Below are 72,089 nucleotides of genomic sequence, written 5' to 3'. Positions count from 1 at the left end.
TGAGATTGTTTTTGCAGTCAGTTTGCTGCTGGGCAGTGAGGCTGCCTGCCAAGGCTACACCATCAACTGACCCATCATCAGGGTTCTAAAAAAGGAGGTCAGGAAGTGGGTCAGTCTCTTCCTCCTGTCCTTCATCAGTAGCCATGAGCAAGCCCATGTCTGCCCTGTCAACATATGGTTTTAGTCTGTTGACATGAGGTATCCTATGGGGACTCCTAGGGGTTCCAAAGTCTACCAAATAGGTAACCTCCCCTTTCTGTTCAACAATTGCTTGGGGGCCACTCCATTTGTCCTGGAGGGCTGCTGGGGCCACAGGCTCCAACACCCACACTTTCTGTCCTGGCTGATAAACAGTCAGTACAGCCTTTTGGTCAGGCCAGGCTTTTTGCAGTTCCTGGCTAGCCTCGAGGTTTTTGTTTGCCTTTGTCATGTATCCAGCCATCCTGGAGCGGAGACAAAGTACAAAGTCCACTATGTCTTGCTTTGGGGGCTTGAGAGGTAACTCCCATCCTTACTTCACCAAACACAATGGACCCCTGACAGGGTGACCAAACAAAAGTTCAAATGGGCTGTACCCAACCCCCTTTTGAGGCACCACCCTGTATGCAAATAAAAGGCAGGGCAAGAGTAGGTCCCATTTTTGCCTAAACTTCTCTGGGAATCCTTTAATCATGCCCTTTAAGGTTTTGTTGAATCTCTCAACTAACCCATTGCATTGTGGGTGATAGGGTGTGGTGAACTTGTAGTTCACTCCACACTCCTTCCACATAGCATTCAAGTAACTAGGCAAGAAGTTTGCTTCCCTGTCAGATACTACCTCCGTAGGAAAGCCTACTCTTGAGAATACACTCAAGAGAGCTCTTGCCACCACAGGTGCTGTAGTGGTCCTTATGGTAATTGCCTCTGGGTACATGGTGGCATGATCCACAACCACCAGTATAAATCTGTGCCCAGATGCTGTTTGGGAATCCATGGGACCAAGAATGTCAATCCCTACCCTTTGAAAGGGCACCCCCACCACAGGCAGTGGTATCAGGAGGGGCTTTGTGGTTCCACCTGCCTTACCACTGGCTTGGCAGGTCACACAGGACTGACAAAACTCCTTACTGTCTTCAGACATGTGAGGCCAGTGAAAGTGAGGGACAATTCTCTCCCAAGTTTTGTTCTGGCCCAGGTGTCATGCTAGGGGAATATAATGGGCTGGAGTCAATAGCAAGCCCCTAAACTTCAGTGGTATAACCAACCTCCTGGATGCACCAGGCTTGGGGTCTCTACTCTCTGAGTAAAGGAGTCCATCATCCCAATAAACTTTATGGGTGCCACTAGCATTCCCAGCAGCCTCATCAGCAGCTTGCGTTCAAGAGCGAGGCAGGTTTTCTGCTCCTGGCTCAGATCAGACCTGGAAGGGCCCCTGTCCCCAAGGACTTAACCTGGTCAGGTTCAAGCTCCTCTGGGACAGTTCCTTCTTCAGGCTCAAGAGGGGAAGGCACTGCCTTAACCCTACTGCTCCTCCTCTTGGGACACACCTGGTCCATTCTTCCAGAATCCAGGGCCTGTCCAGTGTTAGACATTTTGGCCTGTGACCTACTCACAGCGAAGACATGATCAGGGATCCCTAGGATTTCTGCATGTGTTCTGAGCTCCACTTCAGCCCAAGCTGAAGTTTCCAGATCATTGCCAAGCAAGCATTCAACTGGTAGGTCTGCTCTTACCACAACCTTCTTAAGGCCAATTACCCCTCCCCAGGAGAAGTTAACAACTGCCAGCGAATGGTATGTTCTGACATTGCTAACATTGGTCACTTGGTAAATTTCACCAAGTATAATCTGCCCAGGATCCACAAGATATTTTGTCACCATTGTGACACTTGCTCCTGTGTCCCTGAATGGCAAAGCTTCTACTTCATTTATTAAAGGCTGCTGTCTGTATTTGCACAAGTTACTGGGACTCACAAAGGGGAACATATCCATGCCCCCATAACAGATCAGGACAGCCTGAGTTGGAAATCTGACTAGGCCAGAGTCCATCTCAGAACCCAGGGTTAACCATACTACACCCTTATCCTGAACATTACCACCACCAATTGTAATGCAATGGTGGCTGGAGTTAAGTCTTTGAACTTGGAGCAATCACTTGTCCAGTGAGTCTTCTGTTTACAGATTTTTGCACCGTGGTTTCTTTTGACTTTTACCTTTATTAGATTGGGATTCACCTCCTGAAGAAGCTTTTTGGGGACCTTGTGAAGACTTCAGGTCTTTACCCTTCTCCCCACCCTTGTCAGAGTTTTTAGGATCTTGCTTCTTCTGGTCACCACCTTGGTTTCCCTAGTATATGGTATACTACCTACCAAGGGCATAGGTTCCCCAGAGGCCTACCAGGGGCTGAAGCATGTATTATGGAAAGCCACCCAAAATGACACCAGAGGTCTGCTACTGCAGCCTGGGTAAGGTGGTGCATGCACCCCTTACTGAGATATAGGTTCACTATATCTCACCATATACACACATATAAACCTATAAGTCACTCCTATGGCAGGCCTTATCAATCCTGAAGGCAGAGTGCTTGATTCTTATGTGACAGGGTGCCCCTGCATGAGCAGAGCCCCTCTGCAGCATTCGGAGACCCTTCTCTGATGCTGTTTGTAGTGCAGCCTGACCATATACTCTTAAGTGCATTATAACCAAGCGGTAAATGCTAACTTTGGACTGGCTACACTGAAACATTTCTTGTGTCAAACACCTTGGAATCATACCCCCACACCAGTAGCTGGCGTTGGAGTATGATCCCACCCTTCTAGAGGGAGAGACATGCCAGCACTGGTATACCTGGTAGAAACTTAATAGAGACCTGGCATCACAAAATTGATGCTGCAGCCACAGACACAGGTGTGGCTTCCTGCAGCTGACCAAAACCCTGGCAGGGGAGGCCTGGACAATAGGTTTTCTGTCACAGGGAGGTGCAACCACCTCCTAGACAGGCTTATGTGTATTGGGGCTGGGTGGGAGCACTCTCTGAGTGCTTTGAAGTCCTGCACAGGGGGCACATTTGGTGTCCTTGTGCATAGACCAGGTCAAACCGGATCAGGGGCTTCCAGCCCCAGCTCTGGCGTGAAACTAGACAACGGAAATGGTTGTAGCCACCTCTTTTTCCAAATCCTCCCATAGGTGGGTCCACAGAGTATGTCCAACCCCCTACCTTAGTATAAGTATGGGACCCCTGTACTTAGGACTTTAGATTACCCTGGACAAAACTCTGAAGCTGAATCCTGGACCTTCGATGCTCTGCTCAAGACCAGAGGACTGAAGAAATCTCCCTTGGGGTCAAGGCATGACTCCCCTGCTTGGCAGGCACCAACAAAGCAATTTGCTGGTCTTCATCATCAAAGCTCCCGCCGGACTCTGAAGTATTTGCAGTCCAGGAAGAGGATTTCCAGATGTCCCAGAGGCCGTCCCGAGTCCCCAGCAAAGCTGAGACCCGCAGCCCTAGTGAGTAGCGTGGAACCGGAACTCCTAGTCACTGTGCATTTCTGCAAGTGCATTGACTTCTCGATGTCTCTTGAAGTTGTGTTTGGGCTGACTTGTAGTCCCTACCGCAAGCGCTGCATCCACTGAAGATTGTCAGCCTGGTCATTCTGAGTGACCCGTGGGCCGCCATTTTGTGTTTTGTCTCGAGGTCCCTTCGCGATCCATGGCCCGTTGACTGGTGGGTCCCTGAGGGGGTACCTTCCCCATCCAAGTGGGGAATCCCATCCAAGTGGGGAATCCCACAGACCTTGCTGGTCTGCACCGAAGCATCTTTCTTGTTTCTGCATGGGTTGCTGTTGCCAAGGCTTGTTGTGTCCAATCTAGGCACCGTATGCTGCAGTACTCAACATCCTTCATGGGACAGCTCAAATCCAGGTCCTGGTTGTCCTCAACACCTCCTGGTCCTCGTCGCTGAAGAGTCAAGCTTCACCTTCTTCACCTGAAATCACCTGAGTTCGGTGGGCATTCGCCTATCGTGCCCCTGGTCACTGGCAAGTGACCCAGACTCTGTCCCCTCTGCATTCAGGTTCTTCTTGACTTCAATTCAGGCTTTGATCTCTTCAGACACTTCGCATCTTCCCGGCAGCAACACTTCTTCGCCAGCTGGCATTGAAATCGACAACGTGACCCGACACCATTTGACACCTATGCACCTGGCTTCCCTGGGTGAGGAAACTCGAGTACTTCAGTGCGTCCATGGGTGTTGACCCTAGAACTTCCTAAGTCCAAAAGAGTTTGGTCCTGACTCGTTTCTAAGTGTCCCTAATCTTTAAAAATCTAACTGTAACTTTACCCATAGAAGCTAACGGGAGCTCGCGGCTGTGTTCACACACCGCACATGGCCCCCGTGGGTCCCCTGTGTCACTACCTTGGGTGGTTCCTTGGGCCCCAGTGATTCTACAGGCTCTAGGCCTTGTGTCTAGTTAAGTTGTGGTTCATTTACCACTATTTTAATATATGGTTTATCTCGCCATAGGGTCTGATAAGTATTTGTGCTATTTTACTGTACTATTTGAAGTGTAACTTATGTGTTTGGACCTCAAGCCTCATAAAGAGACTAGTAGGGTGTGTTTAGAAATAAATACATATATTTTATATATATACCTGGTGTGGTTGTCTTTCATTTAGCCATTCAAGAGAATATAGACTGGTAAAACAAGCTGCTTTACATTCCTTCAAGACTTAGCCCGAAGGCTGCTCTCCATAGCTAACAGTAGAATAGCTTTCAATAAAGATTGTCTTTAACCTATGATCAAAAAGGGGTTGTTTGGACTGGTACAGGGTGTCCACTATAATTAGTGGAAAGCATATACCAGGCCAACTTCTCACACCTTGGAGAAGGAACTACAGCTGCCAAGCTTCCTAGCAGCAAGGACGCTGTCGCCGACGACCTCACTTCGCGCCAGGGGGCGCTTTTAAGCAGTCCAAGGCTCCTGCAGCACGGGAGCGCAAACTCACCTTGTTTACCTGCCTTCTGCTGCTCTTGCCGCTCTTAATGCCAGCTCAGGGTTCCAGGAAGCGGGACCTGACCATGCTGCCAGTCAACTCTGCCTTGCCTGGGAGCAGGAACTACAGCTCCCAGGCTTCTTAGCGGCAAGGACGCTGCCGCCGATGGCCTCACTTCGTGCCAGGAGGTGATTTTAAGCAGTCCAGGTCTCCCGCAGTGAAGGACGTGCATCTGCGTGCCCACGCCATGCCCGGGCAAAGCTCGGGCCAAGGCCAGACCCGTAGGAGGCTTGGCTGGGCCCCCTATCTAACATCCAACTACTGGAACAGTGTATTGAGGCATCAGAGATAGCAGGTACTGTGGCGGTTAGTGTTATAAACCCCTATTGATTATTGTAATTCCTGCTGTGTAGGGTTTTTAGCACTTGAAATCTGGACTCCATAATGAGTACATGTACGGGAGTAGCGGGGACTTTGGATGCCTCTATTATCAGGGCTGAGTCAATGCTCAGTCTTGAGATTGAGTTGACGGAATGGCGACTGTCTTTAGACTCTTTTACGCCGCAGAGACGCTTATCGCCAGGTACGTCTACCTTGGGCAGTGCCTTACAAACTTGTCTGACCACGAATCCACAGAGTTTGTCACAAAGTTTGTCCCAGGCCCACTCTGTATCTGATTTGGACATACCCTTTGTGGCTACCTTAGACGGAACAAGTACAGCCTAAAGGGCAAGGACTTCTAAACCCCAAAGTGAGGAAAAGAAGAAAGCGACTTTGAAAAAGAGAAAGATGGGTGTGGGTACTCAGAAACAAAAACATCAGAAAGGGTACCGAGTTGTGCAGCCGGAGGTAGTACAAACTAACTCCATTAGTACTCAGACTGATATTGTTCCCCTGCTACTAACATTGAGTTTCCCTGGAGATGTCACACCCGTTGCTGCTGCAGATGCCGCTTTGTACATTGTTCTTGCATGGTTTAAGGAACTGTTAGATAAGAACTTCACTTCCCTTTGGGATCGTTTAGATCATTTGGAAACTGTGGTGAATAATACAAGTGGTCAAAGGTAGTCCTCTCAGAATGCTGCTATTGTAGGGGGGGTGCTGCCTATTGGCCCCAATGGTGGCTCAGGACCTGACTCTCTGATCTCATTACTAGCAACTCTTACAGGTTTTCCATCTGGTAATTTATGTGTAACATGTGTAACTTGTAGCAAAGTTAAGGATCTTTTTGTACCTAAGCCTAATGAAGCACCGGGGAAAGCAGTACCACGTTACTAACACATGTAATACATCCAGACTCCTCAGAATTTGCCCTCTAATAGCCTGCCTGACCCAGTTATTAGTTTATCTAGAGAGAACCCCAAGTCAGGTGATGTCTCTTCGAATTTCATGAGAAAGGGTCATCATGATCCCAACATGGAGGTCTTGGGATTACCACCAGAGGCTTGTCCATACGTCCAAGTGTTGGCAGGGGTACAAACTCTCAAAAAAGAACAAGGGAAACTTGACTTCAACTATGAAACAAATGTGTGGATTGGCTATCTAAACACAGGAGGTTTAAGGTGTCAGACATGTATAACAGCATTAGGGTTAGAAGAGTTGGGTGGGTGGGGGTGTCACCAGAGAACATTGAGGGGGAATACAAAGAGATTAACGTTCGCAGTCCACCCAGATCACTTTTGAGGGCACTGGAAGATTTTATTTTTAATTCCACACATATTTGCACATTACAGTTGGGATATTTCTACAAGCCACTTCCCGGGCCCCTCACAAATAATGCTCCCTATTAACCCTGCATAACAGGTTCTCACCTCTGTCTGACTTAGATAGCCAGGACTGAGTAATGCCGCACTGGATAACCACCGAAGCAGATTCCCCAATGAACACACACGTGTATCCCCCTGAGCTAATGGGTCATGTCCTGTCTCATAAAGCTAATCTACAGATGAAGAGAGATGTGTGCTCTCTGGAGCCTATAGATCATGTACTGTCTAACAAAGCTGGCCACTTTATAGATATAAATGTGAAGCTAATTAATTATTGTAACTTGAAAGTACTAAGTTGGAACGTTGCAGGTTTAGAGTCTACGTACTTTTACCAGAGTGGCTAGATCTAATACAGGAGCAGGATATCCTTATGTTTCAGGAGACATGGGCCAAGAAAGACCTATATATTGATGGGTTTTAATGCCAAAATACACTTTCCCACACTCCAAAGCTTGGTCGCCCATCTGGCAGCTTTTCAATCTGGGTGAATACCACGGCTGGAGTTACTGTAAAGGTGTTAGATACCAAAGATGATACATTTCAAGCGGTAATATATAAAAGGGGAATGTCGATATGCCTAATTCACTTTTATAATAATGATTTTTATTCCGTACCGAATATAAATGTTATCAATTTGTTTAATTTTATTGCCTCTTTACAGCTTGGTAACACGGTGGGTATTTGTTTGGCGGGTGATTTTAATGCTATAATACCCAGTGATCTTATTCTACCTATGGGGACTAGCAACAAAATACACCGATGTAATAGGGATACTGAACTATGCAACCACTTGTATAAACATAACCTGTTAAACGTGATGGAAATTGCTGAAGTGAATTAGAATGGTGACTTCCTGGAACCAACATTTAGGGGAAGGGGTAGCGCCACCACTATAGATTATATTATTATTTCTCCCACTCTTGAGGATTGTTTAATCAAAGCCATGGTTGTCCCTGCTATTCATGGCGACCACAATCCGATTATGATAGAAATAAGAATCGCCCCAAAACCAAACTATAATAATGAGTGTGGTGCAAAGAATTTGGCACCCTCTACTGATAATTTAGGATTGGTTTGGCGAGGAGTTAATTATACGGATCTTTTCTCCAAGATGATTAGGGACTATCCGAGTCTCATCGATTCATGTCTGTCATTACAGGATCCTAATTTGGTGGCCGTTGGTGACTTTGCTAAATCATGTGAAGGGATTAAATCTATGTTATCGAAACCAATGTCAAGAGTGGAATTCAGGTCAAGGTGGATTAATGGTGAATGCTCATTAATTAATAGGCAGCTGCATGGAGCATTATCAAAAACCCCAAGAGACTTCTCCTCGGTTAAGTCCTTAAGGACAAAATATAGGGTAGCAGTCTCACAAAGGAAAGAAGACCTTATGAATGAGCATTGGGATGCCCTAGCAGAAGCTGCCCTCTCAAATAATGAGAATGCTTTCAGGGCTGCAGTTAAAAATATGAGATCTCTCGCCCAACTAGTATCTTCTATAAGCTGTAATGTAACAAGCGAGGTGTGGGAAGCCCACTTCTCAAAGATTTATTCACTGCCATCACAGAGCGAGAGCTTGAAGACCCTCCCGTGATCACAGTATCTTTGCAGGAAGTTGAAGATGCTGATAACCAAAGTTTGAGTAATAAAGCTCCAGGCCCTGATGGGATGCCTATTGATTTGATTAAGTCTAAACCTGAGTTCTGGGCGCCACTTTTATTAAATGTTTTTAATAACCTAATTAATTCCCCACTCCCAAGTACCTGGTCTACAAGCATTATTGTGCCAGTTTTTAAAAAGGGCGATCGATCTCAACCTAGCTGCCATAGGCCAATCTCCCTAATAGATAAAAGTATATTTTAAACAATATTAACGTAGATGATAAAAAACTTTATTGCACCATCACTTTTCCCTCTCTTGGGCTTGTATTCTCCGCCAATGGTTCTTGGGCAGACCATGAGACATATAGCAGGAATACGTTTTCCAAAGTTATTAATTCAATCATTAGTCTACCGCAGCCTAAAAAGAAAGGGATAATACTGGCACTTTTGAAAATGTATAAAACACGGTGTGTATTCCAATGGCTACGTATGGCGCGGAGATATGGGGACACACAAAGTGCAACAGTATTCAACTTGAAGAAAACAGATTTTGTTGGAAAGTACTGGGAGCCCCGATTTCCACCTCACAGTATATTTGTCATGCTGCACTAAAACTACATAAAGGACCGATCTGCTTTTTTTTGGCTTGTGATCTGGAAGAATCCTGCAGTGTCACTGACCAGAGAGATTATCGTAGACTGCCTTAAGTGTGATAAGGGAAAATAATACCATGGCTTGCTGCAGTTAGGGCTAGTTTGAGTAGTATCAACCATGCACTGATTTTCACAAACCCGGATGAATCTGTTGATATGAAAAAAAAAGTGATTTGGAGGGATATGATCACTACAGATCACTAAGATTGGAAAGGGAGGTCCAGAAAAAGTCCATAGGATGTTATTTGCCTATTGCGGATGAATCAATTACCCAATCTAGTTATCTCCTAAAGCCAATTGGACGATGGGAGAGAAGATTATTGTTTCATTTAAGGGCTGGCACAGTTACATTTTTACTGTGTTTTCCTTTGGGGTATAGTGCTAATCTGGATCAATTACCTTGCCCATGTGATGATAGGAGTGGGCAGACAACACTCCACTTCATGAGTACTCTACCTATATACCTAGAGGAAGCTTGCCTAACAATCCGTGAGTTAGATGAAGACGAGCTAACTGCTTGTTTAGGCACCTTTTTAAATCTGTCGGTGTGCGCTCAAAATTTAATCTGCACCTTATGATGTTCTGCTTTTATTGAATTGCTAGTAGATGTTGGGGTTAGGCTCAATATGGATTTGATGGAATCTGTTTTTATATAGGTAATTGGCTTCTAATATTTAATTGACTTATGGGGCCTTTTGTAGAAAAAAGAAAAATGTGTTTATGCTAAGTTGATTGTCAAGTATGATTTTGTTTTATTGTGTACATGTTAATGGATTGTTATATTCCCCTTTTTATGATATGATGTGTGCTTTTATGGATATTTCATATCCAAATAAAGATTTTTGAATTGAATTGAAAAAGTTAAACTTAGCGGCCATTAAGATGCCGAAGGAAACAGCTCCGACCCTCGGTTGGAGCCGTTTCTACAGCATCGTCAGTTGTTTGGATGGAGTTGGTCGGAAAGGAATCCGGAATGGATTTCCAAATGCCTTCTACGGGCTTCGAGAGCCCATCTGCCATTCAAAAAGCCTCCAGTAATCCTAAGGGATCACAATGTTGGATTCCGACAGCCTTTCTGTGCTGGCGTTTCTGACACAGAAATGCTGTTGGAATTCGACTTTGGAGGCCACCAGCTGGGCCCCCATTGGTGAGGTCTTCCTGTTGGAGGATGAGGTGGCACAAAAGGTGCCCCCTGTTGATCCCTGCACCTTGTGGTAGGCATCTTGAGGTACCTGCCACAGGGGGCAGAGATGAACTGAACCTCTTCTGTTTACAATGAGATTTTGAATTTTGAATGCATGCTCCCTTTGTAAAGAATAGGAGTGCGACCGAACAGTGTCACATTGCATCGTGATTTATTGGTTGGGACCGCCGACAGGGGGTCAGCCCGACATCAAAATTGGGCCCTTCGTATTGTATAGTGAGGTCTTACATATGAGGTGAGTGTCATCTCTGCTATGCATACTAATGAGCCTGGGAACGGTGTGAATGGAGAGGCAGTGCCTCTTTACACCCTATTCTATACACTAGTCATCTTCACGCAACGTCTCAGTGAAGAAGCCTGACTCTCCCCACAGTCTAGTAGTAGGGTTTATAAGAGGTAAGTATTGCAATGAAGAAAAATTTTACATTTTTCCTCTAAAGTAATTTTGAAATCTTACCAGAATCTTGCAGGAGCAAAAAAAATAAAGCAGTTTGCGATAATCTGGTGCATACAAATTATACATATTACGACAGGATATTCTCAATGATAATATAAATTCCTTTATGAAAGTACACTCTCGTGAGGTGCTCTCGAGCATGAAGAGCAAATCGGCGACGTGCAGTGGATCCAGAAGACTGTGTGCCTGAATCTCGTAGGCCTCTCACAAGAGTCACCCATGCTATGCATGAGGCCATCGTGGATCTCATGAGTGTCTCGCAAGAGTCACCCATGCTATGCATGAGGCCATCGTGGATCTCATGAGTGTCTCGCAAGAGTCACCCATGCTATGCATGAGGCCATCCTGGATCTCATGAGTGTCTCGCAAGAGTCACCCATGCTATGCATGAGGCCATCCTGGATCTCATGAGTGTCTCGCAAGAGTCACCCATGCTATGCATGAGGCCATCCTGGATCTCATGAGTGTCTCGCAAGAGTCACCCATGCTATGCATGAGGCCATCGTGGATCTCATGAGTGTCTCGCAAGAGTCACCCATGCTATGCATGGGGCCATCGTGGATCTCATGAGTGTCTCGTAAGAGTCACCCATGCTATGCATGAGGCCATCGTGGATCTCATGAGTGTCCTGCAAGAGTCACCCATGCTATGCATGGGGCCATCGTGGATCTCATAAGTGTCTTGCAAGAGTCACCCATGCTATGCATGAGGCCATCGTGGATCTCATGAGTGTCTCGCAAGAGTCACCCATGCTATGCATGAGGCCATCGTGGATCTCATGAGTGTCTTGCAAGAGTCACCCATGCTATGCATGAGGCCATCGTGGATCTCATGAGTGTCTTGCAAGAGTCACCCATGCTATGCATGAGGCCATCGTGGATCTCATGAGTGTCTCGCAAGAGTCACCCATGCTATGCATGAGGCCATCGTGGATCTCATGAGTGTCTCGCAAGAGTCACCCATGCTATGCATGAGGCCATCGTGGATCTCATGAGTGTCTCGCAAGAGTCACCCATGCTATGCATGAGGCCATCGTGGATCTCATGAGTGTCTTGCAAGAGTCACCCATGCTATGCATGGGGCCATCGTGGATCTCATGAGTGTCTCGCAAGAGTCACCCATGCTATGCATGAGGCCATCGTGGATCTCATGAGTGTCTCGCAAGAGTCACCCATGCTATGCATGAGGCCATCGTGGATCTCATGAGTGTCTCGTAAGAGTCACCCATGCTATGCATGAGGCCATCGTGGATCTCATGAGTGTCTCGTAAGAGTCACCCATGCTATGCATGAGGCCATCGTGGATCTCATGAGTGTCTTGCAAGAGTCACCCATGCTATGCATGAGGCCATCGTGGATCTCATGAGTGTCTTGCAAGAGTCACCCATGCTATGCATGAGGCCATCGTGGATCTCATGAGTGTCTCGCAAGAGTCACCCATGCTATGCATGAGGCCATCGTGGATCTCATGAGTGTCTCGCAAGAGTCACCCATGCTATGCATGAGGCCATCGTGGATCTCATGAGTGTCTTGCAAGAGTCACCCATGCTATGCATGAGGCCATCGTGGATCTCATGAGTGTCTTGCAAGAGTCACCCATGCTATGCATGAGGCCATCGTGGATCTCATGAGTGTCTTGCAAGAGTCACCCATGCTATGCATGGGGCCATCGTGGATCTCATGAGTGTCTCGCAAGAGTCACCCATGCTATGCATGAGGCCATCGTGGATCTCATGAGTGTCTCGCAAGAGTCACCCATGCTATGCATGGGGCCATCGTGGATCTCATGAGTGTCTCGCAAGAGTCCCCCATGCTATGCGTGGGGCCATCGTGGATCTCATGAGTGTCTCGCAAGAGTCACCCATGCTATGCGTGGGGCCATCGTGGATCTCATGAGTGTCTCGCAAGAGTCACCCATGCTATGCATGAGGCCATCGTGGATCTCATGAGTGTCTCGCAAGAGTCACCCATGCTATGCATGAGGCCTTCGTGGATCTCATGAGTGTCTCGCAAGAGTCACCCATGCTATGTATGAGGCCTTCGTGGATCTCATGAGTGTCTCGCAAGAGTCACCCATGCTATGCATGAGGCCATCGTGGATCTCATGAGTGTCTCGCAAGAGTCACCCATGCTATGCATGAAGCCATCGTGGATCTCATGAGTGTCCTGCAAGAGTCACCCATGCTATGCATGGGGCCATCGTGGATCTCATGAGTGTCTCGCAAGGGTCACCCATGCTATGCATGGGGCCATCGTGGATCTCATGAGTGTCTCGCAAGGGTCACCCATGCTATGCATGGGGCCATCGTGGATCTCATGAGTGTCTCGCAAGAGTCACCCATGCTATGCATGAGGCCATCGTGGATCTCATGAGTGTCTCGCAAGAGTCACCCATGCTATGCATGAGGCCATCGTGGATCTCATGAGTGTCCTGCAAGAGTCACCCATGCTATGCATGAGGCCATCCTGGATCTCATGAGTGTCTCGCAAGAGTCACCCATGCTATGCATGGGGCCATCGTGGATCTCATGAGTGTCTCGCAAGAGTCACCCATGCTATGCATGGGGCCATCGTGGATCTCATGAGTGTCTCGCAAGAGTCACCCATGCTATGCATGAGGCCATCGTGGATCTCATGAGTGTCTCGCAAGAGTCACCCATGCTATGCATGAGGCCATCGTGGATCTCATGAGTGTCTCGCAAGAGTCACCCATGCTATGCATGAGGCCATCGTGGATCTCATGAGTGTCTCGCAAGAGTCACCCATGCTATGCATGAGGCCATCCTGGATCTCATGAGTGTCTCGCAAGAGTCACCCATGCTATGCATGAGGCCATCCTGGATCTCATGAGTGTCTCGCAAGAGTCACCCATGCTATGCATGAGGCCATCCTGGATCTCATGAGTGTCTCGCAAGAGTCACCCATGCTATGCATGAGGCCATCGTGGATCTCATGAGTGTCTCGCAAGAGTCACCCATGCTATGCATGGGGCCATCGTGGATCTCATGAGTGTCTCGCAAGAGTCACCCATGCTATGCATGAGGCCATCCTGGATCTCATGAGTGTCTCGCAAGAGTCACCCATGCTATGCATGGGGCCATCGTGGATCTCATGAGTGTCTCGCAAGAGTCACCCATGCTATGCATGAGGCCATCGTGGATCTCATGAGTGTCTCGCAAGAGTCACCCATGCTATGCATGAGGCCATCGTGGATCTCATGAGTGTCTCGCAAGAGTCACCCATGCTATGCATGAGGCCATCGTGGATCTCATGAGTGTCTCGCAAGAGTCACCCATGCTATGCATGGGGCCATCGTGGATCTCATGAGTGTCTCGCAAGAGTCACCCATGCTATGCATGGGGCCATCCTGGATCTCATGAGTGTCTCGCAAGAGTCACCCATGCTATGCATGGGGCCATCGTGGATCTCATGAGTGTCTCGCAAGAGTCACCCATGCTATGCATGGGGCCATCGTGGATCTCATGAGTGTCTCGCAAGAGTCACCCATGCTATGCATGGGGCCATCGTGGATCTCATGAGTGTCTCGCAAGAGTCACCCATGCTATGCATGGGGCCATCGTGGATCTCATGAGTGTCTCGCAAGAGTCACCCATGCTATGCATGAGGCCATCGTGGATCTCATGAGTGTCTCGCAAGAGTCACCCATGCTATGCATGAGGCCATCGTGGATCTCATGAGTGTCTCGCAAGAGTCACCCATGCTATGCATGGGGCCATCGTGGATCTCATGAGTGTCTCGCAAGAGTCCCCCATGATATGCATGAGGCCATCGTGGATCTCATGAGTGTCTCGCAAGAGTCCCCCATGCTATGCATGAGGCCATCGTGGATCTCATGAGTGTCTCGCAAGAGTCCCCCATGCTATGCATGAGGCCATCGTGGATCTCATGAGTGTCTCGCAAGAGTCACCCATGCTATGCATGAGGCCATCGTGGATCTCATGAGTGTCTCGCAAGAGTCACCCATGCTATGCATGGGGCCATCGTGGATCTCATGAGTGTCTCGCAAGAGTCACCCATGCTATGCATGGGGCCATCGTGGATCTCATGAGTGTCTCGCAAGAGTCACCCATGCTATGCATGAGGCCATCGTGGATCTCATGAGTGTCTCGCAAGAGTCACCCATGCTATGCATGAGGCCATCGTGGATCTCATGAGTGTCTCGCAAGAGTCACCCATGCTATGCATGAGGCCATCGTGGATCTCATGAGTGTCTCGCAAGAGTCACCCATGCTATGCATGAGGCCATCGTGGATCTCATGAGTGTCTCGCAAGAGTCACCCATGCTATGCATGAGGCCTTCGTGGATCTCATGAGTGTCTCGCAAGAGTCACCCATGCTATGCATGAGGCCATCGTGGATCTCATGAGTGTCTCGCAAGAGTCACCCATGCTATGCATGGGGCCATCGTGGATCTCATGAGTGTCCTGCAAGAGTCACCCATGCTATGCATGGGGCCATCGTGGATCTCATGAGTGTCTCGCAAGAGTCACCCATGCTATGCATGAGGCCATCCTGGATCTCATGAGTGTCTCGCAAGAGTCACCCATGCTATGCATGGGGCCATCGTGGATCTCATGAGTGTCTCGCAAGGGTCACCCATGCTATGCATGAGGCCATCGTGGATCTCATGAGTGTCTCGCAAGAGTCACCCATGCTATGCATGGGGCCATCGTGGATCTCATGAGTGTCTCGCAAGAGTCACCCATGCTATGCATGAGGCCATCGTGGATCTCATGAGTGTCTCGCAAGAGTCACCCATGCTATGCATGAGGCCATCGTGGATCTCATGAGTGTCCTGCAGGAGTCACCCATGCTATGCATGAGGCCATCGTGGATCTCATGAGTGTCTCGCAAGAGTCACCCATGCTATGCATGGGGCCATCGTGGATCTCATGAGTGTCTCGCAAGAGTCACCCATGCTATGCATGAGGCCATCGTGGATCACATGAGTGTCTCGCAAGAATCACCCATGCTATGCATGGGGCCATCGTGGATCTCATGAGTGTCTCGCAAGAGTCACCCATGCTATGCATGGGGCCATCGTGGATCTCATGAGTGTCTCGCAAGAGTCACCCATGCTATGCATAAGGCCATCCTGGATCTCATGAGTGTCTCGCAAGAGTCACCCATGCTATGCATGAGGCCATCCTGGATCTCATGAGTGTCTCGCAAGAGTCACCCATGCTATGCATGGGGCCATCCTGGATCTCATGAGTGTCTCGCAAGAGTCACCCATGCTATGCATGGGGCCATCGTGGATCTCATGAGTGTCACGCAAGAGTCACACATGCTATGCATGGGGCCATCGTGGATCTCATGAGTGTCTCGCAAGAGTCACCCATGCTATGCATGAGGCCATCGTGGATCTCATGAGTGTCTCGCAAGAGTCACCCATGCTATGCATGGGGCCATCGTGGATCTCATGAGTGTCTCGCAAGAGTCACCCATGCTATGCATGGGGCCATCGTGGATCTCATGAGTGTCTCGCAAGAGTCACCCATGCTATGCATGAGGCCATCGTGGATCTCATGAGTGTCTCGCAAGAGTCACCCATGCTATGCATGAGGCCATCCTGGATCTCATGAGTGTCTCGCAAGAGTCACCCATGCTATGCATGAGGCCATCGTGGATCTCATGAGTGTCTCGCAAGAGTCACCCATGCTATGCATGGGGCCATCGTGGATCTCATGAGTGTCTCGCAAGAGTCACCCATGCTATGCATGAGGCCATCGTGGATCTCATGAGTGTCTCGCAAGAGTCACCCATGCTATGCATGGGGCCATCGTGGATCTCATGAGTGTCTCGCAAGAGTCACCCATGCTATGCATGGGGCCATCGTGGATCTCATGAGTGTCTCGCAAGAGTCACCCATGCTATGCATGGGGCCATCGTGGATCTCATGAGTGTCTCGCAAGAGTCACCCATGCTATGCATGGGGCCATCGTGGATCTCATGAGTGTCTCGCAAGAGTCACCCATGCTATGCATGAGGCCATCGTGGATCTCATGAGTGTCTCGCAAGAGTCACCCATGCTATGCATGAGGCCATCGTGGATCTCATGAGTGTCTCGCAAGAGTCACCAATGCTATGCATGAGGCCATCGTGGATCTCATGAGTGTCTCGCAAGAGTCACCCATGCTATGCATGGGGCCATCGTGGATCTCATGAGTGTCTCGCAAGAGTCACCCATGCTATGCATGGGGCCATCGTGGATCTCATGAGTGTCTCGCAAGAGTCACCCATGCTATGCATGAGGCCATCCTGGATCTCATGAGTGTCTCGCAAGAGTCACCCATGCTATGCATGGGGCCATCGTGGATCTCATGAGTGTCTCGCAAGAGTCACCCATGCTATGCATGGGGCCATCGTGGATCTCATGAGTGTCTCGCAAGAGTCACCCATGCTATGCATGAGGCCATCGTGGATCTCATGAGTGTCTCGCAAGAGTCACCCATGCTATGCATGAGGCCATCGTGGATCTCATGAGTGTCTCGCAAGAGTCACCCATGCTATGCATGAGGCCATCGTGGATCTCATGAGTGTCTCGCAAGAGTCACCCATGCTATGCATGGGGCCATCGTGGATCTCATGAGTGTCTCGCAAGAGTCACCCATGCTATGCATGGGGCCATCGTGGATCTCATGAGTGTCTCGCAAGAGTCACCCATGCTATGCATGAGGCCATCGTGGATCTCATGAGTGTCTCGCAAGAGTCACCCATGCTATGCATGGGGCCATCGTGGATCTCATGAGTGTCTCGCAAGAGTCCCCCATGATCTGCATGAGGCCATCGTGGATCTCATGAGTGTCTCGCAAGAGTCCCCCATGCTATGCATGAGGCCATCGTGGATCTCATGAGTGTCTCACAAGAGTCCCCCATGCTATGCATGAGGCCATCGTGGATCTCATGAGTGTTTTGCAAGAGTCACCCATGCTATGCATGAGGCCATCGTGGATCTCATGAGTGTCTCGCAAGAGTCACCCATGCTATGCATGGGGCCATCGTGGATCTCATGAGTGTCTCGCAAGAGTCACCCATGCTATGCATGAGGCCATCGTGGATCTCATGAGTGTCTCGCAAGAGTCACCCATGCTATGCATGAGGCCATCGTGGATCTCATGAGTGTCTCGCAAGAGTCACCCATGCTATGCATGAGGCCTTCGTGGATCTCATGAGTGTCTCGCAAGAGTCACCCATGCTATGCATGAGGCCATCGTGGATCTCATGAGTGTCTCGCAAGAGTCACCCATGCTATGCATGAGGCCATCGTGGATCTCATGAGTGTCCTGCAAGAGTCACCCATGCTATGCATGGGGCCATCGTGGATCCCATGAGTGTCTCGCAAGAGTCACCCATGCTATGCATAAGGCCATCCTGGATCTCATGAGTGTCTCGTAAGAGTCACCCATGCTATGCATGGGGCCATCGTGGATCTCATGAGTGTCTCGCAAGGGTCACCCATGCTATGCATGAGGCCATCGTGGATCTCATGAGTGTCTCGCAAGAGTCACCCATGCTATGCATGGGGCCATCGTGGATCTCATGAGTGTCTCGCAAGGGTCACCCATGCTATGCATGAGGCCATCGTGGATCTCATGAGTGTCTCGCAAGAGTCACCCATGCTATGCATGGGGCCATCGTGGATCTCATGAGTGTCTCGCAAGGGTCACCCATGCTATGCATGAGGCCATCGTGGATCTCATGAGTGTCTCGCAAGAGTCACCCATGCTATGCATGGGGCCATCGTGGATCTCATGAGTGTCTCGCAAGGGTCACCCATGCTATGCATGAGGCCATCGTGGATCTCATGAGTGTCTCGCAAGAGTCACCCATGCTATGCATGAGGCCATCGTGGATCTCATGAGTGTCCTGCAAGAGTCACCCATGCTATGCATGGGGCCATCCTGGATCTCATGAGTGTCTCGCAAGAGTCACCCATGCTATGCATGAGGCCATCGTGGATCTCATGAGTGTCTCGCAAGAGTCACCCATGCTATGCATGGGGCCATCGTGGATCTCATGAGTGTCTCGCAAGAGTCACCCATGCTATGCATGAGGCCAACGTGGATCTCATGAGTGTCTCGCAAGAGTCACCCATGCTATGCATGGGGCCATCGTGGATCTCATGAGTGTCTCGCAAGAGTCACCCATGCTATGCATGAGGCCATCGTGGATCTCATGAGTGTCTCGCAAGAGTCACCCATGCTATGCATGGGGCCATCGTGGATCTCATGAGTGTCTCGCAAGAGTCACCCATGCTATGCATGAGGCCATCCTGGATCTCATGAGTGTCTCGCAAGAGTCACCCATGCTATGCATGAGGCCATCCTGGATCTCATGAGTGTCTCGCAAGAGTCACCCATGCTATGCATGGGGCCATCGTGGATCTCATGAGTGTCTCGCAAGAGTCACCCATGCTATGCATGGGGCCATCCTGGATCTCATGAGTGTCTCGCAAGAGTCACCCATGCTATGCATGAGGCCATCCTGGATCTCATGAGTGTCTCGCAAGAGTCACCCATGCTATGCATGAGGCCATCCTGGATCTCATGAGTGTCTCGCAAGAGTCACCCATGCTATGCATGAGGCCATCGTGGATCTCATGAGTGTCTCGCAAGAGTCACCCATGCTATGCATGGGGCCATCGTGGATCTCATGAGTGTCTCGCAAGAGTCACCCATGCTATGCATGAGGCCATCGTGGATCTCATGAGTGTCTCGCAAGAGTCACCCATGCTATGCATGGGGCCATCGTGGATCTCATGAGTGTCTCGCAAGAGTCACCCATGCTATGCATGAGGCCATCGTGGATCTCATGAGTGTCTCGCAAGAGTCACCCATGCTATGCATGAGGCCATCGTGGATCTCATGAGTGTCTCGCAAGAGTCACCCATGCTATGCATGAGGCCATCGTGGATCTCATGAGTGTCTCGCAAGAGTCACCCATGCTATGCATGGGGCCATCGTGGATCTCATGAGTGTCTCGCAAGAGTCACCCATGCTATGCATGAGGCCATCGTGGATCTCATGAGTGTCTCGCAAGAGTCACCCATGCTATGCATGGGGCCATCGTGGATCTCATGAGTGTCTCGCAAGAGTCACCCATGCTATGCATGAGGCCATCGTGGATCTCATGAGTGTCTCGCAAGAGTCACCCATGCTATGCATGGGGCCATCGTGGATCTCATGAGTGTCTCGCAAGAGTCACCCATGCTATGCTTAAGGCCATCGTGGATCTCATGAGTGTCTCGCAAGAGTCACCCATGCTATGCATGGGGCCATCGTGGATCTCATGAGTGTCTCGCAAGAGTCACCCATGCTATGCATGGGGCCATCGTGGATCTCATGAGTGTCTCGCAAGAGTCACCCATGCTATGCATGAGGCCATCGTGGATCTCATGAGTGTCTCGCAAGAGTCACCCATGCTATGCATGGGGCCATCCTGGATCTCATGAGTGTCTCGCAAGAGTCACCCATGCTATGCATGGGGCCATCGTGGATCTCATGAGTGTCTCGCAAGAGTCACCCATGCTATGCATGGGGCCATCGTGGATCTCATGAGTGTCTCGCAAGAGTCACCCATGCTATGCATGAGGCCATCGTGGATCTCATGAGTGTCTCGCAAGAGTCACCCATGCTATGCATGAGGCCATCGTGGATCTCATGAGTGTCTCGCAAGAGTCACCCATGCTATGCATGAGGCCATCGTGGATCTCATGAGTGTCTCGCAAGAGTCACCCATGCTATGCATGGGGCCATCGTGGATCTCATGAGTGTCTCGCAAGAGTCACCCATGCTATGCATGAGGCCATCGTGGATCTCATGAGTGTCTCGCAAGAGTCACCCATGCTATGCATGGGGCCATCGTGGATCTCATGAGTGTCTCGCAAGAGTCCCCCATGATATGCATGAGGCCATCGTGGATCTCATGAGTGTCTCGCAAGAGTCACCCATGCTATGCATGAGGCCATCGTGGATCTCATGAGTGTCTCACAAGAGTCACCCATGCTATGCATGAGGCCATCGTGGATCTCATGAGAGTCCTGCAAGAGTCACCCATGCTATGCATGGGGCCATCGTGGATCTCATGAGTGTCTCGCAAGAGTCACCCATGCTATGCATGGGGCCATCGTGGATCTCATGAGTGTCTCGTAAGAGTCACCCATGCTATGCATGGGGCCATCGTGGATCTCATGAGTGTCTCGCAAGAGTCACCCATGCTATGCATGGGGCCATCGTGGATCTCATGAGTGTCTCGCAAGAGTCACCCATGCTATGCATGGGGCCATCGTGGATCTCATGAGTGTCTCGCAAGAGTCACCCATGCTATGCATGAGGCCATCGTGGATCTCATGAGTGTCTCGCAAGAGTCACCATGCTATGCATGGGGCCATCGTTGATCTCATGAGTGTCTCGCAAGAGTCACCCATGCTATGCATGAGGCCATCCTGGATCTCATGAGTGTCTCGCAAGAGTCACCCATGCTATGCATGAGGCCATCCTGGATCTCATGAGTGTCTCGCAAGAGTCACCCATGCTATGCATGAGGAGATCGTGGATCTCATGAGTGTCTCGCAAGAGTCACCCATGCTATGCATGGGGCCATCGTGGATCTCATGAGTGTCTCGCAAGAGTCACCCATGCTATGCATGAGGCCATCGTGGATCTCATGAGTGTCTCGCAAGAGTCACCCATGCTATGCATGAGGCCATCGTGGATCTCATGAGTGTCTCGCAAGAGTCACCCATGCTATGCATGGGGCCATCGTGGATCTCATGAGTGTCTCGCAAGAGTCACCCATGCTATGCATGAGGCCATCGTGGATCTCATGAGTGTCTCGCAAGAGTCACCCATGCTATGCATGGGGCCATCGTGGATCTCATGAGTGTCTTGCAAGAGTCACCCATGCTATGCATGAGGCCATCGTGGATCTCATGAGTGTCTCGCAAGAGTCACCCATGCTATGCATGAGGCCATCGTGGATCTCATGAGTGTCTCGCAAGAGTCACCCATGCTATGCATGGGGCCATCGTGGATCTCATGAGTGTCTTGCAAGAGTCACCCATGGGGCCATCGTGGATCTCATGAGTGTCTTGCAAGAGTCACCCATGCTATGCATGGGGCCATCGTGGATCTTATGAGTGTCTCGCAAGAGTCATCCATGCTATGCATGAGGCCATCGTGGATCTCATGAGTGTCTCGCAAGAGTCACCCATGCTATGCATGAGGCCATCGTGGATCTCATGAGTGTCTCGCAAGAGTCACCCATGCTATGCATGGGGCCATCGTGGATCTCATGAGTGTCTCGCAAGAGTCACCCATGCTATGCATGAGGCCATCGTGGATCTCATGAGTGTCTCGCAAGAGTCACCCATGCTATGCATGGGGCCATCGTGGATCTCATGAGTGTCTCGCAAGAGTCACCCATGCTATGCATGAGGCCATCGTGGATCTCATGAGTGTCTTGCAAGAGTCACCCATGCTATGCATGAGGCCATCGTGGATCTCATGAGTGTCTCGCAAGAGTCACCCATGCTATGCATGAGGCCATCGTGGATCTCATGAGTGTCTCGCAAGAGTCACCCATGCTATGCATGGGGCCATCGTGGATCTCATGAGTGTCTCGCAAGAGTCACCCATGCTATGCATGAGGCCATCGTGGATCTCATGAGTGTCTCGCAAGAGTCACCCATGCTATGCATGAGGCCATCGTGGATCTCATGAGTGTCTCGCAAGAGTCACCCATGCTATGCATGAGGCCATCGTGGATCTCATGAGTGTCTCGCAAGAGTCACCCATGCTATGCATGAGGCCATCGTGGATCTCATGAGTGTCTCGCAAGAGTCACCCATGCTATGCATGGGGCCATCGTGGATCTCATGAGTGTCTTGCAAAGTGGTCAATAAGAAAGCAATGCGTAACGAAGCACAAACAACATTTATAATGAAAGTGTAGGGTAGATCTGAAAATTGCTTTTTTTAAGTAAAATTTTGACCAACAGTATTTTTTTCTCCTTTTTCATTTTTTTACTTTTTTAAATATTATTTTCAAAAGAGTACAAGAAGAAAAGAAATTGGAAGTAAACATATAAATGCATCTTCTTCAAACAAAGAAGATAATAAACTAGGGACAAAACCCTCCTTCCTTGGTGGCATTTATGATCCTGGACAAACCTGTCCTGTGCAGAACTGCTTCTCTTAGAAGAAAAAGTAGTCTGCTTGTATAAGCAGCAAAACAGGGCTTTGTTCAGATAAGCAGCAAGGTTATCTTCTTGAGCAGTGAGCACCTGGGCCTGTAAATTATCAGCAGGTTGAAAAGATGTGGACGCCCCTGATGAGTTATCAAGTTCTGCAGAATGGGATAACTCAGGCCGTGCAGAGCGTTGCGGGTGCATAGCCCTCAAATGTCACCACATCCCAGTGAAGCTCATGCTATATTGCTTGTCCTGCTGCCCCTACTGAACTCCTTTTTACATATTTTGGAAATCACATATTTCTCAGATACTTTTTTCCCGCCTGGCCTGATTTGAAAAATGTTCCACACCAAGGACTCCTGGGGTGACTGAGGTGTCTGAGTTGGCTGAGTTGCAGGAACAGCAGTAGGGTTCTCATCTGAATCAGATGATGGCATTCTGGAGACAGAAAATCAGCAATGTGACAGAGCTAGCCAAAACATTCTAACCACAGCAAAATGCAATACATAAGCAAGCAACAAGGAAGGAATTTTTCTTTGCTAAGACATCCAAATGAACCAATCACAATCCTTTCTTGGGATGGCTTTCCTCTCACAGGCATCTCACAGGTGTCTGACAAGACGCCTGTGAGATCCTAAAACTTGGGACCTTTCTTAATAACCCAAGTGCAATAATACATCAACTGTTTTTCAACTTTCAGCAACACTTCTCATGTTGTAATTTCTTCAGAATGACAAAAATGCACTGCTATGAAATTAATTCCAAATGTACATTCTCATGGGTAGATCAAAGAGACCCAGACAGGAAATAAAGCCCCCTTGTAGTCCACGCAGGGGATTTTGTGTTCGACTCCCCTGATCCTTTTGCAACAACTGTGTTTGTAAACTGAATAATTAATACAATAAACATACTGAACTGAATTTAGTATTAAAGATTAGCATTCATAACTGTCACATGAAAAATATCCCTGTAAAGTAGATTAGAATGATATTTGTGACTCTACCAATTCACAAGACTCCCACGAGCCACCCGCGAGTCTACTGGAAGAGCGATCACATACCTTAACGAACATTTGCAATGCAATAGGTCTCGCATTTACAATAGTTTAAGCTATTGGCACTGTAAATGACAATGCCTTTTATTTATGTGTGGTTTTTAAAACAGATAACTAAAAGGCATTGTCATTTACAATGCTAATAGTTTAAACTCTTGCAAATGTGAGATCTATTGCACTGCAAATGCACTTGGCACCTGTGCTATAAATATTTTTTAAAACATTTGGAGAGAGCGTGTCATGCCTGCAGGACAAAGCTATTTGGGAAAATAATGTTCGGAGGCTGTAATTAAAGCCTACAGAGTAACAACACATGTAACATGGGTTGTCGCCATGGGAGGTTACTGTCAGGATTGTCAAACCTCGAGTCAAGAAAACACTGTTGGTGAACTCTGTATTGGTCAAGACAACAGGACGAATCAGGAAGGCTAAGAGCCTACATAAAACGCTGACAAATACTGATTCTAAGATGGCCGCCAGGAGTTTCCAGTTAGGACAGCGGGTTAGCGCTCTAGCGCTCACTCGCAATCTGGAAGATCCAGGTGAAGCGCCCGTGCTGTGGCGCACTTCACCTGAGTACTGAGGAAGAGTAGGTTACTAAGGTGCGTCGCAAAGATAGACAGGGAAACTTCGCCGCGCACTGAGAATACAGATTTGCCTGTTCCGGAATCCCTGAGGAGGTCGTCTGAGGAGAGCCTTAGCCGTTCTGTGTGGAACTTTGTCGTCGGAGAAACGCGGTAAGACTGTTCCGTGAGGAGCATTAGAGGCAAGCGCTAGGAGAAATATCGAAGTGTTTTGTCAGCAGTCACGCGCATGTTTGAGAGAAAACACTGAGAGGTTTAAACTTAGTTATGTAGAGTTAGAGAAAAGCGGAGTCAGCACAAGCTACGAGTTAATCATTAAAAGTGCAGCAGACTAACTAGCAGATTTAAATTAGTCACTGAAAGTCATACAGTGAGTTAAGATACCAGCGGAAAAGATAAAGAAAATCACTGAGAAGAATACACAAACAATTAAATAACATACAAAAGAATTAAGACAGTAGAGAAAGAAAAAGATTAATATAATTCCTCAAAATAAAAAGGTGAAGCAAGACTGAATTGATACTCACCAACACAGAATCCCTTTTAACGCCCAGCTGTATTCTTAATTGGTGAGGAACCTGTAAACAAACAATAGAGTTGAGAAAGAGAGAAATCCAACTTAGAATTAACACTCTTTAAAACTTTAGTTACAGCACATTGAAGCAAGAAAAAGAAAACTATCAGAAGAGAGGCAAGGGTCACACCCGGACAGGGTAGGTCACAAGGAGATTAAGTACAATAGGAAGAATAGCAGATAAATATAGGACTAATAGTGTCATCTTATTTTACATTCTCAAGATCTTGCGCTAGCCAGAAGACAGAAGGAAGATACAGAAGCAAGTGCAGGATTAGCAGCTTTGTGGCCGTCTCTTCTCTGTCCCATCCCCTTTCCCCCCTTTGGGTTTGTTTGGCACCCGTGCAGTTACGTATTGGTGCTGGAGAACCCGGGTGGGGCATTGGGAACTTGCGGCATTCTGCTCCTGTGCATATAATCGAGTTTGGGTCTGACAGTTACAAATTGAGAAATGGCAGTACTAAGGAGGGACTGAAAAGTCTATTGACCAATGAACAGCCACAGTTTACAGTGAACAATGACACAAGCCAATTGAAAATATGTGCTAAGAGTGGGTGGAGCTTCAGGTCCCTACCTAAGTAGAGCATTCCTCGCGGATTTCAATTATTGGCCCTCCGATAATCGGGAGAGTCCCAGCTCGAGGGAATTTGCTGACCTACTCTTAGGGATGAATTGTACCTCACACATGAGGGATGCCACCCACATAAAAGGGCATATCTTAGATCAAGTTTGGACCTCCAACTTAGAGATTTCTACTCCTTTGATAGCCCCGTATGTCTGGTCCGATCATTATCTGATTCGATTCACTCTCCGATGTATTCTTTCTCCTAAACCCCAACTAATAGAGAACCAACTGTCCAGAAACGAGCAGATATGGACCATTTTCGGTTGTGCTTAACAAGCACTTCCCCCTCTATATTAGAAGACTTCCAGACCCAGGCAGAGAGCATTGAATTATGGTTGAAGTCGGTCAGCGATCAAGTGCCCCCCCCTAAAAAAAATTAAGACTTTGAGACCTTACGACGCTCAACGGTGGTTCTCGGAAGATCTCAAATCAAAGAACCTTGAACTCAGACACGCTGAACGGCAATGGCGTTGTCATTATCTCTCAGAAAAAAAGTCTTCTACTTAGCCCTGATGAAAGAATATAAAAATCTGATTATTCAAACCAAGGCTTAATATTTCTCGCAAAAAATTATTACTGCTTCTAACAAATCTAAAGAGATTTTCTCTATAGTCGACCAACTCTCAAACCTGATAGAGTCACGTCTAAACCAGTCCCTTCTCAATCTCTATGTGACTCTCTCAACTCATATTTCAAAGAGAAGATAGCCACCATCAAGGCTAGTATCCCTTCTGGGGTGTGTGCTCATCACGACCCCAACAGCGATCTGAGCCTACATCGCCTTGACCGAATTCCCCCATCCCGGAGGAGATTTTCGTGAACCTAATAAATAAGGTCACCTCAGGCTCTCCCTTGGACTGTTGTCCCCCTCATATTCTCTGGGAAGCCTTCACCATATGTCTTGACTCGCCTAGATCATTTCTGAATAACTCGCTTGAGCAAGGTATGGTCCCAGATTCCTTCAAAAAGGCTGAAATGATTCCAATCTTGAAAAAAACGGGAGCTGATCCATTAGTTCTTAGCAACTATTGCCCTATTTCTTTGCTGCCCTACTTGGGTAAGGTCATAGAGACCCATGTAGCTAACTACCTGAGCTCCTTTGTTGAACATTTCCAGGTCCTAGACTCCCACCAGGTCAGTTTTAGACTAGGCATGGGCGAAACTTTTGTTCCGTTCGCGGAAATTGCGATAATTTGACATTTTCGCATTCTGCGGAAAGCGCGAAAATGTCCAAATTTCCGCATTCCGCAGTTTGGCGATAATTTGTTTCTTGCTCGCGCTGGAAAATAATACATTCTCGCGCGCGCGCAATCGCCTTACCTGAATCCCTGCATTCGCCGACAAGTTTTCTTGATCCGGTCACGTTCTCCATGAGATGTTGTATTGTTTTTAGCCATTTGCGCTGTCTCGCGACAGTTCGCGCCTGCAGTGATGTCATGCATCACGCAATCACGTCTTTCTTCTCGCGATCCTGCACCGCGAGACAACTGAAAACAAGATGGCCGCGCCCGCGAGCAACCACATGGGTAAGTTGGCGAGCCGCAACCATGCCGAAAATCTCGCGAACATGCGGGAAGAAAACTTCCGCATCTTTGCGATATTTCCGCGTGTTTGCGATAATTTTTAACATTTTCGTGATAATTTGCGAAAGTGTATTTCGCAAAATCCGCCCACCCCTATTTTAGAGCAGCACATTCGACCGAGTCAGTCATCCTTACGGTTATGGATGTGCTCAGGGAGGGGGCATATTCAGGCATCCCTCAGGCCCTGATTCTCTTGGATCTTTCAGCAGCTTTTGACACGGTCAATCATGGTATTTTGATCGACCGTGTCAACAATGCCGGAATTTAGGGTCTGGCTCTGGGGTGGCTTTCCTCCTTTCTGAGCAATCGGTCCCAGGCGGTGCGCCTCGCTGGTTTATTACCTGTGGGGTTCCTCAGGGCTCCTCTCTTTCCCCGCTCCTTTTCAATCTTTATCTCCTTCCCTTAATTCAGTCATTGAAGAAAAAGAATGTTGGAATTTTTAATTATGCAGACGATCTTCAACTGGTGTTTAATATTAATACCTCTACCTCATCTGAATCCAACGTTCAAGACACAACGGTTTTCATAAGTGACTGGATGAATAACAACCAGTTGAAGCTGAACCCGGATAAAACTGAGCTGATTTTAACGGGAGGGGCAGCAAATTCATGGCATTCTAACTTTTGGCTAGGCCTGGGCTAAAAATCCGTTCCGCTCGCGGAAATTGCGATAATTTGATATTTTCGCGTTCCAAGGAGAGCGCGAAAATTTAAAAATGGCCTCAATCCGCATTTTACCGGAAATGTTTTGCTTGATCGCGCTGTAAAATAATACATTCTCGTGTGCGCGTGATCGCCTTACCTGAAGTTTTCCCGATCCGGTCGCGTTCTCCACGAGATGTTGGATTGTTGGTAGCCATTTGCGCTGTCTCACAACAGTTCGCGCCCGCAGTAACGTCATGAGTCGCGCAATTACGTCTTTCTTCTCGCGATCATGCACCGCGAGACAAGTGAAAACAAGATGGCCGCACCCGCGAACAACCGCATGGGTAAGTTGGCGAGCCGCGACCACGCAGAAAATACCGCGAACGGGCGGGAAAAAAACTTCTGCATCTTCGTGATATTTCCGCGTGTTTGCGGAGATTTTTAACATTTTCGCGATAATTTGCAAAAGTGAATTTCGCAAATTCCGCCCACTCCTACTTTTGGCCCCCTAAACTTGGTAATCCCACCGTGCCTGCTGCCTCTTCCACGAGTTTGGGGATCATTATCAGTAATGATCTGTCTATGAAGGCTCAGATCAGCTCGGTCGTCTCCGCTGGCTTCTTCCAGCTGCACAGACTAAAGAAGATCAGTAGATTCTTGAGCAGGGAAGCTCTGATTCTGGCCACTCTCGCTCTAGTGATCTCTCGCCTGGATTATGCCAACTCATTGTATGTTGGCATCCCAGCTTACCAACTAAGGCGCCTCCAACTAGTTCAGAACCAGGCGGCCAGGCTGATCTTTTTTCAGCCTAAATGGCATCATGTCAGTACTCTTATGAAAAGCCTTCATTGGCTTCCAGTGAGCATGCATTGCGCTTTTAAGATGCTCATCATTACCATTTTTAAAGCTCCACATTGCATCGGTTCGGTCTTTATTTCAGTCCGTCTGCACTGCTATACCCCCTCTCGTAATCTTAGATCCTCTCCCCTGAATCTGCTGGTAGTTCCTACAGCCAAGCGAAAGAAGCATGGCGGACTAAGATTCTCCGTTCTTGCTCCAGAATTTTGGAACTCCCTTCCGGCGGAGATTAGGTCTTTGACTTCTCTGGCCCAATTCAGGAAACAGCTAAAGACCTGGTTGTTTACTCAAGCATACACAGAGTAAAGCCCCTGCCACTGCCGTGATCCTTCTCTGAGCACCAAGAAACCGTTGGTGTATGCACGCTTAACAAATGCTTTTAACATAACATAACATAACAGGGCAGCGCATGTGCTGCCTATGCTCGACATAAAAAGGATAGTTGATTATCCAAACAGAATAATTGGTTTGCCTATAGAAACTGCAAAGGAGTAAATATTAAATAGATATCACATCGTCCCAGATATGCCAGGCTTTAGTGTTCAAGTAAGGAGCCCTATAGTGCCATGTGCATTACTAAAATACTGTTCCAGAGTAATAGCTAACAAGTGTCTAACGAAGATTGGAAAAGTTAACAATCTAAGAAATAAGAAGGGGAGATAAGAGAGGAGGTAGAGCTGAGGCGGTGGGCAGTGCAATGTCAACTGAATGAAGGAGGAATTGTAATTCCATGAGGCAGAGTGGAAGAAGACAGAAGAACCCTGCATATATGACACGAAAGCTTGTTCATTCTAGAGACACTTAAAGTTATAAGAAAAATGTGTCTGTCAGGGTGTTTGTGAGGCAGGTGGTTCTTCAATCTCTTTTCAAAGGACAGAACAGATAGTGTAATCATATATCTTTAGGTATGCTGGTCCATATTTTTCAGACAAATCCTAATTAGTGCACGGTGAGGTCAAGAATAGTGTGTTGTTCCTAGGCACAGTGTGTGAAACAAGAAACCTCTCTGCGCCATCTAGAAATTCCGAGCAGCAAGACTGGTTTGAGATCAGAGGGAGGGTACCATGGCAGTTCCCTTGTTCTGTCACTAACCAATTGCCCGTGTAAATTAGATCCATATAAAAAAGCGTTCAGCCCTGGGTCACTTCAATTAGATGTCCTGGAGCAAATATTTAAACATCTAGGACTCCTAAATTCCCAACACACTGATGATGGTCATCTGTCCTTGTCTTGCTTTAAGCAACTGAACCTGTGAATTCATCCTCATTTGGTGGTTAATACCATCTGTTCTTTAATCTCCACCCTCCTAAAAGGCAACATATCTCCAGTGACTTCCATTTGGCTGCCCTCTTTGCAAACCTGCATCACCTTTCCAATATTATATTTACTCCATTCACTTTAATGATGTCACCCTCTTAACCATCTAGCCTCACTCTCAACTGACAACCAACTGGTTGACATGTATGTCAAACACATTTGAGCAAATGCACCCCACAGTGGTCCTCTTTCGTTAGTCAAAACCGGAAAAACGTCAATAAATCTGTTCAGCTTATATTATGCCACACTGAAGTGCAAAGCACAAATATTAAGCCCTGGCTCCTTTGAGCGATCCTGCCCACACCTTGCACCTTCTATTGCATGCGCACTTCCAAATTACATCACCTCATGTTGTCATGTCGGCGGAAACAGCAGGTCTGACTGACCCTCTGCTACTCTTGAGTTAACTTTTTCTGTGGTGACCGAAAGTGGCTGATAAAAAGTGCGCAGGTTTGTGGCGGCATCAGTGAAATATGTATAATACGGCAATAAATATATAGCTTTGAGAATGTGCATCAAGGCTTCCTTCTCGTTGACAAGAAAACATGCCAAGGGCTTTCAGGTGGTGCGGCAGAGAGAGGGAACCATCATGCCACAAACATGCCAAGGGCTTTCAGGTGGTGGTGCAGAGAGAGGGCACCATCATGACACAAACATGCCAAGGGCTTTCAAGTGGTGGTGCAGAGAGGGGGGCTGCCATTTTGACACAAACATGCCAAGGGCTTTCAGGTGGTGGTGCAGATAGAGGGCACCATCATGACACAAACATGCCAAGGGCTTTCAGGGGGTGGTGCAGATAGAGGGCACCATTATGACACAAACATGCCAAGGGCTTTCAGGGGGTGGTGCAGATAGAGGGCACCATCATGACACAAACATGCCAAGGGCTTTCAGGGGGTGGTGCAGATAGAGGGCACCATTATGACACAAACATGCCAAGGGCTTTCAGGGGGTGGTGCAGATAGAGGGCACCATCATGACACAAACATGCCAAGGGCATTCAGGTGGTAGTGCAGAGAGAGGGGTGCAATTTTAACACAAACTTGCCAAGGGCTTTCAGGTGGTGGTGCAGAGAGAGGGCACCATTGTTGGAAGGCGGACCCCGAGGAGTCGGTGCGACCACCAAGGGGGGGCCCTCACACTGCACGAAGTAGCCGAGCGCTGCCGAGAAGTCTCCTGAGAGATCCTTCTCCTATCACGTCCTAGCACAGTAACACCACCACACAGGACTCAAGGAGGTTGTCTTGTGACAAGCAATTCTTTATCAGCAATAAAAAGGTTACGAGGTCAATATTTACACGAAGGGATCGAGGGATCCACCAAAAGTCTCAGTGTCTCTTTGGAAGGGTCGGGGTAGCGGGACAGTCTTTGGCAGGAATGCGGTACGAGGGTACCTGGGGCCCAGTTCTTATCCTCAAGCTGGAGGACCTCCGGATCTCGGAGGGGGTGAGCCGCGACGGCGTCAGCAGGGCTCTGGCGTACAGTTCGTGGAGAGCCGCGATCCAATCAGCAGGGCTCTCAAGATGGTTTCTGCTCAGCTCGAGCCGCGACGTCGTCAGCAGGGCTCCGAGGGAGGTTTCAGCGAGGTTGGGCCGCGACGGCGTCAGCAGGGCTCCGATGTTCCAGGTGGTTCAGAAAGGGTTCACAGGAAGGAGCCGCGACGCAGTCAGCAGGGCTCGTGATAGTTCCGACAAGAGTTCTTCTCCGTAGGGTCAGCCGCGATTCAATCAGCAGGGCTCTCGACTCCGGGATACAACTGCCGAGCTGTGGTGGGGTCGCCCCAGATATAGGTCTGGAGCCCTTTGATGTCCGGACCTATGCGCCCGAGGGGGCGGAGTGGCCGGGTGGAGGTGGCCAGACGCCCAGCAGGAGAGGCGCCAGGCCCATGGGAGTTGCAGGGCGATCACACCTCGAGAGGGGAGGACAGTTGGGGGTCCCATCGATACTGTCCTCCGCCGGGGGCGATGAATGGTTCCTGCGGCACCCCCTGGCTAGTTCGTGGTGCCTCGATGTCGGGGCTTCGCTGGGGTCGAGGCCGGGTTGAGCGGGGTCGCGCCGGCTGGTGCACGGTGTGACGTGGATGCCAACAAGATGGCGGAGCCACGAGGAGTATGCGTCCACGTGCAGCTCCGGGTGAAGGGCCTTGGTGCAGTTCAGACGGGTGGCCCGTGACGGCCGGGGCGGGGAACGGGCACAATCCAGGGGGTTAAGGACCACGCCGCGAGGCCGGGTCCAACAGGCGTCCCCCCCAGCCGAAGGCATGGAGAGTCACCCATCTCCTTGGGGATTCTCCTCGTCAAGGCGGAAGAAGCGGGACAGGCCGTCGGCGTTGGCGTGGTCATTGCCGGGCCGGTGTTCGACGTCAAAGTCCATCCCTTGTAGCGAGATGGACCACCGCAGCAGCTTGGGGTTCTCGCCCCGCATTTGCATTAGCCATTGCAAGGGCCGGTGATCGGTCTGGACCCGGAAGTGGGTGCCAAAGAGGTAGGGCCGGACTTCTTGAGGGCCCACACCACAGCGAAGGCCTCGCGCTCAATAGTGCTCCAGCGTTGCTCCCGGGGCAGTAGTCGTCGGCTGATGAAGGCCACTGGTCGGTCGAGCCCCTTTTCGTCGGCTTGGGATAGGACGGCCCCGATCCCATACTCGGAGGCGTCCGTCTGTACCACGAACTCCTGCTGGTAGTCCGGGGCCTGCAGCACCGGAGCAGTACACATGGCTGTCTTTAGGGTGTCGAAGGCTGTTTGGCAGCGGGGTGTCCAGTGTACCTTCTTGGGCTGCTTTTTGGACGTTAACTCTGTGAGGGGGCCAACAATGCTCCCATAGTCCCGGATAAACCGCCGGTAGTATCCGGTGAGGCCCAGGAAGGCCCGGACAGCGGTCTGGGTAGTGGGGGGTTCCCAGGTCTGGATGGCATCTATCTTTGCTTGGAGGGGGGCCACCTGCCCGCTCCCCACTTGATGGCCCAGGTAGGTCACGGATCCGTGGCCGATTTGGCATTTGCTGGCCTTGATTGTGAGCCCGGCCCGCTGAAGGGCGGCCAGGACGGCCTTCAGGTGGAGAAGGTGCTCGGCCCAGTGGTTGCTGTACACGGCAATGTCATCTAAGTAGGCCGCGCTGAAGGCCTCAAGCCCGGCCAAAACCTTGTTCACCAGTCTTTGGAAGGTGGCCGGGGCGTTCTTCATTCCGAAGGGCATCACCCGAAAGTGGTAATGCCCATCCGGGGTCGAAAAGGCGGATCTTTCTTGGGCGCCGGGGGTGAGCTGGATTTGCCAGTACCCGGCGGTGAGGTCCAGCGTGCTCAAGTAGCGAGCGGCCCCTAGGCGGTCGATGAGTTCGTCGGCCCGGGGTATCGGGTGTGCGTCTGTCTTGGTTACTGCTTTCAGGGCTCGGTAGTCCACGCAGAATCGCAACTCCGGGGGGTGACCGGGAGCTGCGGCCTTGGGCACCAGGACGACAGGGCTGGCCCAAGGGCTGTCGGAAGGCTCGATGACCCCCAGGGCCAGCATCTTCGCTACTTCGGCCTGGATGCAGGCCCGCACTCGGTCAGGCACTCGGTAGGCTCTGTGTCGTATGGGGGGGCTCTCCCCGGTGTCGACATCGTGGACGCACCAGTGGGTCACCCCCGGGGTGAGAGAGAAGAGGGCTGCGTAGTCCCGCAGTAATTGCTGGCAGTCGTTGCGCTGTTCCGGGGTCAGGGACGAGGCGAGTTGGACCCCTTCGATCGATCCATCGTGAATGTCGGATTGCAAGAGGTCGGGCAAGGGCTCGGAGTCGTCCTCGCCCCCTTCGTCAGTCGCCAGCAGCAGGCTCAGTTCGGTCCGGGCGAAGTGGGGTTTTAGCCTGTTAGCATGTAGGACCCGGAGGGGGTTCCGGGGGGACTCCAGATCGACCAGGTAGGTGACGGGACTTTTCTTCTCCACCACCTTGAAGGGCCCGGTCCACTTGTCCTGGAGGGCGCCGGGTTCGACCGGGGCCATGACCCATACTTTCTGTCCTGGCTCGAATTCTATAGTAGAGGTGTTGCGATCGTACCACCGCTTCATGTCCTCCTGGCTGGCCTCGAGGTTGGCTTCGGCCATGGCTCGGAACCTGCGGGTCTGGTTTCGGAGGGTCAGGAGGTATCGGTAGACGTCAGGAGGGGCTCCTCGGGGCTTCATCTCCCAGCCCTCCTTGACCAGGCTGAGCGGTCCGCGGACCGGGTGTCCATACAATAGTTCAAACGGGCTGAACCCCAGGGACTTCTGCGGGACCTCCCGATAGGCAAACAGGAGGCAGGGCAGCAGGACATCCCATTTCCGCCTGAGGGGTTCTTCCAGGCCCTGGATCATCCCTTTTAATGTTCGGTTGAACCGCTCAACCAGTCCGTTCCCCTGAGGGTGATAGGGGGTCGTGAACTTGTATGTGACCCCGCACTGTTGCCACAGAGACCGCATGTACCTGGAGATAAAGTTCGTGCCGCGGTCGCTCACCACTTCGCTGGGGAATCCCACTCGGGAGAAGATCCCCATCAAGGCCCGGCCTACCACAGGGGCCGTTATAGTTCTTAGCGGGACCGCCTCCGGGTACCTGGTGGCGTGGTCCACGAGGACCAGGATGAAGCGGTGGCCCAGGGCGGTTTGGGGGTCCAGGGGTCCCACAATATCGATCCCGACCCGTTCAAACGGGGTGCTGACGGCTGGAAAGGGCTGGAGGGGGGCCTTGACCCGACCCCCCGTCTTTCCGCTGGCTTGGCAGGTCTGGCAGGACCGGCAGTGGTTGTCCACATCTCTCCGCATCCGGGGCCAGTAGAAGTGGGTCACCAGACGACTGTACGTTTTGTCTTTCCCCAAGTGTCCGGCGAGGGGCACATCATGGGCCAGGTGGAGAAGGAACTCCCGGAAGCGGAGGGGGACCACCAACACGCGGCTGGCCCCGAGTTCTGCTACTTTCTGTTCACTGTACAACAGGCCCTCGGTCCAGTAGATCCAGTGGGTGCCGGTCTGGTCACCGTTGGCTTGCGCGGTCGCCTGTTGTCGGACCCCTTCGAGAGAGGGACAGGACTGTTGTTCTTGCTGGAACTGCTCTCGGGTGGGGCCCCCTTCGTGTCGCCATTGTGTCAGCTCTGGGAGGGCGCTCGGAGAAGCCATCTCTTCGGGGGAGGATTCGCTGGGTCCAGGGTCGGTGTCCGCCTCCTCCTCGCTGCTGGGGGGAGGGGGTGTGAGCCCCTCGGGCTGGGCGGTCCCGGAGGTCGAGGATGAGCGGGGGGCCTGGGCGGTCATGGACCGGGTGATGGCGCAGGCCCAATCAGCCAGTCCCAACATTCGGAGGTGCTCTCGTCGCTCTACTTGAGCCCAGGGGGAACTTTCCAAGTCGTTCCCCAGGAGGCAGTCGACCGGGGCGTCGTCGCGCACTGTCACCTTCAGCAGGCCCGTCACCCCTCCCCACTCGAAGGGGACCAGGGCCATCTGGCATAGGCTTTCACTGTTGTCGGCCGTCCGTACGGGGCACAGCACATTCGGTAGAATCTGCCCAGGGGTCACCAGGTGGCAGCGGACAGCGGTGATACTGGCGCCTGTGTCACGAAGGGCTTCGGCCCGTTGTCCATTGACCGTGACCTGCTGCCGGTACTTCTGGGTGTTGGTTGGGATGGGGGTGCAGGGTACCATCTCTCGGCTACCCAGGCAGACCAGGGACATGGCTGCCGGCTCCCACTCAGTGTTCTCTCGGTCGAGGGCCTCCTCTTCCTCTTCTCCTCCCCCCAAGGCGGCGGCTGTCAGCTGCCGGGGCGGGTGCCCGCCGGCCCCGTTTCTTCGGTTCAGAGGGCAGGCCGGATCGCTGGCAAAGTGTCCTGTTTGTTGGCAGCCGTAGCAGGTCACTGGCGGCCGTGGTCCGGGTCGGGCCGGGCCCACCTTTCGGGCTAGGCTCGGGGAGAGATGTGGCTGCGGTGGCCCTCGAGGGGGGCTCCTGGGGGCCCCGGCGGGAGGGTCTCGGTTCCTGTTCGGCCCTCCCCCCCCACCGCGCTGGCGGGGGGGTCCGTTGGGGTTCCTCTGGTACTCCCCCATTGAGTTCCGGGGGACCCGGGAGTTGACCCATCGATCGGCCTCGACGGCAAGTTTTCGCGGGTCGGTCATTTTGCTGTCGAGGAGGTGCTGTCTCAGTTCCACGAAGCAATTGTTGGAAAGGTGTTCCCACACGATGAGGTCGACCAGCTGCCCGTAGGTGGTTACTTTGCTCCCTTTGATCCACCCTTCTAGGGCCCGACTGAAAAAGTCCACATATTCCACCCATGTGGTACCCGGGATTTTCTTGCAGTCTCTGAACCGCTGGCGGTACATTTCCGCTGTTAGCCCGTAGCGGGTGAGCAGGGCCTCCTTCATGTGATCGTAGGAGGTCATCACCTCCTCCGGTAGCTGGAGCAGCGTGTCCCGCCCCTCACTCAGGAACCGCCCCCACAGGCCCGCGCCCCAGTCCTTTCGGGGCACCCGATGAGAGGTCATGGCCACCTCGTAGGCCTTGAACCATTGTTGGATGTCGTCATTCTTGTAATACTCCTTGACGACTTCTTTCGGGATATGTACCTTGGCCTCGGAAGGCGGTAGAGTGTCTCTAGTACTGGGGGTGTCAGTCCCTCCGTTCTTGGCCTTGATCTCGAGCTCCTTGAGACTGCGCTCGTGCTCAAGAGTTAGTTTCTTTTCCTCCAACTCCCGGTGTCGTCTCTTCTCCTCTATCTCTTCTTGAAGGCGCAGCTGCTCTAGGGCCAGTTTCTTTTCTGCCAGCTGGAGTTCACCGTCCAGCCGCAGTCGGGCGAGCTCTAGCTCGTGGCTCCGGACCTTTTCCCGCTCTCGTATTTCTTCTTCGGAGAGGCCGGTTTCTAGGCTCTTTCTTCCTCCGGTTGCCGGAGTCCGTGCGGTTGCTGCGGTCTCAGTCAGGGGCAAGGGCCCTTCTTCCTGGGAGGGGCCTGCCCCGGCCTCCAACCATGCCCTCAGAGCTTTCTGCATCTCCTCTTTGGTACCTAGGCTGGTGGTTGCAATGCCTTTGTCTTTGCAGAACTGTTTCAATTCTTTGTGCGTATATTCTTCCAGCCGTTCGGGCTGGAACTCCATTGTCGCGTTGTTTTCCTGGCTGCTCATGATGCTGTTCGTTTGGATGGGTAGCTAGTGGGTACTGGCTGGTACGTACTGCGTTCGGCTCGGATCCCGTCGCTGGCCACCAAATGTTGGAAGGCGGACCCCGAGGAGTCGGTGCGACCACCAAGGGGGGGCCCTCACACTGCACGAAGTAGCCGAGCGCTGCCGAGAAGTCTCCTGAGAGATCCTTCTCCTATCACGTCCTAGCACAGTAACACCACCACACAGGACTCAAGGAGGTTGTCTTGTGACAAGCAATTCTTTATCAGCAATAAAAAGGTTAGGAGGTCAATATTTACACGAAGGGATCGAGGGATCCACCAAAAGTCTCAGTGTCTCTTTGGAAGGGTCGGGGTAGCGGGACAGTCTTTGGCAGGAATGCGGTACGAGGGTACCTGGGGCCCAGTTCTTATCCTCAAGCTGGAGGACCTCCGGATCTCGGAGGGGGTGAGCCGCGACGGCGTCAGCAGGGCTCTGGCGTACAGTTCGTGGAGAGCCGCGATCCAATCAGCAGGGCTCTCAAGATGGTTTCTGCTCAGCTCGAGCCGCGACGTCGTCAGCAGGGCTCCGAGGGAGGTTTCAGCGAGGTTGGGCCGCGACGGCGTCAGCAGGGCTCCGATGTTCCAGGTGGTTCAGAAAGGGTTCACAGGAAGGAGCCGCGACGCAGTCAGCAGGGCTCGTGATGGTTCCGACAAGAGTTCTTCTCCGTAGGGTCAGCCGCGATTCAATCAGCAGGGCTCTCGACTCCGGGATACAACTGCCGAGCTGTGGTGGGGTCGCCCCAGATATAGGTCTGGAGCCCTTTGATGTCCGGACCTATGCGCCCGAGGGGGCGGAGTGGCCGGGTGGAGGTGGCCAGACGCCCAGCAGGAGAGGCGCCAGGCCCATGGGAGTTGCAGGGCGATCACACCTCGAGAGGGGAGGACAGTTGGGGGTCCCATCGATACTGTCCTCCGCCGGGGGCGATGAATGGTTCCTGCGGCACCCCCTGGCTAGTTCGTGGTGCCTCGATGTCGGGGCTTCGCTGGGGTCGAGGCCGGGTTGAGCGGGGTCGCGCCGGCTGGTGCACGGTGTGACGTGGATGCCAACAAGATGGCGGAGCCACGAGGAGTATGCGTCCACGTGCAGCTCCGGGTGAAGGGCCTTGGTGCAGTTCAGACGGGTGGCCCGTGACGGCCGGGGCGGGGAACGGGCACAATCCAGGGGGTTAAGGACCACGCCACGAGGCCGGGTCCAACAACCATCATGACACAAACATGCCAAGGGCTTTCAGGTGGTGGTGCAGAGAGAGGGGTGCCATTTTGATACAAACATGCCAAGGGCTTTCAGGTGGTGGTGCAGAGAGAGGGCACCATCATGACACAAACATGCCAAGGGCTTTCAGGGGGTGGTGCAGAGAGAGGGGTGCCATTTTGATACAAACATGCCAAGGGCTTTCAGGTGGTGGTGCAGAGAGAGGGCACAATCATGACACAAACATGCGTAGCAAGAACAAAATGCCATTGATTGTGCTGTGCAGTTCCTGATTCAACATGTCCAGCGTGCTGCAACTTTACTACATGCACAGTTCATAGGCTCTTTTAGACACAGCTCTGGGATGTGCAGTCTGGTTGCTTTTCAAGCGTTCACTGAAAGGGAGGGGACCGAGGCTCTCTTGCAAAACAACTTCCTAAAAAAGAAAATCTGTCATTGAACCGTGTTGTCCATTTAAATGCTGAAATGCAAACTAGTGCTAATATGTTCTCCAAGACCACTGAAGACAAATGTATTCAATATGGTGTTTTTACACTTCTTACGTCTTTATATATGTGACAATTGTGATTCTGGGTCAGTCAGTTACTGCATGCACCAATGCAGCAGCCCCCCTCCCCGGGGGCCTGGGAAATTTGTGCCAATAAACCTGATGATTTACAAGATCCCAATATCGAAAGTGACAGAAGGAGGCACCTCAATAGCAAGACGGGACTGAATGCTGCAGGAAAGCACATAATGCCTGGAGTAGGAGAAAATTATAAAATACAATTGTACTTACAGACTAAATAAGACGTACCGTGTAACAACGGATGTAAAAGGGCCAGTCCTCATTGAAGGTTACAAATGAAGACAAGGCAGTACCAAGGAGGGACTAACAAGCCTACTAACAAATCGGAAGCCACCATTTACAAAGGACAATTACACAAGCCAATGAAAAATATGGGTGGAGAGTGGGCAGAGCTTCATCTGTATACTCCAAAACAGCATGGCTCGCAGAGCAGCGCGTGCGCTGCCCAGGCTCGAACTAAAAACAGGGAGGACCTCTCGAGGGGAACTGAGGTTTATGGAGAGCGCTGCATCCTGATTGATTCAAACATATACTGGGTATCCTGGGAGTTGCAATTGTGTTCTATTTGTTCCAAGAAGTGTTTTGAGAACATTATTTTTTATATGAAAGCTTTTGTATGTGGATTAAAAGGGAATTTAATGTATAATTCTCGCCTCCATGTACTTAACAGAATTTGCACTTTCCTTCACAATGGCTAGTACATTTTACATTCATGCTATTATTTTCTTTAAAGAGCTTTGTTTTTAAAGTGCACTGCAGGTCATGGTGCCGGAGCTAATACAGTATTATTCAAAAGGTTACGTGCCTTTCAGATGTCTACATTTAGCCAGCCATAACTTGTTAATCATTCCCAGATTAAAACAATCATGTAAGAGTGGCCAAGCTTTCTCTGTCATGTCTACAAAGTTTTCAAATTGGTATTCCACTGCACCTTTGAGTTACCTCTTCCCACATTAATTTTAAGTGCAGTTTAAGATCTCCGGGCTCGATTCACAAAAGTGATCTGAGACAAAAATCCTAACTTTACGACTTTTGGTATTCATAAAAGGCAAATAGGAGTAGAAAAGTTAGGATTTTGTCTTAAGTTTGTCTTAAGTTTTGGTCTTAAGACAAAATCCTAACTTAAGTTTAACTTAAGTTTAACTTAACTTAGGATTGTGTCTTAAATCCAAATCTTAAGACAAATTTAAGACAAATTCCTATATTAAGTTTAACTTATGACGTGTTCTATTACATCATGTTTGATATCACAGATGAAATCTCAAATAACATCATTGATGACAACACTTTTGCATCATCTAAGCTTTTCTGAGCTTTTCTTGTACACCTTGCACTTTAAAAGGGTGTAGATTTAGAGCTGTTAATGTAAGTACAAAATATCACAGAATAATATGAGCCATGATAAATGTGATCACAGAAACAACTCCCTAAGCTGCAGAAAGTATGGGTTGTACACCACATTGACCCTATACAACTTCAGGGCTAGCGTAGTTCATATTAACACTCAAACACAGATATATGGGACACCCTTATTGGATATGGTGTTCGATCTGTACACACCTGTTCAGAGCAAGCCATCTCTTCCCCCCAAAAATGCCCTAGTATGGACAGATTTTGAAGGGGACTGCACCTGCCTGCAAGGAGATGTCTGGGGGGTCCATGGGACCCTCTTTCTCCCCTCCAGAGGGCTGTCATCAGGGAGCGCACTGACAGTGCACCACCTTCTAAATGGTGCACTCTCAGTGCACCTCCTGAGGGCTTCTTGGCCTCTGCAGCCACGTCCCTAATACAGCGGGGGCACAGAGGCAAAGGGATTCCCTCATTTGCATGGGGCACGCCCCCATGCAAAAGAGAGAACACCCCCTTGAAGATAGCACTGGCACTTTATGTGCGCTAGCATTATTGGTATTAAAGAAGAGGTCATGCAAGCGTCTGCAGCCCTTTCTGTAATATCAAAAAGACAGAGGGGTGCACACAGCGGGCACAAACACCTATTGCACCCCTGGGGCACTTTATGTAATATGGCCCCAGTAGGTCAAAGGTTCACAAGACTCTCTCAGAAACATACTAGCTTCACATTAACTGTATCAGGTATGGTTGAATGTTTGCAATTCTAAGCATAACCCAAACAACATATATATATTTTTTTTCCAATGCCAATCAAAGAGTTAGTTACTTTTTTCTTAAAACTGCTACTGGTTCTATCTAATTATAACTGCAGCCCATGTACTCTATACAAAAATCACATTGTTTTAAGAAATATTGAAGAACGTCCCTCTGTGTATTCCTTTTATATTTCTCTGAGAATGAAAGCCCTCAAATGACTGAGCAAAAGGGTTCTAGATCTGTTACCACAATTCCTGCTGGGCCAGGGTTGTCATGTTCAGTGGTTGCCAGAAACAATTCACTCCCTGTCTAGGTTAGGGGGGCTTACAACAGCACAGTGAGCTAGCTGGTCTAAAGGACAACATATTCTGCAGGGTGCATGGAATCAGTCTGGCATGATTCCCAAGGTTCATGTCATCCAGAAATGTGCAGTTCCTACTGATAATTGGAAACTACATTACACACAACGATTGTTGGGTTCTTATTTTAATGGTTCACTTGAGTAGTTCAATCGTGCCTTCTCAGAGACACCTACTTACTTCCAAACTGGAGACTTCCGTGGTGGTAGAGAAAATCCTCCTCAGCTGGGTAGGAATCCCCTGCGTATTGGCTGTAGGTTGTTCAACATTGAACCTTTTAAAGGATATAGTCCAGGTGTGTCTTTAGCATTAATTGTCTGTGCATGAAAAGACTAAAATATGGGCACTAAACATTGCGGAGAACTTCAGACATTCAGTTAAATGACTACACCATGGTCTAAAGGCCGGGGGTTGAGATGTTACGTTTGTGGTTGAGGCAAACAAAGCATTTAGGACAAAGGTGTTCCTAGGTTACATTCCCAGCTGTAGACAACGCTACACAATTATTTCACGCCTACACAGAGGATAAAATACCAGAGTAATACACTCTATATGAGGAAATAGAAGTTTCTTTCACTTGCCAAGAACATATACATTTATTTAAAGGTGCCCACCCACACACAACAACAAACGTCAAAATTGGTTGGCTCAGTAATGACGGAGAGACATGGCCAGTCTTAACCGGATGTACACTGCATGCTAATTTTGTTAATTTACATGCAGAAGATGTGCAAACACTATACATGGACTTAGTAAATATAAATAGAAGTATTACACAGTTCATTATGCAAACATTGAAACTTAACCCTGCGCAGACTGCTCGAGCTGCTTAACCACACTTGGCTACCTAGGGCATTAGCCCACAAATGCTAAATGCAGTCATGCGGAAAGTTCTCATCAGACAGGAGAAGATTCCATTCTGGATTGCAAGAAAAACAAGCCATCTCTTCGAAAACACAAAATAATAACTATTTGCTTGCCAATGGGTATGACTACCTCAGGTGGTAGAGTCTTTGCTGCAGTATAAACCAGAACACATGGTATCCCTTCTCTGGGTGTTTACCCTGAGGTATTGGAGCAGCTTCCGAATGAGTATGGAGCAGCAGCTTCCCTGAACTTGGGGAAGAAAATGATGACAATTTTGCAGCAATATCCACCATTATGTTGAGTAACATCAACGGGGAGGCAGCATCATTGGCTATACACATAGACTTAAGGGATTTTACTCCTGCACACCAGGAACAAGAATTACCAAAAATTATCGAAGAAACCTATGCTACACTAGGAAGAGATGATTTGGGAGCCAAACCTGGTAAACCACAAAGGGTAATTCTGAAAAGGATAACTCTAAGCAAGCACCCAACTCTTCAATGAAGAATAACTGGGATAATAAACAAAAACTAATAAAGACAAAATAAGACAAAATCATGGGGTGTGGGGTCTCAACAGGAAGCCACTGAAAAATGATATAAATCCCGAGATGTGATAACATTAGACAGCCTGACATGTTTCAGGATACTGATACTGATGAACGCTCATCTCGTTCCTTTCAGGAGTCATTCGATAATGTTCGGAGAGAGATGTACGGTCAGAGTGCAGATAAGAAGTGCATGTGAAACTGAAGAAGGAATCACAGCTCTCATCTGACTACATAATGAAAGAGGAAGATAAACCAAAGCCTCCCAGGCCTCAATTCAAAAAGAAGAAGGTAGCCGGACTCAAGATCAGGCATGCCCAGAATACTGATAACTATGGTTCTGAGCAGTGAATGGGCCGTGACAATGCTAGACAGTGCCGCAGAAGTCACAATTGTTCGCCAGAACCTAATGGATTGTCTGGCGGGATTAGCGCTGAGTGAGCACATCATGGTGGAAACACCAAATACCAGGGATAGTGTCCCCCATCGCTTACAGAAAATTAAAGTGGAGGGGGACATACCCAGATACATCAATTTTTTCTTTTTTGGGAGAACATATCGTATGGTTATGATATTCTTTTGGCTAAAAAGGGTTGCCCACCTGATTATGGAATTGAGTGCCCAAATGCGGAACAAGTAATTTTGCCTGCTTTTTGCGATCTTGTTCCAAAATCAGAAAAACATTCATATGCCAAGAAGCGGGCTTTAGCACTTGTTCCTGCATTATACCACAACCCTGTGGGCTCCGATGATGATTCACCTCATCACGAGATTCCATTGAGGACAAATTCACAATCTCATAGACAATTCCCAATGAAGCATGAAGCAAAATAGCAGGTTAGGGAAATCCTAGAACAACTTGCAAACCAAGGTTTTAATAGAAAGTTGCACCTCATCTATGAATAACCCCTTGTTTCCTGTGATGAAACCGGATAATTCATATTGTCTAGTATTAGATTACAGTCTTTTAAATAAGGCTACTCGCACATTTACAGTACAGAATGCACACAGTGCCGCACTAACAAACAACATTGTGTGGAAAAATACAAAACCACTAGATAGCTCAAATTGATTTTGTGCCAACATCTAGGACCTGGAATCAGATATCTGACCATGTTTTAGGTGGTAGGTTCTCAGAGGCAATTCTGTCAATTGCCCCATGGGAATAAGAATAGTCCAGGGCTGTTTTCAGCCAGAATAACAGTTACTGCAAACTTTTGATGAAGAGGCATTGTCCTATGTCGATGATATGTATCTGACAGATGATGACCTCATTGAGCACGTTAGCAGAATGGACCACATAATCCTGGGGTTTGCTCATATGGGCTACAAGTTTAATTTCAAAAATAAAAAATTGCCCACCTCAACGTCCTGGTTTTGGCATACAGGTTATCAAGTGAAGATAAAAGACTAGTGAACCATTTTTTTTTAGAAAAATGTGCATTGCTCCAACCTCCAACAACTCTAAAAAGAATACAATCCATTTTGAGATTCTTATATTTTGGCATAACATACATTCCAGACTATGCAGAATGCTTAAAACCATTCTATGACTTGATAAGACAAGACTTTTCAAGTACACATTGGAGACAGGAACACACAAAAATGTTTAAGTTCTGTACAAGCCGATATAATAGCTTCCAAACATTTACACACATGTGTAAACAAAACAAACCTGGTGATCAGCGTTGTCGCTGCCCCATCAGGATAGACTTACGCCAAGTTCAACGAATATGACACAGATCTCAGTTGAATAAAACTCACATTTATACACCAATTTTGAAATGCATTGTGCACCTACTGAGAACATTCTCACAGCTTTATAGACCAAAGCAACACTAAGCGTTTACATCAATGATGGATACAATGCGCTAACTTACTCACCCCAACAGATGCCGACTCAGATTTGATTCTACACTTCAAACACATGCCTTTGTGTAGTATGAACAAGAAAATCCTCTGCCTAATGAAGTAATGCCTTTAAACAACTATGATTACATCATATATAATGATGGGTCAGCTCAGCCTGCCGTAGGGACAAAACACCAATATTCAGTCTTGTGCGCAATTCTGAAAGGGCACATGCATGGTGGAAATTTCCATCCTGAGAAAGCCACACACAGTCACTTGGTGCCTGCACAGCACAGCTAACAGTACTCAATGCTCTAACACTGACACTAGAGAATAAAGATCATGGATTCCCCACACTTGTGCTGTTTGAACTCAGGTTGCAGACAACCTCGACTAACTTCCTATGGCTTGGCTGCACAGACACAGATGAAAGCCCAGCCAGGAGGAAGCCAATTCTTTCAGGGGGAAGGTTAGGAGGGGTTTGGGGTTGGGGTGTGCTTCTGACGTCTCCTGGGGTTAGGACACCAGAGTCATGCTCAATCGATATCTGTCTGTTTTTGATGGAGACGCCTTGGAAGTGATCCTGGGCCACCTTCTGTCTGTGTTTTGAACTTAGGCAGCTCTGCATAACACTGGCTGCAAGTTAAATCACAGACAGGGCATGTATTTCTCTTCGAAATGAAAGGTTTGTCTGTGTTGTGAAAACATGCCTGCAGATTGGAATGAATAGCGCCGGCTTGGCTTGCATGGCGTAAATTGTACTGTTTACAACTAACTCATGCAAAACAGTTCCGAAGTACAACAGCAACACCCTATTTGCTGTGTTAAGCCATTAGTTACCATTCAATGATATAGGACCCACATATTATTCTTCATACCCCACTGTAGAATAGTAGTTGTGGTTCTCGAGCAGAGCATGTTCATCTAAATAGGCACTGTTGTAAAGAACTGGGTGGGATCTGCCTACAAGCGTAACAGTCAGAGCTGCTGACTTTAAACCTGAGGAGCCAGGTTCCTGTATCAACGTCCTGTGACTCTGGGCAAATCACTTAATCTCCCCATGCCTTCAAAATAGAATGCAGTGCTTTAATAAAGCTCTCTAATACCATCGGATCAAGTACGTGCCAGGGGTAATTACTCAGTGAGCGTGTCGGTAAACTCCACTCTGCCTGTGGATGCCAGAGTTTTTTTTTTTCTAAAATCCACGCTTCAAGCAGGGCGCAGAGTGGAAAAACTCAGTGAACTCCACCAGTGGAGCAAAGTTCACCACCCACCCGAGTCTTTATCAGGAAATAAGCAACTGGTACACTATATTCCGAGTATCCGCATTTAGCTCTCGGGCATAAAAAGAGGCCATGGGGAGTTTAGGTGAGACCTTATGTTACTCCTCACCCTTTAGTCCGCAGGGAAATTCAGTAGTGGAGAGGAGAAACTGTGCCTTAAAGCAGTCTTTACCAGCAAGGATACTAGGCTCAGCTCGCAGTTGAGTCCATCACCAATATGGGGCCCAGAGGGCACTCTACAACATGCAGAGAAAAACCCTGAGTGGTTGGACTCCCTATGAAATCCTGTTTGGGTTAAAAATGCGGGTCCGATACCTCGACAAATGCCAGCACAGTGGCGGCAGAAACATCTTTTGACATCAATGGATGTTTGTCTGTTTTACAAGAACTGAATGAATTCCAGAACAAACAAAGCAACAACCAAGTAAAACGCACCGCCACTGGAGAAGAGAAAGTTGTGCCGGCAAGGCCCAGCTGGGTCCAGAAAGTTGGGGATCTGGTCAGGGAAAAAATTGTAGACAAAAAGGAGTGTGGGCCATTCTACAGAGCACCTGCACTAGTCCTGGTTGTAGAAGGTACCAGAACTGTACTTCTTCCCCCCTTTGATGTTCAAAAAGACAAAAGGTTTGTCTCCATTGACCTGATCAAACCACATTATGTGGCCGATTCTCAAAAGTAAGCCACGTGGGATCCTGAGTAGCTACCTACCTCCTCTCACTACTACACAGGAGCTTCAGATGGAAGCTTTGATAACAGAAGAAGCATCTTCTCCCCAATGAAAAACAGCAGTAAACAACAGCAAAGTATATCTTATGCCTTTTGCCACTACAATAACTGTAATCAACTAGTACAGAAACACAAATTTGGATTCTGAAACCTGATAAGTATAAGTTATACATCAATGTACCACAGATTATGTCACCTCCCAATTCTACACAATCTGCTGAGCTGTCAAAAATAGACCATATGGCGTCTGGCTATTTTGTCAACTTTGATAACTTCTCATCAGATTAAACAGATCCACAGCTACCGCCACCTGCACCTTTTTGTATCAGGCTGCAAGTGCATATTTTCTATCTTTGGCTGAAAAAGACATACTTTGTTGCTTCATGGTTACACCTATGGATTGCATTTGGTTTACCATTACTGGTCCTTTGGATTGGGTTGATGACAGTCTTTTTCCTACTTCTGAATGGACACTTTCTCCCAGAATGCTCTGCAACACAACTTGTGAACTTGATACTGTAATCACATGCATCTTCACACTGTGAATGGAGAGACATTTCCTTGGTCAACATTATAGCGGTTACATTTCCCGAAAGGATTGTATGGGATCTGATATTGTATGATGTGTATGGCCCCACTGAACTGTTATAAATTCCATATTTGTTCAAAATCTCTCTGAATGATATCATTACCCGGTACTGTTTCTGACGATTGGGACATTGATACAGTACATATTTTGCTAGAAGATCTAGGGCATTCAGCTGTATTTTCTTTTGATTGACTGTATGATGGTACATCTAATGATGACTATATGTTCTGTTTTCAACATTATGGTAAACATTGTCTGCATAAAGCAAGTATCCCATCTGCTGTTCATAATTACATCCAATGGGAACATTGCTGTACACCACCGAGGGGTATTTCAAAAACATTTGCACAGAAGTTTGCTTATTTTTCTGGCTTTGACTCAACAGACCTAGCCTTAAATGTTTATGGACTTGTACCTACACCTGCAAAGATAAATATGCTAACAGACTCCAACTTGATAGTTTCTGCATCTTCACTTTCACAACTACCTGTACAGGGTTTTTACTTCTGGAGGGACAATATAGATATGACATCTCTTTGGGGGACAAAAAACTGTCAGGTTCAGAGAACTGAGGGTTTGTTTAAAGCATGTGTGATACCACTACAAATGATTTTCCTGAACAAAACTGCACAAGAAACAATGTGTCTTGGAATAGCCAAGATAACAGTTTTGAACACGCTACAGTGAGGATGCATTGGATACCATGATACATAATGGCACATACAATTAATCTAACTTCAATTGGAAGGGGTAGTTTGTTTTGCCACTGGATACTGATGGGTGTCAGGCAAGTTTCCTGGGTAACACAGATGGTTTTAAGTTCAGCAGACCGGACCAACTTTATCTGCAGGAAGAACAATCGGGGGTGATGACATCATGCAGTGTTGGGAATTTGTGCCTTGATTGGAGAAATGAAGGCATGAACGGAAGGTAAGATTTCGCCCGAGTGAACTTACCACTCTAGCCATCCATGCAACCAGTTTTCCAACTTTCAAGTTTGCTGATTAAATGGCGAAACAGTATGTGGGGTGGAATCTGCTTCTGTACTAGGATCGCCTGCATCAGAGTTGCGCGAGTAATGTTGGAGCAGACTGTCCCCGCTGGAGTGTCTTGAATCAATTGCTGCTCCCTGTAGCGTCAGCGAATCTGCAACGCTGGTTGATCGTACGGAGGCTGACTGTCCTGACTCCAGTCTTACAGTGGGGGCAGACTTTGACGGCAATGGCTCATTGTGGAAGACAAGGTGCTAAGCAACAATCTGCTCAATTGGTGGCATCAGTTCCCTCATCAGCGTTGACTGCCCAGCCTCACCCATGATGCGAGAATCCAGTGGAGATCCAGACCGGCGACAAGAAGGGTAGCATACGATCTGGTAAGGGGGAAAAATGAAAGACTGTAAGAAAAGTGCCTCAACGAGTCCCCCAAGATATAGAAGGGTTCAACCCTAAATCGCTAATTTATTTTCTCCCTTGGGAAGCGCTGGTATGCTTTTTACTGGGAAAGAGAAGGAGGCTGGAGATCAAGCTGCCATCAAGGTTAACTCTGCTGGTAGTAAGTTGGATACTCTGTTGGAAGGCCCACGCGCATAAGGGAGCAAAGGAAGCAAAGGTCCAGGGGGACAATAGAAAGTGAATCTGGTTTGTTACCACAAATTAAGGAACCATCCCTAGATGCTCCACTACAGAGAGAAAGGCCGGTCCTCCACTTATGGCCCTTAAATTGGGGTAACTCTGGTGACACAAGTGATGTAATAACAATTAGAGCAGTGTAGCCTTGGTAAGACATAGCCACTATGGGCAACAAAGCAACTATTCCCTAAGGTCAAGCTGTGTCTCCTGATCTCTACTCTACTCTTTGACAGATGAATCAGACATTTCTGAGGCCAGTATCTCAGCTTCTAGTGTGGAGGGGGCCAATTGGAACAGCAGCTCCGAGGCGGAGGATTTTGAAATTTCCCTATTGAAAAAGAGGTCTTTCTCTAAAAAGGGAAGAAAGAAATAGAAAAGCTCACAGGAAATATCCGATGGAGGCAGTGCGGGGGATCTGAGGTGGGAATATTCAGCTATACAGCTTGCCCCCTCTGAGGAAGGAGGGCGCAAAAATCAAAGAGATTTGATGAAGTCTGTGGTGGCAAATATTGGTTGAGCTTTAGAAACTGTAAATACAATAGATCCCTTCCTCGCAACAAATTTGAAATTCATCAAAAGCTTCCTGGAGGAAGTTAAAAATGATAGCCACATAGCCTGGCTCGGTGCTAAAAAACTGCAGGGCGCCATCAAAAAAGTTGCCAAAACCTGCTCTGATATTGCTGAAGGAATAGCGATGGTGAAAAACTGGACAGGGAGCCTTGAAACAGAAGTACCAACTCTTATTAAGTCCCAAGGTGTAACTCATAAGGGGCTAGTCGAGGATATGATGTGGAAGCTTAAAGAGCAAGAAAAACGGCAAATGTGCAATAATTTGCGCTTTTCGGGAATACCAGGAGGGGTTGAGGGGAATGACCCTAGGGTTCTCTATTGAATGGTGCTTTTCCAGAACTCTCTTCATGGGACTGGCATAAGGAAATCCAGAAAGCCCACAGGTTTCCAATATTTCTGTTCGAACTCTCACCCAAACCCCCAGATGGACCACGGGTGATACTTGTGTATTTTGATAATTTTCTGCTATGACAGGCCCTGTATGATTTAGCCTGTTCTACTGCAGAGAGAGAGCATGATGGGGTGAATTTTTTCACCAGACGGGATTTCACTCATGCCACCACAGAGTGGTTGAGGCAGCTCTTTACCCCATTTCAAAACCTGGGTGCTGAAGTATATCTTTTGAATCCGGCTCGACTGAAGACTGGCTTCAGGGAGAAAACACGTAGATCCACTTCAGGAATCCAGGCCCAGGCATATTCAAAGGACATTTTAGGCAGGTCTGAGGGTGGGATGTGATGGGTTATAGATTGATAGATAATAGCATTTCGTACGATTTGTAGTGGCACCATGGGTAGGGGGATTAATGGTTCAAGGGTTGTAGGACAATAGGTAGACCCTTAACCTAATTTCTGTTGGTTGGTAATACATGGAATGGTCAACTTAACTTTCAGGAGAGAAGTGCTGTGGGGTGGTAGCGTTGCGATCATGTTGTAAATCATCATCTTTGCTCAGTTGAGCCTGGTTGCATTTGCCTTGGTGGTGGAGGGTTGGGGGTGAGGGTTTGGGGTGGAAGCTGGCGGGTAGGGTTTGTTTGTTGGAGAGAGGTGTCCCTTCTTTTTTTCTCTCTTTCTTGTCGTATAACACTTATCTTCTGTAGCAAATATGTTTCAGATATATTAAATTTTTCCCCTTCTAGATATCGGTAAACTCCGCATAGCTGCTATTAATATCAGAGGGCTTAATGACCCAAGAAAAAGGCAGAATACTGCAATAGGGTTGCAAATGTTAGCGCCAATATCTTATGCATCCAGGAAACTCACAGTGAGAGGGTCCAACTTCATCTTCTGAATTCAATGGGATATAGGCTGATTGGGGGGACTACACAGAATATCTAGACACAAGGCGTGGCTATTTTGTCACGTAATGTCAATCTGGTATTTATTCATGTCTCAGCTGATAAATTTGGCCATCGGGTTATAGCCAAATGCTGGGTATGCACAGGGGAAACTCTAATCATATGTTCAATCTAAGGTAGTATTATAGATGATCCAGGTGTGTTTGAGCAAGTGACCAGAGAACTTTCAATGTGGCCCCTCCCAGTGGTTCTTTGTGGGGACTTTCACATCAACATACTGGCCAACTGTGTCTCGAAACCTGAAGTAGACTGGGTTTATACTGGGTGGAAACCCAAGGTTTTGTGTGCATATATGGCTTTATGTAAGGATCATGGTCTGACTGTTGTATGGAACTGGCAAAGACCATCCAATCCAGGATACACATTTTTCTCTATACCACATCGTATTCTTGCTCAGTTGGTTTACATATTTGTCGCTCACTCCTTAATTCATAATTACACAATAGAGAAAACTTCTTGTATACTCTCTGACCATAATCCCTTAGTCATACAAATCAACCTAAGAAAAAATGTTGGAGTTTTGAGTGAGTTTTATTAATCAGTGAGGATTATTGTAAACATATGTGGGATTGGATCCCTATATTTGTAGCAGATAATTTGGGTAGTACAACAATATATGTTGAATGGGATGCCTTGAAGCTGGTATATGGGGAAAACTTTAAGATTCTCTCCAAATCTTAAACGGAAAGGGTAACAGGTGGTCCTAGATCTGCATGTGGAACTGGCTCACGCCGAAGAAGAATTGGTTAAGGTTTTTCAACAGGGGGAAGACCTGGAGGAAGCTCAGGGACAGGTGGCACTGTGTAAATCAGCCATATTGGAAAGTGTGGCTAAAAAGGGCAGCTGATAAACTCACTTTATGGAGAGAAAAATTCTATAAATGCAGTGAGCAGATTGGACACCAGCCTGCTATGCAAACTAGGCAAAGGAGAACGCAATACTCAATCTGTGAGATTCAAGATCCTGTTATGGGGCTAACTACAGATCCAGTCCATATTAGGAAGTCTAGTGATCAATATTATCAAAATCTTCATCAGGAAGATGTAAAGGAGCGCTCTAGCGAGATTAGGAACTATTTAGATTCAATTCCCTGCAACCAATTCTCTCTAGAAGAACAGCAGGAGCTAGATGATCCCCCACAGTGGATAGAGATCCTATTAGGCATTAACAGTCTTCCAAGTGGCAAAGCCATGGGCTTGGATAGCATTCCTATTACATTTTATAGGGTAATTACCCAACAACTTAAGGAATGCATTACCAAACTATTTGATCACGTGTTCAAGGGAGGTCGGCCCGAGCTCTTGATCTGCTACAAAAATTGTGGCATTCCCTAAAAAACCCTATAGAGGAGCTTAGCTCGTATCGCCCGATCACTTCGATAAATAGAAACTCTAAAATACACTTTGAAATCTTGACCTCCCGTCTTGAGCCAATTATCCATGAAGTCGTATCTGCCAGGCAGCAGGGATTTGTTCCAGGGAGAGGGACAATATATCCCATACAAAGGGTGATTTTGCTTTCTGATGCTACCAATATGGCAATGGATACTATGGCACGAATCCTGCTTGATGCTGAAAAAGCCTTCGACAGGGCTTCCTGGCAATTTCTATGGCATCCCTGTGGGGGGGATATCAAAGAGGGATTTATTCAAGCAATTATGATGCTTTGTCACCACCCAGCGGCCACGGTCTTGGTGATTGCTGCAATGTCAGACTCTGTGTTAACAACCCGGGGGACCCGTCCAGGATATCCGTGCTCCCCATTGTTGTTCCCTTTCTATATCGATCCCCAGATACGAAGTCTCAAGAATAATAAAGCAATTCTGCCAATCCAGATGCAAGGGTGGGAAACAAAGGTGTTAGCATACGCTGATGATATTGCTTTGGTAACCACTGATCCCTTGAGCGCATTTAAGGAACTTAAAGAGGAAACTGAGAGGTTTGGAAAATACTCGGGCTGCGAGTTAATCGGAACAAAACTCAGGTGGATATTAATGAGAATATAACAATACAAAAGGAAAGAGTAGTAAAGAATACTATCAATTTGGGGGTCAATATCACGGCAGAAATAGATAACATAGTTAAGGATAACATAGAACTCCTTTTAAATAAGACTAAACAGGATTTTTTAAGACTGAGCAATCTTCATTTATCTATAATGGGCAGATGCAATGTTGTTAAAATGATTTTTTTCCCTATGATAGTTTATTTCTTTAAGGCAATTATATTAGAGTTCTCGGCCCATAGACTAAAAAGAATGGAAGATCTATTCTCTCGGTTAGTCTGGGCCTAAGCCAAGCCTTGAATAACATTTAAGTTGCTTACACTACCAAGGGAAAGAGGGGGTCTGGCTCTGCCCAACTTGAGACTATATTACTGGGCAACCTCCTTGTTGCATAGTGTAATCCTTTTGTAGGATTACCCCGAGAAAGGATGCATAGAGGAGATTCCCTCCACTTTTGGACTCATAATGGAGAAAGACGCATGGGGTGTCCGTAGTGACACTTAAACAATAGCTATTATAAGAAAGTTTGTTTTAAGACTGTGTATGGTGTTTTTAGAATATTGAGAACAGTTTGGAGGTTACTGGGCATTGTCAGGCTTAATTTTTATACGCCTCTGGTAAATAACTCAAACCTTCCCCGGATTTTTGGGGGCCGACCTATTAAGAGATGGACTGAACTGGGATTGGCCAGATTGGGCTCATTTTTCTCTCCAATGGGTATAACCTCCTTTGTTGATCTTAAAAATATGTTTGGATTGGACTGGAGGGATTTCTTCCAATACTTACAAGTCACGGATTGTTTATCTAAGAAAGGGGGGCAATTGGATTTGTAAATCATGCTATAGTTGATCATCTGCGAGATGCCAGGGACAAATCGATAGGGGCTATTTATAATCTTCTCAATTCAGTGATGAAAGACGATCTGGAGAAATGCCCTCGGAAATGGCAGGAAGGGCTCGGGATTTCAGATACAATGTTTCTCCAGTCTTTTATTTTGGCTCAAAATGTTTTACTGCCGGGTCGTCTGCAAGCACAATACTTCAAGACTTGTTTTCCCACCATAATACCCCACACAAGATTGATAAATGGGGAAAGGGTAAGGGAACATATTACTGTCCGTGTGCACTACATTGAGCAGATATTGTTCATATCTTTGCTTCATGCAGTATACTTACAAATTTTAAACAAGAATTCAGTAAATTCTTTGGGAAAGCGCTGGGTTTGGAAAGTTCTCTTTCTCCTACCGTGATTCTGTTGAAACTGGCAGAAGAGGATGTAGACATAGCTGGCAAGATTTAATATTTGTTTCTGTGGCTGTCTTGAGGCTGTGTGCCTCTGCATGGCTGGAATCCCCCCAGGATTCCAGCAGTGGTTAGCCAGATTTCTGGCGGTCTGTAACCAGGAGAAAACCATTTATGCTAGAAAAGGGGCTTTGCAGAAATGCCTACAAATGTGGGCTCTTTAACAGAAAGGGTCAAGATGGGCCACTGATTTGGTATGGGTGGTTAGGGTTATACATGTATTACTGATCTGGCACAAGGCACTTCAGGGCTATTTAGAGATGTCGGGGAGTGTAATTTTTACACATTTGAGAAGATTATTATAAATAATGTCTTGACGTGTATAGATCTTTTATAAAATAATTATATATTTGCTATTGTGATAAACTGCTAGCTGATGGGGTGGGGGTGGGTGGTGGAATGGGTAGGTTTTGGGGTGTGCAAAAATGACAACATTTTTAATAAAGAAGATTTAAAAAATAAAGTTGGGCCTTGATTGGCTAAAATCCTCAATACTTTCTCAGGTGAAAAAACGCTTGTCCCTTTTATCTGATGACCTGGATCGCAGGAATTTTTTATCAGGCCCCTGGGAACCCACGTCAAAAGCACTTCTTCTATGTGATATAAAATGAATTGTGGAAGGTTTCTTAACCGGATGCTGCTTTGAGACTGCACGAGATTGACAGGGTTAATTTGGAAAGAGCTTTGGCAGTGGTTGACAATGGTAGGACCATCTTAACTTCTAGGATATACTCTTTGAGCAACATAGTTTCTGCAACCGGGAGAAGCGATTTCTTCTGAACTGATGTATCTTGGCTTGATCCTGCACTTATGAGAGAAATAGCTCTAATGCCTGTGAAAGATGCCAATAAACCAAAATGCTTCAGGACATGAAAGACGATTGCTTCTGAATGCCTTGCTCTCATCTTCATTTTGCCTGAGACTAACATTGGTCAATGGCAGAGCCGGGCCTTAAATGAGAGTTAGCGACCAAACTGGCAGTAGCAGAAATAAGAGAATTTTGCCCGTGTTGCAAATGCTGACTTGCCTGCTTCCACCGACTCCGTTATCCCTGCATGCCAGGAGGTGCTACATAACTCGAGAAGGGCTTCCTGAGCGTGCAACGCCTGTTTTGCCACTGCTGACTTACCTGCATGATTGTTGGGGACCACAAGTCCTGGTCTGCCTTGCGGCTTCTTGCCGCCACCGACGCCATCATCCCTGCATGCCACGAGGCGCTACATAACTCGAGAAGGGCTTCCCCAGTGCGGGACGCCTGTGTTGCCACTGCTGACTTGCCGACCTGATTGTTGGGGACCACAAGTCCCAGTCTGCCTTGCAGCTTCCTGCCGCTACCGACGCCATCATCATTGCTTGCTAGGATGCGCTACATAACTTGAGGAGGGCTCCCGCAGGTGCAGGACGCCTGTGTTGCCACTGCTGACTCGCCTGCCTGATTGTTGGCGACCACAAGTCCCGATCTGCCTTGTGGCTTCCTGTCGCCATCGATGCTGCCATTCCTGTGCACCAGGAGGCACTATAAAACCCCAGGAGGGCTCCTGCAGCGGGGTACTCCTGTGTTGCCACTGTTGACTTGCCTGCCTGATTTTTGAGGATCGCTAGTCCCGGTCTGCGATGCGGCTTCCGGCCACCACTGATGCCTTCATCCCTGCATGCCAGAAGTGCTACATAACCCAAGGAGGGCTCCAGCAGCACTAGGTGCCCTTGTTGCTACTGCTGACTTGCCTGCCTGATTGTTGGGTACCACAAGTCCCGGTTTGCCTTGCGGCTTCCTTCCGCCACAAAAGCTGTCATCCTGTGCACCAGGAGGCACTACATAACCCTAGGAGGGCTCCTGCAACGCTGGACACAAGCGGGCATGCCCGGGCTAAGGGGGGCCCATCCATGCCCATCTGAGCCCAGAGGAGACTGGGCTGGTCCCACTCTCTGACATCAGGATTGTGGGTCCCTAAGGCTCTTCACTTTGAGGTACTGGCTTTGTAATGTTGATCCTTCCATATAAGTGCATCGTATGAAGAATGGTTAAACGTAAAGGCACTAGTGATCATGCAGTGGGTGCAATAGCTGGATCATTGGACACCTTCCTAATGAGGGCTGAGTTGGTCCTGATCCACCAACTTGAACTAACTGAGGGCGACTCTCTTTGGACTCTCTAGTCATCCAGAAGGGCTCTTCTCTTGGCCACATAACCGTGGATAGTCCCACCTTGCCTTCTTCTCCAGCGCCTACATCTTCAATATTACCCACAGCCCATGTGGGCTCTGCAGCACCTGTGGCACTATCTGTACCCATCTCTCCCCACTATCTCTACCCACTCCTAGCTCCGCTGAAGCCTCAACCAGACCAAAAAAAGCTACAAGGGGCCAGGCAGCAACCGCTCCACTAACACTAACAGTGAGCCACCAGTAAGAAGAAGAAGGTGTGGTGGCCCTCAAAAGCAAAATAAAAAGTCACAACCTACCGAGCAAAGAGGAACCGGAGACACCAAACCTGGCCTAAGTTTAAACTTATGTCCTACGGCTAGTGATGATACCTTTATTTCATCAAGGGAAGTGACAAAGACTTATGGAAAAGACTAGAGACATTGATTACTGTGCTTCTGAACCCTCTATCAACCAAACTATCTTGAGATAGTTTGGTTGATAGAGGGTTGATTGAGGAGAGGTTGTCCCATATTGAAGGGCTGGGTAGATGGACGCATAACCAAGGTGCCTGCTCTTGCCCATGCTCATGTCCTGGAGCAGCTGCAGGGCCACTAGCATTCCCGGGGGGGCCATCCAAGGGAGTGTAATAATGAGGGGCACCATCCACGCATGGGTAGCAATGAGTGCAACACTGTAGCTACCTCCCGTCACAACCATCAATTGTCACCATCCTGCCCAACGGCATATCCCTCAAACTTAGCTGTAGGGGTGGGCAGAATTTTTGCAGTCGGACTACTCAAAGCTCAGTGAAACTGCAAAAAATCTCCACAAGCACGCAGAAATTCCGCAAACATGCGGAATTGCTTGTTCCGCCAGTTCGCGATGCTTTTGTCCTGTTCGCGAATGCTATTTGCATGCTCGGGGGGAAATATCTTGCGAACAATTTTAACAACCATCATGTATAAAGTCCCCTATTAGACCATCTACGTTGGAACCCACCTAAAGGCACACAAATTAGAGCACCAACCTATTTGTTTTGTTATGGGCACTCACACATGCTGGCAAGAGAAACAAGTGCTTTTATGGGGGGGCAAACGATGGATGAAGAATCATGCAGTTTAGGCAATGTTGCGGTAACCCTTGAGAATAGATTTGTCCCTCTTAGTGATCTGGAGCAATACTACTGACAATATTCTTCTTACCACTGGCCTTATTTAAGTAATAATGGGTTAGCCAATCACCTAACTCCCCACTTAGAAAAAGAGAGTAAGGATTAACCGCGGGCAATGAACTCCGCTCTGCTAGCAAAGGTTGTGGATATTTGGTCACTACGCATTTCATTGAAAACCCCGTTATGTAGCGGACTTAGCTACTGCACCCACAAACCTTTTCTAAAAGAACTTTGCCTTTACATGCTAAAAAGCATAACAAATTCACAAAAGTGAACTTCGAAAAATACCAGGCAATGAGAGAGGTGATGATTTTGGGGTCACCCCTAATCTAGGGGAGGGCAAGCAGATGCCTTGAACACAAATAGCGTATCATGGTGAATGATTCAGTGGTGGTACCATCCTCCTAGGACCACCCCAAGCAAAGTTATGGGTAAAAATATAATGCCATTCAAAGGCCCAGCAAAGTGTTATGGGGTTTAGTGAATATTATAGTATTAGCTCTCAGCTGAGCCTGGAGAGCCTGCACCTTAAGGAATGTTTTGATATTGGATACTATAATATTCACTGAACTTACTAGCGGAAGAGCCGAGGACCCTGACAGTATCCGGGCAGATTTGTTTTTATATAATAGGGTCACCTGGCAAGAGTACATATTGCTGCTAGTGAACGCAGTAGCCAGTCGAGCTTCCTTTCCCAACTCCTGGAGGGGTGCAGAGATTATACCAATTTATAAAAAAGGTGATCATTCAAGCCCCAGAAACTACAGGCCAATAAGGTTTATTGATTCTATCCAAAAAATAATGGCAAGAATGGTGCTAAATAGAGTCCAGGAATGGATCGCTGACAATGATTTATTAACACCACTACAGGCAGGATTCCTCGCCCATGTGATCGTGGTCGACCAGGTCTTTCACTTTGTATTAATCTACTGGCGTGTAGTAGTGCTGGTGAGAGGTTCCATTTACACTGCTTTTTTGGACTTAAAATCCACATTTCACCTGGTCGTCCGTAACAAACTTTGGGGGGTCCTCAAGGACCTAGGGATGCCATTTCAACTATTATGTGTTGTAGTGAGGCTGCACGAGGAGAACTTTGCTCAGGTCCGATGGGGCACACAGAGTAACACAAAACATAGATTGCCTGTTTCCTAAGGGGTCAGCCAAGGGTGTGTCATGGCTCCAACACTTTATCCACTATTCATCAATAGGGATGTCAACAATTTTACAACCTTCACGACTGATGCTCCCACTCTTGCAGGTACGAAAACACCCATATTCATGCTTGCATATAACACACTTTTCATCTAAAAAACACAAAGCGGCCTGCAATGGACGTTAATGAGGTTTCAAGAATTACGATTCCTGTCGTCTTGTGATAAAGACAAACAAAACCATATTTATGGTCCTCCACAAACATCGAGCTATTAAGGGGACGGTATCCCTAAATAATGAATAGCTCAACCAAACAGATGTTTTTAACTATCTAAGAATCACACTTGGAAATAAACTTAACTGTAAACCACAGATAGAAACCATGGCCTTAAAAGACCACCAACTAGCAGGGGCAATGCTGAAGGAACATAATTCCTCATTATCCAAGCCTAGTTCTGAAGATCTATAACACCAAAGTCTTAGCTTTAGTACTTTATGGTGCTGAACTCTGGGGGTTATGACAACTTGATGCCGCTAACTCTAGCTCAAAACAAATTTATGAGAGGCGTCACCAGTCTACCTCAGAAAACTCTACTCAAGCCTCTATACTATGACTTAGGCTGTAATAGATTAGATGATATAGCAAGGTTTCACCCGACAGCATTTTGGTGAATATTATGGACCACTCCCAAGCTATTGCACCTCGCCACCGCCCTTAAAGATGTCTGGGTAGCCGACACTTCATGTAAAATTATATGGTTGCAAAAGGTGAAAAACATATTGGTTAATATGGGCTTGCAAAATTTATGAGATGATCCAGAGGGCCAACAGTTCCCCTGATGAAAGACATGAAAGTGTTCTACTGGTCTATGGTCATAAAGAATAGTACCCAAGCCTCTGAGAGTGCTACGTTGACAGGTAAATCCATCAAGTTTCAGCCTTGTCCTCAGTACAAACCCTTCTGGGATGTTATATCCAAGCCTAGAGACAGATGACTCCTCTTTTAATTCTGGGTGGGTACACTACCAGTGAAGTATTTTACGTGCAAATGGAATCATTTAAATGACAGGAAGTGCCAATTGTGTGCAGATTTTGATGAGACCTATTCACACATTTTATTAGTCTGCCCGCCCTATTAGGACCCCTGGACAAATGGTTGAAACCTTTATGCAGAATCATGGGTACCAGTGTAGCACCATTGCAAAGAGAATATTGTTGACCAATACAAATGAATCATGTGTAATAGCAACTGCTAAATTCCTAAGTTGGATGAGGTCAATTCGTGAAAAAATTATAAATATCCCCGTGCCCAGCGGTTAGCAAAAAGAGCAAGTCGGCATACAAATTGGTTAGGACAAAGTTATATTGGCAGCCCGACGAGTAATGTCTAATGTAAACTCCTGTCTGGTACAGCTGGGGGCACAGGTATAGAATTAAACATTCATTCTAGTGCTGCATATACTGTTGTATATTTGACAGTTCCCGTGCCAATTATTTTATGGCCATTGGTTGATGCATATGTTTATATTCTATTAACTGTTCACTTTTATGATATTTTCATGAAATACAATATTTAAACATTTTTTAAGAACAATGTGAATGTTTTACATATGAGATACAATGGTTTTATGGCTTTTTCTGAACTTTTTAATATTTATATGGCCTCGAAGCCCTCAAAATCTAATTTTAAATAACTTTGTATATGTCCCAAGTACTATGGCTATAAGGTGTATGTACCCCTAATTCAAATGCTGTGTGTATCGTTGTGAATGTCTTTTGTGATCTTGGTGATCCAAATAAAGTGCATGAACTGAACTGAACTGAAATGAATTTCTTATTCTAAGCTGTTGCAAATGATTGTGAGGCACATGAAATATTAACCAATGGTATTTTAAAAATGCCCTATTAGTCTAATTGCATCACCACATTTCATTGACTCTTGATTCGAGCAGAAGGCGGAAGGTTTTCCTGTCAGAAAGGCACATTCCTTCCTTGGAATCTCCCAGAGTTGTTATGTGGCTCCCAGGATTTCCTCAGAGTAAAACTCCATGCTTTGTTCACACCTCTAGAGTTTGACTGGGTATGTAAGTGACTGCATGGGGTGTGTGAGCAAGTATGTGAGTATCTATTGGGGTATGTGAGTGGTTGTGAGACTGACTGTGAGGATCAGTGACTGAGTGCGGGAAGGGTTTTATGGGTATGTGAGTATCTGTGGATTTGTGACTTGGTGTGTGAGTGGCTATAATGGCATGTGAGTGAGTGTGTAAGTTTCTGTGTAGGTCTCGAGCTGGGTCTGCGAGTAGTTTTGTGGTTTTGTGGGTCTGTGAGTGAGTGAATGAATGGTTGAGTGTATGAGTCTTTGAAAAGGTGTATGAGTGTGTGAAAGGGTGTATGAGTATGGAATGGGTGTGTGAATGGTTGTATGATTGTGTGACTGGGTGGCTGTATGAGTGACTGTATGGGTCAGTGAGTGGGGTTGTGAGTTTGTGAATAGGCATGTGAGTGGGTATATGAGTATGTAAATGGATATGTGTGGATGTGTCTGTGAGTTAGTGTGTGAGTCTGTGAATGGATGTTTGCGTGGCTGTATGAATGACTGTGTGGGTCTTTGACCAGTTGTGTCATTAGTTTTGTGGCTCTGTGAGTAGGTGTAAGACGCTGGCTCTCCATATAGTGTACTAAAACAAAGTACAGTGTGCAGAGTCTAGTAAGTCTCTTATTACTATACAGAGGTGAAAGTAGATAATACTAACGCTCTATTTTGCGGTATTGTGGGTGAGCAGGTAGGCTTATCAGAGGGTAGTGCTAAGCTTTTGTTATACTCACAGAGACAATAAAGGAGACAAACACTCAAGAAGAAATCTGAGGCCAATTTATACCTATAAAACAGATTTGTTTGTAAGGTTTGAAACCAAGAACTTTGTTCAAAGGTAAATACATTTTGATGTCATCAATTTCTAGAGTTCATAAAAATGCATTACATTTGTGTGTACTTATGCACCATTAAAGTCCATGGGAAGGAAATTTGTACAATTGGGTTACAAGATTCACCTTCAGGATTTAGGTTTGCAGCACGGTCAGGACCAATGTTCCATCAGTGGGCTCTCAGGGAGCCTCCCAGATTCAGCCAACAGCCAACAGCATTTGGGACTTAAAGGAAATTCTGTGGAGTCCCACTCAAGGCAGCAGGTTGCAGGGCCTAAAGAACATGGGAGCACAGCGGGTTTATCATTAACAGGTCCAGTAGGGCTGGGTGCAGAGCAATTGGGTCAGCCCTGGAGCGCACATCAAGATGCCCTTGTGGTTAGGGGCAGGTAAATCTGAAAGGTAATTTGGGGTGGCTGGGCCACTCAGTGAGTGGATCTCAGGGGTCTCAATGTCCCTCAATGGCTGCTTTACTTCCTGGGCAGTTGGAGTCCAGATTGGACTCTTTATCTTGATGTTTTCAGTTAGGGGTCTGGTACCCAGGGTATTTCTGTAGCATCGCTCTGGTGGACCCTGGTTTCTCCAAACTTGCAGAGGAGACATATTTATTCCTTAGGAGTGGATGTACCATGCTTGGTTTGGGAGCTCCTTCAGGTTCACGAGGGAGCAGCAGGTCGACAAACCAGACTTCTTGCTTTGGTGCATGTGGACTGCAAGGGAGAAGTACCTCTATTTAAAGGGAGCCTCTTGGCAATTTGGTGAAGGCTGAAGGGGCTCCGGGGATGTTGGAGTCCTCAGAGGTTTAGGTCAGACAACAGGCCATGATTGTGTTTTCCTTCATGATGCAGGAAGAGTTTGGTGCCGATTTCTATAAATTAGGGCTCAGTCCTTGGGTCAGCAATTTGTCTTCTTCCTTTTCCTCTTTGTTTCAATTGAATCTGAAGTTGAGGTGCACCTAAATACAAAAATGTAGGAGTGCCTACCATTAGGATGTCTACACCCTCTCTATGCTCACCCCACATGGGGAGTGGGCATATCCCTGACCCTCATAGGCTATTGTCCTCCAAAGCAAGATGGAGGAAAGTTATTTGGGGGGCTCCCTTCAGCTGCCCTACCTGAGGGATGCTGCTGGTCAGGAGTCAGCACACCTTCTAATTTAACACATTCTCCAAGCAGTCCTCCTACCAAAAGTGGAGCAGGACTGGAGGATGGGCATCCGCTTCTAACAGCAGATGGCCGGGTGCAGGCTTCCAAGGTGGCATGGACTTAGGAGCTTCCCACTCAGTGATGCAGTTCCTGCTCGGGGAAGGTGATATCACCTTTGCCCAGAGCAGGCTTCATTGCCAGCCCCTAAGAGCCCCAGGAGCATTGGCCCTCACTCCATGGGGTCAGAAATCCAATTTAAATTCACTTCAAAGTATAGGAAGTCTAAAAACAGACAAGGGCCAATTAGCCTACCCGAGTGGAGTTAAAGAGCCAAGTCTTGAGACACTGTTTGAAACAGGTTTCAGAGGGGCAGAAACACAAACCAAGAGGCAATGCATTCCAAAGTGTTAAAGCCAGATAGGAGAAGGATCCCCCCCTTGGAGAAATGTCAACGTATTCTCTCTTACGGATCTGGTTTGCAAATAAGGCTTCAATCTGGATCTAAGATAGAGCGGACCTTCATAATGAGTAAAGAGAGACTGACAGACGCAGGTGAATTTTGAGGATTAGACAAGGAGCAGCATTTTCAATGATTTGTAGCTGTTGGATTAAAAAAGCAGGCAGGTCGAAATGCAAGCTATTGACACTCCAATATGGATGTAAACAAAGCACGAACAATCATTTTCCGACATTCTAAAGGAATCAGTTGAAGCATCCTCCGGAGGGCCCTCAAGGTGGCAAAGCAGGTAACGGATAGGGTTTTGATTTGAGGCTCAAAAGTGAGATTTAAATCATATTTTATACCCAGGATTTTTGCTACTCAAGCCGGGGAGGGAGGAGCACCTAATTCCAATAGCCACTTAAAGGCATATGGTCAAGGACGACGTTAAAATTATCGCTGATTTACCGGCAGAAAACTGCCGCTAAAGCGGTGATAATGGGCCTGATAATATGCCCTGGAGAATTTCAATAGAAGCCCAGGTTCACACCAGAACATGGACTTCTATTGTAATTCTCAAGGGCATATTTTCAAGCCCATTATCGCCGCTTTAGTGGCTAAACCGGTGATAATTTTTAACGCCGTCCATTTTAATATGCCCCCAAATGTTAGCCTCCTGAGAAGAATTAGTGACAAAAAAAGAGGATCTCTTTTTTTGGATTGAAGAGTACACAAGGTTGCTGGCACCTTTTTGTAAAAGGCCAAGAGGAGCTTGTGTCATCTACACAGGAGACGATCCTTACCCCTCAAGATTCGGCAAGTTTAACCAAAGACTCAAGGTAGATATTAAATAGGGTGTCCATGAGTGCCAATCCCTGAGTCACTCCACACTCTAGAGGCTTAGAAGGAGAGGAGAACAGAGGTTGGAAGATTACCTAGAGAGTGATCCTTAAAAAGGAGTTGAACCAGAGCAATGCCAGATCCCTAGCCTGTCTAACTAGATTGAAAGAGAGATTGTATCAAACGGCAAAAACACATCAAAAAGCCTCACCATTACTGGTGTGCTACAATCAAGATTATCTTTAATGAATTCAGGGACCTCAAGTAAGGCAGATTCAGTACTATTGCCAGCCCGAAAACCAGATTGTGAGTCTTGAAGAAGGAGATTGGACTCCAAAAAGAGCAATTGTGAGAAGAAGAGAAATTGGCTTAAGATTGCTTAAGACTTTAGGGTTGGCAGACACTTCAACAAAGGTAGAAATAATGCTTGTTTCCACTTTTTTAGAGCCATTTTGGTTTCAAGAGAGGTATTCATGAGTTCATTAAAAATTGGGTTGATTGCGGAGGTATACACGATTTAAGGATGGAAACATGTCTGGTAGTGGCAGGCTGGCTAAGGCAACTCAGAGACCACAACAGCACTAAATTGTTTGATTGGTTTTCAGTGGACCCTTGAAAGGCTCTCCTGGGCGCACTTAATAATAAATCCATCACTGGCATCACAAGGATTTATTATGACAGGATGTATGGTACCAAACACCTTATGCTACAGTGAAGCCATCATGGAGCTAGGAAACTCACAATGATGAGTAGCCATACCATTTATTCTCCATGGCTTCCCTCTGCACTCACAATATGCAATAACGGACTTGATAGTGTAGGGTCATATCTGCTCCTGCACATGTATATATTGTAGCCTACCCTTGGGCTGGAAGGCCTGCAGAAGGCCTGCAGTAGGGGTGGCTTAACTATATCTTGTGCAGTGTGGTGAGGCATGGCACACAGGGCTTTGTGCCATGTAGACTCTTTGATTTTCTCTGCACCAAGACACCAGCCTACTATGGAAGTCTGCATAGCCTTGGTGTGGGGTCCCTAGCGTGGCACATTTCTTGCTGCTACCCTAGAGGACCTTCTTCATTCCCTTGCCCTAGGTGGCAGGGTTACCAATTACTTGGGACTAACAGTGGTAGCTGATATTTTGCCATAGTTCTTCATAGTTTTAGGAAAGAGTTCTGGCACTGAGAATCTGGTTTGTAGGGATGCAGTGCACTTACAATTTAAAATCAGAGCAGGCAAAAAGTGGGGCTCACCATTTCAATAGGAGGTATTTCCCTACAATGTGTCAGTGACTGTATGGGGGTATGAGAGAGTGTGTGAGTTGGTGTATTTTTTAATTGAGTCATCCATGGATGTGTTGCAGATTTACATAAGGCTGTGCTGAGCACCTTGGGGGATCCACAGAGGATTGTGTGCTCAAGAACAAAAACATTTGTGCTAATTTCTTGTCCTTGAGGTGTCGCTCACAGACTTCCTCATCAGTTCTATATGGTCAGGATAGCTCTTTCCTATCCCTTATGCCATATTTCCGATACACAAAATGGCAACTGCTACTTTCCTCTCTCAGTTAGCGGCCATCCAATAATGGCACTTCTATTGGTATGTGAATCCAGGGATCCTTCATGGTGGATCCACATCTCTAGACATCCAGACAAATATGTGTTTCTATATTGTAGGTACGGCCTCCATTTTGACTGGCTTTCATCTTCAAAACTGCCTCATTCTGCTGCAGCCTTTTCATGTGTGCTACTCCTGCTTGTCTCCAAAAATATCATAGTCTGAATTGTGGACACATTGTGTGTGTGACAGCACACATTCAATTGAATAAACAGCACATCTAAAACAGGAGTGTGTGACGGTGTGTATGTGTGGCTCTATGGGTGTATACGAGACTTTGTGAGGGACTCTCTTGGTTTGTGGGTCTGGTGGCTCAGTGGACTAATGCGTTCACTGCAGGGGTCTGTGTTCGACCTCATGGTCACAGGTTCAAATCCTGGAAGGTCCACTCCGCCTTTCATCCATCTGAGGTTGATAAAATGAGTACCGTTGGGTAACAATAAACGTCTGTTATTCAGTGCAAAGATACCTAAGGGTGAATGTGTGCTTTACAAATACACATGTTATGTTATATGGGTGTATGAGAGAGTGTCTAAGTGGCTCTATGAGTAGGTGTATCGTTTTTTAATCGAGCTCTGGATCAACAGATTACTCTTTCATTAGCTCCTATGTTTTATTTCATCATTATTTCCCAACCCCTCTGGGACCGAGTACATATACACAAAATGGAAGCCTCAACTTTCCTCTCAGATTGAGCCAGCCAATAATGGCAATGCTATTGACATGTGGATCTGCAGATCTATCCAGTGGTGGATTCACGGTTCTAGATATACATACATTTTTTTTTAAAATAACTCTAAAACTACTAAACAGATTTACACCAAATAACAAAAATCACTCTTTCAGGACCAAGATCTAGCTTTCTGCCAAATTTAGTGTAATCCCACTTCATCGGTCCGGGCTGTAGTTGTGTCTAAAATTCCTATGGGAAATTGCATTGGGAAGATGAATTTTAGGAGTCCCTTTTTTCTCAGCCCCTGCTTGAATGAATCACTCCAAACCTTCCCAGTCAGCAGCTGATGCGAGTGGCAAACTAGTTTCAAAAATGTTATGAAGATTTTTGAAACGCAGCAAAGTTATTAGCAAAGCAAAAAATGCTGTTCCTGTGGAAATTAGGACTTAGTGCCACTTTATTGCCTTTAGTCCCCTGTGCTTATATGGGTTTCATAAAGGGTCACATTTCTGCCATTCTAGGGAGATCGCCTAATGGCTCACTGGATAGGTTACAATAGGGGCCAGCTCCGGAAGAAGGTGTTATCTCCCCCCTACGGGAAACAGCATGGTGGTTGGCCCAAAATACATGCTTCAAATGAGAAGCCGCATTGAAGGGCAAATGGGTAACTCTTGGGACAGGGCCTGCTCCATTGTTTAGGTAGACAGGCTGGCTCTTGGAACAGGAAAGGGGAAACCAGTTGTCAAACAGGTAGAGTGGAAACTTGCTTTATTGTGGCAGTGGAAATTCTTAAAACGTGTGTGTACTCTGAAGAGGGATGGAAGAAAGCATGTGAGGAGGATGAATTTCTGCTTGAAGTCAATAATCTTGTGAGCAAAGGTTGGCCACAGAGGAGCAATATCCCTGATGGACTACAACTGTTTGATCTGTGTATTGGTGGCCTTCAATGGATAATGATATTGATGGAACAGCAAAAGATGTGTGGTGTGCACAATTTGGAGAAAAAAGCCAAAGAACTGTTCTCCCCCTTTGATTCCTATTGTACTACCTAGTAGTCCCTGGAACAAGAGCAGCGTGTATATGGTAGGACCTTTTAGTTTTTTTCTCCCACCGACATCAGTATGCTTTTGCACTCATGGTGCCCGATTCACAAAAGTAATCTGAGACAAAATCCTAGCTTTACGGCTTTCGGTATTCACAAAGGGCATTTAGGAGTAGTAAAGATAGGAATCCTAACTTTACTACTCCTAAATGCCCTTTGTGAATACCGAAAGTCATAAAATTTGGATTACGTCTCAGATTATTTTTGTGAATCGGGCCCATGGATTTTTACAGTAGGTGGCCTGAAGTATATTTTGTATCAGGCCAATCTTCTAGGAAAGCCGTTGAATTTTTACATGATGTGTTTCCAGATAAGTTTTTCTAGAATGTCATGGTAGAGTTCTAAGCTGCTCAACCCTTGCGCTTGTCACCCACCCCCTGCGACAAGTTGGGAAAGGGTGGGGGTGATCATGTCTTCATTCTTTGATTAACTTGAAGCCCCGGCACTACAAGGCTTCCGACTAAAACTGGGGTAATTTCATCCTTACATCATCAGGAGTGGAGACTGTTCCTTAATGCCATGTGTTTGCTGAGTTGATGAATTAGGGTACGCCTAGGCCACAAGCGTCACTCAGCGTCATTGACTCACGGTGAGTAGCGGACTGGCAGTGTGCAGTTGCAAAACTAGATTAAGTCCAGTTCAGGGATCGGGGGTTGGGCTCCAACACCATAAAAAGTCAAGCAATGGCCCCAACAACCATATTTTCACCACACTTATAAATATACCATAACTTTACTATAGGTATAGCGGTGCAATTGCTCTCCTTCACTTACTCATACCATCCTTCCCATAATATATACTTCAGCTCCATTGGATTATAGATAAAAGGATAAATCAATTACCCACTTCATATAGTGACCTGTTCTTCTGTTTAAGTCACTTTTTATCACCAAGCTCACATATCAAAACATAAAGTGGTTCTTGTATAATATAACTGAATTAACAATGCTAATAGGATTTCATTTTTTAAGGGCAGGCAGTGGTCTGTACTCTTAAAAAAATGTGTGCACCCATTCACAAATTGATAGGGGTCCCCTGGGGATGCCTTCCTGTTTGTGAATGGTTTACCACCTACTTGCCATTTTTTCTCGCTATTAGGAAGGGACACCCTTGGCACGCCCCTTCCTAATAGCGAGTTGCTAATCATATTTTGCGGGTTGCTAATGGGCAGAATTCCCCTTTGCGACAGCAAAAAAAGATTGTATATCTGGCCTTAACCTTTGTCTTTTCAAGAGGTAGTCTTTGATATGGTCAAAGGAATTGCTGCTTTTATTTCTTATTTAAATCTCCTTATCAACTGCTTATTGATGGAAAGTGAGACTCGATAAGTTGAAGAAATCCCCAAGAGGTTCCAGACAGAATTTAAATAAGATGGGAGGTGTAGTGTAGTATAGATCCTTGTGGGATCACAAAAGGTATTGCTAGTGGGAGAGGAAAGGGATAATGAAGAGAGAGACTGCTTGTTACTGTCTCTCCTGTGGGAAATATATAAAAAATGGCAACTCTAGGAAATAGGAAACTTTTCCTTCAAAAGACAACTGCGTAATACGTAACTCAAGTAAATATATTTTCCTTGCAGCTTTGAAACTCGTTACTTTCGACATTACTTCGCCCTTGTTTTCGCCATTGAGGAGATTAACAAGAACCCTGACCTTTTACCCAACATCACTCTGGGCTTTGAGGTCTTTAATTCAGGTGTAAGCGAGGCTGTAGCGACTCTGAACATCATGAGCTTATTATCAGGAAGAGAGGAGTCGGTTCCAGCCCCTAACTACAGCTGTCGTTCCAAAGGGGTCCTGGCTGCTATCATCGGTGACATGTTACCACCCACATCTCTTGCTATGGCAACCATCACTGGGCTCTACAGGTATCTACAGGTAGGAAGAATATGACTTATGTTACATGCTTTAACATTCTTTACACTGAAACCAATACACAGCACATTTATGTTTCCTTTTAGGCACAATGGATCTGGTTCAATCTGTTTAAAGTCTTTCCGTGGGTGTGGAGATGTGTGTGTCGGGACAGAGGGTGTTCTGTTGTCCACTTCCTCAGTTCTCAGTAGATCTCATGAGTGCCCAGGAGATGGTTATTGTAGGAACAGCACTCATTATAAGAGAGGAAGGAGGAAGAATGCCTCCAGAGTGGGTAGGTTTATATATATACTCACTATGGTTAGTGGGTGCATCTTGCAATTTTATAAGGAGATGTCAAGCTCATGAGCTGCAGTCTCCTGTCCAGGAATATCCCATTGACATCCTTACAATTACTGAGGTCATTGTTAATGAAGCAGAAGGGTTCAATGGTTTTGGGTGTTCTAGGTAAAAATGGATTTTTGCGTTCACGCTCACCCCCTATGGATGTGTTTGCATCTTCTAATTACAGTCACAGGTTGCTACTGCCCACTTGGAGGTGCCTGGAGGCACTTGCCTCACAGCTTGTTGTGTATGCCCGAGCTGGGTGTAAGGAGATCCCTGGATGGAGGGAGTGATCTGACATGTGAGGCGGCCATTCTGATGTAACATTGGTCATTGACTGTACCTGCCTACAAGCCCCTATTGTTCCCTTCCTAACTGTAACACTCAGGAGACTGCCCAGAAGCAAGCAGGTCAGTGCCTCTATGCAGAGCAATTCCATCCAAACCCTGGTGAGGAATGCACGAATTTCCATGGAGAGAGAGCCAGCAGTATATCCCAGGTGAGTCACAGGTCAGACTGCCTATGCCTCCATGAGGAGACCTATGATGTCTTCTCCCTTGTCTTCTTCTTGTGACCCAGCCGGGACTACATATTTGGTAGTAGACACTGGAACTAGGGCAGATGTTGGTTCTGCCACAGTAAATAACACCGAAAGACATGCAGTTCTCTCGGAGGACAGGTATATGGATCGATTCACATCTGCTGTTGAATGTTTGAAATGTGGATGGGCAGGGTCAAAATGAAAATGTTCATGAAGGACACCCGTAAACTAATTACTGACAGTCACAGAATAGCAAACCAAATCAGAGAAATTGCTCAGAAATCCCAATTCTAACAAGAAGGTGGCATTTCCACATTAATAAGAACACATTCTACAATTACCCACATCTAAATACCATCACTTTTCAATTAAAAAACCTTTAAAAAAAACTTGCTCCAGCACTCTGGAAATATATTTAATTCTGCCTTTGACAGAAGTCAACAACTGAATTTGTAAAGTTTTCAAGGTTGGGAACGGGTCAGAGACGCTTTCCTGATCACCCATGAAAAAAAATTCAACTTTATGTGTATGCACAAACTTGCATGGTTGTCCCCTTCCTGTAATGCTCCCTCCCCACTCACCTCGCACCCCTGGAAGTAGTAGATTTACTTCAACAAAAAGGGCTGAACACTCATAACAAGAATTGGAAGAGCCAACAATTCATGCTTTGCTGCTGGCAACAACCATGAAAGTAAAACTTACAATACAATCATGAAGCCCATGGTGCGTAAAGTGATGTGTGGAAGCTGACAAGGGCTCCACAAAGTGTAATGCGGGGCTGCGTGTCCTATGAATTCATGAGCCTAGTTTGCAAATTATGATCATTGCATGTTTGTAAGACTTTTCTGGGTAAGGAGAAGACCGAGGAACCAGTTCCCTAATCATGATTTACAGCCCTTCCAGCATTTAATTCTATGGAGTAGCATGATTTGACATTCTCCAAGGGGAACCCATCAAGCTTGTTTTAGAGGGTAAGCTTCTCCTGCCCCCTATTGCATGTACTGTAAAGGCATAGGAGGGCAACCAATCTTGTTCTACAGCAAAGATTTGTAGAGGAGGTCATTAATGACCTTCAGTTTGCCATCGCTTATGCTAGCTTGCAATAGAGCTACAGTTTTCCAGCCAGAACACATTTTCATATCAGTAATTTCATCAGCCTCAAGCTTAGTTCAACTGTACTCTGTGCATCTAACCCAACTTTCTAGGGCTGTTTGTTTCCCTTCTCTGAGGAAACTATTGGAAGACTGTACATTTAAAAAAAAAAAAAAATCAAGGGGTCACTCTGGATTTTGAATAGTCATAAGCTGCACAAGAAGAGACAAGGCACAAATATATGGGTTTCCTGTCCTTCAGGTAGCACGAGGAGGTATCAACCCCAAACAGGATAGTTGGAGTCGCATAAGCTGGAGCACTGTGCTTGACATCGGCAGGAACCACAGGTGAATCCACCATCTTGTTACCCCTGGATCACCAGTTCGGTATCACACTCTACGTACCGATACATGTCAGTGTTGGCATTTTTCACTATTTTCAGTCATCAATCTGACAGCAGTAGCTTATTCTAGATCCTGAAGAAAGCCACAATACTTTCTAGGTCATAGGCTGCAACATTTTGATCTAAGTCGAGTACGACTTGATCTAATGGGTTTGGTCGTACCGTTAGCTGTTTTGTAATCCTAGCTCAAGGCAGCCAGAATGAAAGATAGTGTTAAGACTTGTAGTTAGTTTTAATTTATTTCACCAGCACTGTACCCCTCACTAAATGTTGCTAGCTTGCATTGGTTCTCAGTGAGAACTCTTTTAAAAATAAAACTTCCCTGAGCTCCTCCCTCGCAGCGAGGGGGTTGTAGCCTACACCATGACTAGGCTTCATGGTGCAAAGAGGACTCCCTATGATGAAGCATGCCACCTTTGGTGGGT

Source organism: Triturus cristatus, chromosome 10 (assembly GCF_964204655.1).
Source record: "Triturus cristatus chromosome 10, aTriCri1.1, whole genome shotgun sequence".
NCBI classification, from domain to species: domain Eukaryota; kingdom Metazoa; phylum Chordata; class Amphibia; order Caudata; family Salamandridae; genus Triturus; species Triturus cristatus.
The sequence above is the reverse complement of the archived record's forward strand: the minus strand, read 5'-3'. Positions refer to the sequence as shown.